Source organism: Arvicola amphibius, chromosome 8 (assembly GCF_903992535.2).
Source record: "Arvicola amphibius chromosome 8, mArvAmp1.2, whole genome shotgun sequence".
NCBI lineage: Eukaryota > Metazoa > Chordata > Mammalia > Rodentia > Cricetidae > Arvicola > Arvicola amphibius.
This window is the reverse complement of record NC_052054.1, coordinates 73,025,636-73,078,735: the sequence shown is the minus strand read 5'-3', so window position 1 is coordinate 73,078,735 and position 53,100 is coordinate 73,025,636. Positions and strand designations below refer to the sequence as shown.

Sequence of the window (53,100 nt, the reverse complement as noted above, 5' to 3'; positions counted from 1 at the left end):
GGGATGTTGTATACATAATAAATAAATAAATCTAAAAAAAAAAAAGAAATTAATGAACTCAATAGAAGTTGGTCATGGTGGGGCAGGTATGTCACCCTCAGCTCCTCCGGAGTCTGAGGCATGGGGATTACAGGTTTAAAGGTTGCCTAGATTGCACAATAGATAAAATCCTGTCTCAAAGTCTTTAAAAAACTGGGCATGAGCAGGGAGGCGGTCCACACCTTTAACCCCAGCGCTCAGGAGGCAGAGGCAGGCGGATCTCTGTGAGTTTGCAGACAGCCTGGTCTACAGAGTGAGTTCCATGACAGCTAGAGCTACAAAGAGAAACCCTGTCTCAAAAAACTTTAAAAAATAAAATAAAATAACCTGAGTGTGGTTGCATACATCTTTAGTTCAGGTAGAGTTATACAGTTAGTTTTGTCTCAAAAAATTAACAATAAAATAAAAATGTTAGACTTCCATGTGACACTCTGTGAGAAGTATCTTGTTGAGGTTTGTGACAAGTTAACAAAAGCTAAACAGTCCCTCCGGAGCACAGACAGCATTCTTGGAGTCTGAACATAATCAAAATGAAGTTCATGTCTGTGCAAACAACCTTTATTTATAAAGGAAACAGTTCCCGTGTCATTACAAACATAAGCCACACAGGTGTGAAGGCACTTGGTTGGGGAGGTGGGGAGCTGACATCCTGCTAAGGAGCCATGCGCCTCACCCAGGCCCCAAGGCTGCTGGAAGGAATGGGGAAGGGAAGACAGCAATGAAGGGGTGGGTCACCCTGTCAGCGTCAGCTGCGACAGTGCAGGGGCTTGCTGGCAGTTAGGAGGTTCTTTGAACCAGATCTGATTTGGCAAATGTGCATGTGGGGTCTCCTGCCCACAAAGGTCCTCAGCCCCACCTCACCCCAATGCCTAAGGTGGCTTCCTAATCTTAAGTCTGGGGCTGCCCTTCCTCGAGCGTCTGGAAGAATGAGAAGTTCTGGTGCAGGCTGCACCCCTCTGGAGATTAGGGCGAAAGTAAACTCAGCAGTAGTTGGATTAGGAAGGTCCGGGTGGAAGGCAGGCTGGCTTGCACTTTTCTCGTTGACAATCGTCCTTCATTCCTGCTAGATTTTGCTCCTCTGAGACTTCACCCTAGGGAAGAGCTGAAGGGAAGGAGACCATCAGACACCAGGAGTCCAGCTCCATTTATCCCACCCCCAAGAAGGGGGGCTGCCATCACACCACCAGCCACACCCCTGGCAAGGAGCAGGAATACATGCGGGAACATGTATATGGTTGTCATCTACTTTCCTGAGTGAAAGGGATCTAGAATCCCCTTTACCCATATCATAGCACAGCCAATAATGGGTTCTTCTGGACTCCATCACAATGAACTGTGTGTATGTGTATGTGCAGATGTGACAGAGAGACTGGAGAGAGAGGAAGAGAGAGAGAGAGAGAGAGAGAGAGAGAGAGAGAGAGAGAGAGAGAGAGGAGAGAGGAGAGAGGAGAAAGAGAGGAAAGAGAGAGAGAGAGGAGAGAGAGAGGAGAAAGAGAGGAAAGACAGAGGAGAAAGAGAGAGAGGAGAGAGAGAGAGAGAGGAGAGAGAGAGAGAGGGGAGAGAGAGAAAGAAGAGAGAGAGAAAGAAGCCTATTTGTAACTAAGGCTGACCTAAAACTTACTTTGTAGCACAGGCTGGCCTCAAACTCTTAGCAATTCCCCTGCCTCAGCTTCCAAAGTAGAGGTATAACAAGAAATGCCCGGCTCTTTCTCTTTCTTGGAGCAGCCTAACCAAACCCATTAATAGGAGGCTCCCACTGGGTCCCCTCTGGCTCACCCCAAAGTAGTTGCGTGGCACATAGCCCTCCTGGCCATGTAGCGAAGCCCACCACCAGTCAGTCTCTTCTGGCCCGTCCCTCCGAAGCACGGTGACTGACTCGCCCTCCCGGAAGGACAGCTCATCCCCAAACTCAGCGCTGTAGTCCCAGAGTGCGTACACAACACCGTTGTGCATCAGTCCCATGCTTTGCTCGACGTCTGAAAATACATAAAGTCAGGCTAGGGCCAGGGCCACAGCCACACAGGGGCACCTGGAAAGCTGCCTGCCTCTGCCTGTGGGTGGGGGTGAGGTTGGAATGGGCAGGGTGACCCCTGGTGTGTCAAAATGGGCAGCTTGCCTTCACTCAGCAGCTAAAATCGCTTATGTATGTATTTTATGTAGACGGGGGCTGCATGTACATCTGCGCACCAGAAGAGGGCATCGGATCCCACAGAACGGTAGTAACATGGCTGGGAGCCGCCAGGGAACTGTCAGTGCTGGGGACTGAACTCAGCCCTCTTCACTGCTAAGTGATCTCTCCAGGCCCCCACCGTCCTCAAATGTGTCTCAGGTTGACCTTAAACTAGGTATACAGGCCACGATGACCCTGAACTTCTGGTCTGTCTGGCTCCACCTCCCAAGCCGTGGTATCACAGGTAGGATCCACCACGCCCAGTTTATGCAGTGCTGGGGACAGAACCCAAAGCCTCTGTCACGCTAGGCAAGCGCTCTACCCACTGAGCTCCATCCACATACGCCACCACCCCCTCCCTTTTAGAATCTATTGCTTTTTGATTTTGTGTGCATTGTAGGTACATCTGTGTGAGAGTGTCAGATCTCGGGGTTACAGACAGTTGTCATTCGTCCCACCCCAGCTGGTTTCTAACTACGATCCCCCAGCCTTAGGGACGGGCTTGCGTGCCTGGCCCCTATCTCCACCTCATACAGTGTTAAATCCTTCTGCTCCATGGTCCCTAATGTCAAGCTATGACACAATATGCCTCTCCAGGTGTCTGAGAGAGACTACGGGCAAGCCTCTGGTGCGGTCTGTCCTGGCTGTCCCTCTCGTGCAGTTTAGTCTGGTCCCCGGAGTGACCTGATGTGAGCTCGGACACATCTACGAGTGTCCCAGCCTTTAAACAGCCTCCCAAAACGGTTGTCAGGATGTTTGTTTTCATTCTTGAGACAGGGTCCTGCTCTGTAGACCTGGCTAGCCTGAGCTTGCTATGTAGACCAGGCTAGACTCCAACTCACAAAGATCTACCTGCCTCTGACTCCCTAGAGCTGGGAATACGAGTGTGTGCCACCACAGCAGCAGGATGGCATACTTGGCATCTCGGCTGCTCGCCCCTCAGGTGGAATCCAGGTGAGTTGTACACTCTGAATGATACAGCTCCCAAGTCTCTAACCACCCACGTGCATCTGCCAGGTGGGTTACACAGCCCCTACCCCATCCCCACCCCCCACCTCAGGCGCAGCCTCGCACCTGCCAGGTAGGTGGCACAGTCTGCGTAGCCCTCTCGGTAAGGGTCGCACTTTTCGATGGCAGTGGCGCCGTCACTAAGAGTGGTGGCAAAGATGGCCGCACCGTGCTGTACCAGGGCGGTGCAGATGGCAGTGTCGTTGCATGAAGCTGCACAATGCAGCGGTGTCCTGGCGGCAGAGGAATGAGTGAGAGCGAGGTCTCAGCTGGTAGCGCCACCCTACTGCAAGTGCCCGTGCCAAAGTCCTGCCTACCTCCCAGCAGGGGCATGCGGAGGACTCACCAGCCATGGCTGTCAGGGGAGTTAACATTGGCGCCCGCGGCGATGAGGAAGTCCACAATGGGGTAGTTGGCACCACAGATGGCGTTGTGGAGAGCGGTGATGCCCTCCTCATTGGGCTGGCTTGGGTCATTCATCTGGGAACAGGAAGAGAAGGACTTAGCCCCGCCTGTCACCCTGTGCGCTCCTTATGCTGTCACGTGGGTGGGGAGGACGCACGACATCTTACCTCCTTCACCGCCTGCTGTACCACATCCAGCTCCCCGGTCAGTGCTGCGTCCAACAGCAGCACCAGCGGGTTGAGCCGCGCACGCCGGGCCTTGCGCGGGGACCCCACTTTGCGCAGTACTGAGCGCATTTCCTGCAGGAGAAAGTGGGGCTTCAGTGAGGCCTGCCCACCCACACCTCAGTGGGAGAAACAGACCAGGGGCCGGGTCACCCCATGGTCCAGGAGGCTCCACACCTAGGCAGGGAGGTGAGAAGGTACAAGGGCTGGTTATGCCCTTGTCCATCGGTCCTTTACAACTATCAGGTCCTCCTATGACATTGGAATCCAGAATCCCGAGAGCTTAGAGCAAGTTAGGAAGGCATGGAGTAGGTGGTCTTCACAGCAATTATTCCTATAAGACAGCTTGGTAGAGCATGTCCACAATTTCAGTACTGGGTGACTGAGGCAGGAGGACCGCTTAGAGCCAGGTGGTGGGGGTCCACGCCTTTAATCCCTGCACTCAGGAGGCAGAGGCAGGCAGATCTCTGTGAGTTCGAGGCCAGTCTGGTCTACAAGAGCTAGTTCCAGGACAGGCTCCAAAGCTACAGAAAAACAAAACAAAACAAACAAACAAACAAAAACAAAACCACAAAAAAACAAAGAGAGTTCCGGGACAGTTAGGGCTATACAGAGAAACTCTGTCTTGAAAATACATAAAAGAAGAAGAAGAAGAAGAAGAAGAAGAAGAAGAAGAAGAAGAAGAAGAAGAAGAAGAAGAAGAAGAAGAAGAAGAAGAAGAAGAAGAAGAAAAGAATATCTTCAGGGCTGGAGAAATGGCTCAGTGGTTAAGAGCATTGCTTGCTCTTCCAAACGTCCTGAGTTCAATTCCCAGCAACCACATGGTGGTTCACAACCATCTGAAATGAGATCTGATGCCCTCTTCTGGCCTGCAGGCAGACACACAGACAGAATATTGTATACATAATAAATAAATAAATATATAAAAAAAGAATATCTTCAAAGAAACAAAAAACCCACAAAACTACTGTGATCATTAATTTTGATTAGCAACTTAGTGGGATTTAGAATTCACCACTGGTTTAGAGCACTGGCTCTTGCAGAGGACCCAGGTTCAAGTCCCAGCACTGACATGCTGGCTCCCAAAGACCTATATAACTCCAGTTTAATGGGATCTGAAATTATCCCTCTTCTGGCCTCTACACACACATGGTGCACAGACACAAATGCAGACAAAACATACATACACATGAAAATAAATAAATTAAGTCATGCCACGGGGGCATACGCCTTTAATCAAAGCACTCAGGAGGCAGATCTCTATGAGTTCGACGCCAACCTGGTCTAAAATAGTAAGTTCCAGGACAGCCAGAGCTGTTAAACAGAGAAACCTTGTCTCGAAAAACCAAAAAGTAAATAGATAAAAATAACGACGTAAAATCACCAAGGAAAGAAATCTCTGGCTAGATCTGCAAGGGAGTGTCTAGATTGGGTTAATTAAAGTGGGCCCACCTGGACTGGTGCCACTATCCCATGGGCGGGGGTGAGAGACCGAATGAAAAGGAGAGGAAACCGAAACACCAGCATTTATCTGTCTGCTTCTTGACGGCGGAGCCGCCTCCTGTTCCTGCTGCTGTACCCGCCCTGCCACGATGGACTGCACCCTCAAACGGAGCCAAAGATATCTTTCCTTGATTTGTTATTGCTATTAATATTGCAAATTGATTAGCAATTGGCATTGGTAATTGAATTGCCAATCAATAAAAGATGGGACAAACACACACAATGACAACAAACAAAACAGAGTAGCATGAACAAATTCCTGGGTCGTGCTCACGATGGGAGGGTCACAGTCACATCCCAGGCAGCAATCACTCCTCACGGCAAACCCATGGGGGGGCACTGCTGTTCTCACCCATTTCACAGACACAGAGTGGCTAAGTGTCTGGCCCTAGGACATACAGCTGAGTAAACGGGGACAGGAGGAAAACTCTATAGTTGGTGCATATAAACATTGATGACCAAAGTCTTGGGGGCCAGAGACTCTCTCTTCACAAGGAGACAGAACATGTGCCCAGAATAAGTAGGCACCATAGACTGGTCTCCAGGTCTCAGATAAACCCATTGTCACACTGAAAACTCAAATCAATTGCAGCTATAAAATTAAGATTCACGAAGGAATGCTGGGCATAGGCATTGGCAAATGAAGAAGCCAAGGTGTCAAGCCAGGTCAACTCTCCATACATCCAGTCTCTCTCTTTTCCCCAGCACCCCGCCAGCCCTGTCTACACAAAAGACTACATTTCCCAGGTTCCTTTGCAGCACGGTGGGTGCCATCTTGGGTCATGAAGCCAGGGTCATCTCCACGGATAGTGGTGTAACCGAGGCGACAGGGTTCTGGGTGCAACACTAGGTCTCATTTAAACCACTATACGGTGAAGACTTTCCTTTACAAAGCTGTATCAGAGGTGAACACATACTGTCGTCTCCTCCTGTGACTTACCACGCTCTGAGGCTGCTCTGGAAGACTGCTCTGGGGTGGTGCAGGGGGTGGGACGGGAGCTGGTGGGGCAGGAGCAGGGGGCCCTGCCCTGGCCTCGGATCCCTCTGTGATTGTGCCCAACTCTGGCTCGGGCCCGCCAGGCCCTGGGCCGCCGTGCCGATGAAAGAGTCTATTGATGATCAGTTGGTACTGTTTCTTGTGGGTAGGGGGCAGGGCTACGGCAGGGCTCTGCTCCATGGAGCCTCTGCGCTTCAGGGGCCGAGGAATCTCTGCCAGAACTCGGGCCACCTCCTCCAGCTCAGGCACCGTCTGTGCTTCGGGTGGCAACGCTGGCTGCAGCCTGGTAGGGCTGAGAGGCCGAGTGACAGTGCCTTCATCTGTGTCCCCCGCCTCCAGCACGGGAGCCAGTAGCCCCTCTAGCTCCGGCTCTGGCTCCAGCTCGGCAGGGCACTTGAGGAGGCCTAGCGAGAACAAGAGCCCCATCAGAGGAAGAGTAACTAGGAGTCTCCCAAGACCTACAACTTCCAGGGTGCAACCAGCTCCTGTGCTGTGTGACCTCAGGGCAGTTACTTGCCCTTTCTAGATTACACTTTGCCTGGGCTGTACATAATATATAATGTTATGGTAGCTTCCATTTACTGAGCATCTATATGTCAGATTTATTTATTTATGGTGCTGAACAGTGAACCCAGGGCACATGATAGGCATTCCACCCACGGAGTTACATCCCCATCACCCTTCTCTGTCATGGAGAAGATCAGTGACCATCTCCATTTTACGAACAGAAATCTGAGGCGCAGAGAGGGAAAGCCACTTGCCCAAAGTCCCACAGCTAGTTGTTTCTGGAATCTGCATTCCTACCATCAACAATAAACTCGGTTTTCTAGGTTCCTAAGAATTTCACCCCCTAACATCTCACGCAGAAAATTCCAGAGTAGAAGGCTGGTGTTCAAGGGCCTCTTTTTTTACTGGTCTTTGTCCACCATCCCAATGTCCCCCACAATCCTACAAGGTAAACATTGTTACGCTCTTTTCACAAGTGGGAAAAACAGGCGCAGAGAGGTAGAGCGATTTATCCCGAGTCACACAGCAAGTCAGCAGTTCCGAGAGGCTCAAGCTCAACCCCTCTGGCACTGAAGGAGACGGTGGGCAATGTGGACTTTCTATGCATTGCCTTATTTTCAAGACCTGATAACGGTTTTAGTACCATGTCCCAAAAGATAGGATTGTACTGGGATTCAGCGTTTATACTCAGGGAACGCAGGGCTCTGAGAGGCTAAAGCACAAGTCCTAAGCCTCCCAGGGCTCTGCTCAACCACTCCATAATCCTGGCACTGTGTACATTCCCATGGTTATCTGGCCCGGCTCTCTGCGGGTTCAGTGTCTGGACTCAGGCTTGGCCGCAGCTGCGCAGCTACTCTGGTCCCCAGACAGAGCCGGAATCCTCTCGGCCGACTCACCTTCGTTCACGGGAGGCCAAGTCTGTTGAGGCGCTGGAGTCTGAGGCTGGGCCTGGGCCTGGGGCTGGGGGGGCATCTGAGGTTGGGCCTGGGTGGGTGGCTGTGGGGGTGGCTGAGGAGGCAACTTAGGTGGGGGAGCTCGGGAGAAGATGGGGGATCCCGGGAGCACAGCCCTGCTGGCTCCGTGTTCCCAGAAAGCATTCTGGAGCTTAAAGATCATGCTGAGGGGTATGGGGCGCTGGCGCAGGGCGTTGCGGGGCTGGGGGCTGGAGGGGGGCATGGGGATGCGGCTGACGGGCTGCCAGCTGCGGGGCAAAGTGCCTGAGGGTCCAGCTGAGCCCATAGAGCGGCGGTAACTGCCGATGTCAGAACGCCTGTCGGTGGCCAGAGGGGACACCTTGTAATTGCGTGGCAATGTTGCACTGGTGAGATTGTCCTGGGGCAGGGGGAGAGAAAGGAAAGATGAGGGAAGGTGAGAGAAAGAAACTTAGACAGGTAAGGACAAGGGGGTGAGGGGAAGGACAGAACCTATGTGTGATAGCCCACACCAGTAATCCCAGCAGGAGAGGCTGAAGCAGGAGGACTGCCCCAGTGAGGGGCTGGGGTGTGGCTCAGTGGTACAGCCCCTGCCTAGAATCCCCCAGTGAGGGGCTGGGGTGTGGCTCAGTGATAGAGCCCCTGCCTAGAATCCCTCAGGGAGTGGCTAGGGTGTGGCTTAGTGCTATGCACTCATCTAGAATGAACTAGGTTCTAGATTCAATCCTCAGACTCCCACCATAAAGAGCATGAGGAAAGGCACACACACACACACACACACACACACACACACACCCTGGACCCTCCACCTTCACTCCCTGCTGCCCACCTGCACCTCACCTTGCCACTGCCCCCCAGCCCATCCAGGCTGCTCTCTCTCCAGGGTAAGAGCTGCAAACCGGGGGAGGCAGGTCGTGTGAAAACATCCAGCCCTGCAAAACACACATCGTTAGGATGTACTTCAGACTCCTGTCGTCCAGGTGCCCCCCCATCCTCCGTCACTCACGTTCATAGCTCGCTGTCTGCGAAGACTTTTTCTCATAAGCTACGTCCAAATCAGACTCGTTCCAGGCTTTCGGGGGCCTCCGGCGCAGCGTCAGGTCGTCTGGGAAAAGGGGTGCGTGAGTGAGGGTGTAAGCATAGGCTAGACCCGGCCAACCTCCCTAAGAGTGGGTCCCCGTGCACCTTGTGCGCGAAGCGGTGGGGCGAAGGCACTACCCCCCGCGCCCAACAGGGGGCTCCCGAACGCGGCCGGTGAGTCATAGCCTGCAGTGGTTGGACGTGGGGAAGGTCCGCGCTCCGGGAAGAAGGCTTGGGGTCCCTCAGCTAGAGGGCTGCCCCGGGGGGACCCTGCGCGACCCAGGTAGTCGAAGGGCGTCGAGGGGCCCGGCTGGCGCAGCGAGCTAGCTCCAGGCCGCGGAGACGGAGCCCGGCCATGGGGACTGGCAGCCCCGTCAAAGGCACGGGGTCTGGGCGATGGCGCACGCTCCAAGCTGCTGTAGGCATCGGGCTGCAGGTAAATGGGGGTACGTGGGGAGGACGGCCGGCCTTTGGGGGACAGAGGGCTGTAGGGGTGCAGGGACGGGGCACTCTCCGAGCGTCCAAAACGGGTCTCTGTGCTATCCGTGGATGTCTTCTGCGGGGACCCTCTGCTGCCAAAATGCTCTGGGATGGGGCTGGTGCTGTACCGGGATATCTGTGGGTAAGTAGGGCACGGAAGAGTCAGAGGAGACAATAGGGGGCAAGTGGGAAAGATCAGCGTAGATAAAGGAAAATCAATGCGGAGACGTCAGAGTAGGCCTGCACGTGCAGAGTGAGGGCAAAGCCTGGGCGCGAGGGTGCTCTAGCTTGTTACTGGTTCTTTTATACGATTTAAGAAAAGGTCTTTTGCTGCATGTAAGCTTTCCCCCCCTTTTTCCCACGTTAATCCCAGCAAAGGTAAGCGGGAGTTCGAGGCCAGCCTGATCTCTAGAGAATTCCAAGACAACCTGGGTTGTTACACAGAAAAATCCTGTCTGGGGCGTGGGGGGAGTTTAACCTGGCATGATGGTGCATACCTTTAATCCATGCACTCAGGAGGCAGAAGGGCAGAAGCAGGCAAATCTCTGCAAGTTGGAGGCCAGCCTGGGTTGTTACACAAAGAAACCTGACTGGGGGTGTTTGGGGGGGGCAAAGCTCACACCTTTAATCCCAGCAGACACAGGTAGATCTCTGTGAGTTCCAGGCCAGCTAGGGCTACATACTGAGACCCTATCTTAAAAAGTAAATAAATTAAAATAAAATTGTCTTTTTAACAGGGTCTCACAAAGCTCAGGCTACCTGAGGGTCTTCACGTAGCCAAGCATGGCTGTGAATTCCTTATCCTCCTGCCTCTATCTCTCCAGTGTAACAGGTGTGTACCACAAGCCCTGATTTTATATGGTTCAGGAGATGGAACCCAAACCTTCATTCATGCCAGGCAAACAGCCTCTTGTGTAGCCCACGCTGGCCTTGAACTCACTGTGAAGGATTGAGGCTGGCACTGGAATGATCCTTCCGCCTTAGCTGCCTTTAGAGCAAGGAAGAGCCTACTCTCTTCTATATCTACATGCCCCTCTCTTCTAGATGGTCTTACAGAGCTCACAACCTAAACAACCTTAGAAACTCAAGCCTCCCCTAGGGCATGGAGAGAAGCTGGCTTTGAGGGGGTCAGAGCGGGGGTCACCAAGCTCACCCTAGGGGGGACTCCAGCCTGTGGGCCAGGAGGCGCTGGCGAGTCTGACCACCAAGACTCTAACTGCTTGGTCAATTCATCCACTTTGGCGGCCGCGGTGTCCAGCTCCATCTGTTTCAGGTCCATGTGCTTCATGGCCAGCGCTGGGTGTGGGAGTGAAGGTCAGGACCACGCCTCCTACACCCTGTCCCCTTGCCGGGCCCTGCCCATCCGCCCCTGCCCCCAGCTCACACTGGAAGTTCAGATCCAGAAGATCACTGGCATTCTGGAAGGCTTCGCTGTCCATGGTGCCGGCCGGAGCAAGGTGCCTGCCCGGATGGAGAACTCGCTCAGACCCTCCAGGCCACGCCCCTCCAGGCCCAAACCCAAGGAAGGCTCACAGGGTGGGAATAGGGGGTTTCTATAGTCATTAAGGTTCCAAAATGCCAATTCTTTAAAAAACCAGTCCGTGTCCACTATCTACCTAGAAGTCTTAAGCCATTCTAGAAAGTTGGAGACAAAGAATCTCTCCATCACCCCTCATAGGGTATTGAACTGAGGCTAAAATAATTGTTACTTTAATGAATGTCTACTAGGGACCAGGAGACACCACCAGACATTTTGTTGATTTGTTTTGTTTGGTTTGGTTTTGTTTATTGCTGTAATGAGGATTAAAGACAATGCCACATACATGTCAGATAGGAGCTCTACCACACCCCAGCCCCTCACTGGGGGATTCTGGGTAGGGGCTCTACCACTGAGCCACACTCCAGCCCCTCACTGGGGGATTCTAGGCAGGGCTCTACCACTGAGCCACACCCCAGCCCCTCACTGGGGGATTCTAGGCAGGGGATCTACCACTGAGCCACACCCCAGCCCCTCACTGGGGGATTCTAGGCAGGGGATCTACCACTGAGCCACACCCCAGCTCCTCACTGGGGGATTCTAGGCAGGGGCTCTACCACTGAGCCACACCCCAGCCCCTCACTGGGGGATTCTAGGCAGGGGCTCTACCACTGAGCCACACCCCAGCCCCTCACTGGGGATTCTAGGCAGGGGCTCTACCACTGAGCCACACCCCAGCCCCTCACTGGGGGACTCTAGGCAGGGGCTCTACCACTGAGCCACACCCCAGCCCCTCACTGGGGGATTCTAGGCAGGGGCTCTACCACTGAGTCACACCCCAGCCCCTCACTGGGGACTCTAGGCAGGGGCTCTACCACTGAGCCACACCCCAGCCCCTCACTGGGGATTCTAGGCAGGGACTCTACCACTGAGCCACACCCCAGCCCCTCACTGGGGATTCTAGGCAGGGGCTCTACCACTGAGCCACACCCCAGCCCCTCACTGGGGGATTCTAGGCAGGGGCTCTATCACCGAGTTACTCCTCCATCCACCCTTTCACTTTCCACGTTGACATAGGGTTTTGTTGTGGTTTTTTTGTTGTTGTTATTGTTTTGTTTTTTCCGGATAGGGTTTCTCTGTGTAGCTTTGGTTGGTGCCTGTCCTAGAACTCACTCTCCCTGTAGATTATAGGTGTGAGCCACCACCTGGCCTTTTTTTAAAAAAAAGATTTATTTACTTATTATGTATACAACATTCTACCTTCATGTATGTCTGCGGGCCAGAAGAGGGCATCAGATCCCATTATCGATGGTTGTGAGCCACCATGTGGTTGCTGGGAATTGAACTCTGGAAGAATAGTCAATGCTCTTAACCTCTGAGCTATCTTTCCAGTCTGGGTCTTTTTTTTTCTTTTTTTGTTTTTTCAAGACAGGGTTTCTCTGTAGCTTTGGACCCTGTCCTGGAACTAGCTCTTGTAGACCAGGCTGGCCTCGAACTCACAGAGATCCACCTGTCTCTGCTTCCCGAGTGCTGGGATTAAAGGCGCACACCACCACTGCCCAGTGACACAGGGTCTTTTTAAATATTCAGGGTGACCTGAAAACTTTATGTACCTAAAACTACGTAGGCTTCAAGATCCTTGGCCTGCCTTGACCTCCAAGACTCTTGATTTATAGGTCTGTACCTGTACACTAAGTTTGCTGTGTGGTTTTAGTTGTGTTTTTAGATTATTTATTCTATGTGTATGAGCATCTGCACACCTGCATGCTTGTGCCCATGGTGATCAGAAGAGGACGTCAGAGTCCCTAGAACTGTAGTTAACACATAGTTGTGAGCCATGTGAGCCATCTCTCCAGCTTGTTCTTGTTGTTGTTGTTTGGGACAGGCTGGTCTGAAACTGGTATGTAGGTTAGAAGTACCTCAAACTTCTGCTCCTCCTGCCCCTCTGGCCTGAGTGCTGAGATTATATATAGGCTTGGAGCACCAAGTGGGTTTGTGGTGCTGGGAATGAACCCAGGGCATCATACATACTACGTATGCACGCCACTAACCAAGCCCTAGCCCTAGCCCACTCTTCCCTTTAAACAACAGCTATGAGCCAGGCAGGTGCCTTCCTGTAATGTCAGCTCTCAGGAGGCAGCCATAAAGGGTTTCTAGTTTCAGACTAGCCTAGGCTAGAGTGTACTCAGTCTAGCCTGGGCTACAGAATGAGCCCTGCCTCAAGGAAAAAAGAATTCCTGCCAGGCGGTGGTGGCACACGCCTTTAATCCTAGCACATGGAAGGCAAAGGCAGGAGGATCTCTGTGAGTTCGATTCTCAGCACCCTCATGGCAGCTCACAACCATCTGTGACTGCAGTTCCAGAGGACCCAACACCTTCTTCTGGCCTCCACGGGCATCAGGCACACATGTGGTGCACAAACATACATGCATGTAAAACACTCACATACATAAAACAAAATCTTAAAAAACAACCACACATAAGGCGGATAGTGGTAGTGGAGGAAACTGACCCATGGCTTTCATGTGCAGAGACACACCAACACATGATACATGGTTACATACTCCAACACACGATACACAGTGACATACTTCACACACATGATACATAGTGACATACTCCAACACACAATACATATGTGACATATTGCAACACATGATACACAGTGACATACTCCACACACATGATACACAGTGACATACTCCACACACATGATACACAGTGACATACTCCAACACACAATACATGTGTGATATACCCCACACACTTGACACACAGTGATATACTCCAACACGCAATACATGGTGACATACTCCAACACATGCTACATGGTGACATACTTCAACACACGATACACAGTGACATGCTACACACACACAATACATGGTGACACACTCCAACACACAATACACAGTGACATACTCCAACATACGATACACAGTGACATACTCCACACACAGAAATACACAGAGAGGGAAACACACAATACGCACTGCACACACACACACACACACCATTCACAGGAGCACACACATACAAAACCGTGCTAATAAGCAAGAAAATACAATTCAAAATACAATTCAAACAGGTTGGAGTCAAGCGCTCACATGTCTGTGGTGCACCCCTCCCTCCCAGCGCTTGGGAGGTGCAGGCAAGAGGATTAAGACTCATTCTTGGCTACTCAGCAAGTTGGAGGTTAGTCTAGACAATAAGAGACCCTGTCCCAAAAAACAAAGAGAAAAAGGAAGAAATAAAATGAAAGAAAAGAAAGAAGCCTGGAGTTGGATTGTTCAGCAGCCGTGGGCCCCTCCTACTGTTTTGCGGAGCCCCAGTTCAGTTCCCAGCACCCATGTAGGGCAGCTCACAGCTGCCTGGAACTCCAGCGCCAAGGGAACCAACACCCTCTCCAGCCCCAGAGGGCACCTGCACTCATAGTAACATACATACACACACTTTTTATTTCTTTTTTTAAAGACTATTTATTATGTATATAATGTTCTGTCTACATGTGTGCCTGCAGGCCTAAAGAGGGCACCAGAACTTATTTATGGTGATTGTGAGCCACCATGTGATTGCTGGGAATTGAACTCAGGACCTCTGGAAAAGCAGCCAGTGCTCTTAACCACTGAGCCATGTCCAGCCCCCACATACACATACTTAAAAATAAAGTAAATCATCCAGGTGGTGGCGGCGCATGCCTTTAATTCCAGCACTCAGGAGGCGGAGGCAGGTGGATCTCTTGAGTTTGAGGCTGGCCTGGAAGACATTACCGCTGTCAACAAAAGGCCCTGTTCATGCTGACCCATTGTTAAGAGGAGGGGGGGTGGTGTAGTCAGGGCCAGAGATGCAGCTTTGGTCACCAGCCAGGAGGAGGAAGCTAGGCTGGGAACCGGTTGCACCAGCCATCTTTATCCCCAAGGCAGCCGCCACGCCCGCCAGCTCTGCCACCTTTTTAGCTTCGACAGTAAAGGTGTAGGCTGTGGGGCCAGCTCGGACATGTTGACACCAGCCTGTCTGGGAAGCCACAAGGAACAGAGTTTGTTGGGGCTGGTGGCTCATCTGAGCATGCGTGACCTTGAGTCCTCTCCACTCCTAGGGCAGGAGACTCCCCTGACTCTGCCTGAGACTCCCCATGAGGCAGGAGGATGTAAACTAAGTACCCCCAAAGGCCCTTCTGATCTCAAAGAGGGCTCCACCCTGAAACCCGATACTTGCTGTATTTGGTCTCACTGCATAGCCCAGACTGTGCAGGAACACTTTATTAGTGGGTCCTCTTGCCTCTCTATGGCTGGAGCTACAGACACACAACACCATACCCAGTAAGGACTCTGAGATGGTGAAGTTCTACAAAGATGGACCTGAAAGTTTAAGTGTCCACTGAAAGAAACATCAGAACTGGAAAGAGAGCTAGCTTAATGGTAGAGCCCCTGTCTAGAGTCCCCCAGTGAGGGCTGGGGTGTGGCTCAATAATGAAGCTCTGTCTTTTTTTTTTTTTTTTTTTGGTTTTTCGAGACAGGGTTTCCCTGTAGTTTCTAGAGCCTGTCCTGGAACTAGCTCTTGTAGACCAGGCTGGTCTCGAACTCAGAGGTCCACCTGCCTCTGCCTCCCGAGTGCTGGGATTAAAGGCGTGTGCCACCACCGCCCGGCCTGGCTATTTTTTTTTTTTTAATGGGAGACTGGGTATCATATATACAACTTTAATTGCCACACTCAGAGGGAGACATATCACATTGAGTTTGAGGCCCATCAGGTGTACAGGTGTACACAACAAGTTCCAGGTCAGCCAGGACACACACAACCTCACCATTTTTTTTGAAAGGCAGGCTTTCTCAGTGAACATCTTTTTTTTTTTTTTTTTTTTTTTTTGTGCTTCAGGCATCAGATCCCATTATAGATGTTTGTGAACCATCGTATGGGTGCTGGGAATTGAACTCAGGACTTCTGGAAGAGCAGTCAGTGCTCTTAACCACTGAGCCATCATTCCAGTCCCCGCTCTGTCTATTGTTATTGAGTCCCTAAATTTAATCAATCCCTAGTAGAAAAATAGGCTCCGAGTCCCAGAGTCTATCTCTTTCTAGTCTACCTCTATCCTACTCTAGAATTCTTTCACTTGTATTGCCCACAATTTCTAGTTTCCTGCCGCACTTTCTGACAGTCCCAGAATTGCGCTCTCCTGGAGTCTGCCACAAGCCAGAAACCAGAGGCGAGAATGTGAACTCTGGAGCGCCCGACAAGAGTACCTCGGCTGCTAAACTTGTAAAACAAAGATAGGTTACCTCGCTGGACCAGTGCAAAGATCTGTCTCAACAAAAGATACAAGAGGAAATCAGAGCTGTAAGAATCCCGGCCTCAGAAAGCAGAGTATAGTCAGGCCTGGACGCACACACTTGTAATCTCAGCTTACTTGGGAGGCTGACCCAAAACGAGGGAGAGTTCAAGGCCTGGTTGGACAGCAGAGTCCATTGAAGGGGCCAGCCTGGGCAAGCCTGTCTCAAAATAAAAGTTTAAATAAAGGGCTGGGCATGGTGGCACATGCCTGCAGTGCCAGCTTTCAAAGGCAGAGGCCTGAAGATAGCCAGGCTTGTTTACATCTCATGCTCCAGGCTGGAGAGACGGCGCTGCTGTTTGGAGTGTGGAGGACCAGAGTACCAGCTCCAGCTGCGGCCTCTGCCTCTGGAGGTATCAGCCCTTGTGGGCGCACAGAGGGCTGAGACACAGCTCAGCAAGTAAGAGCCTGTTCTTCCAGAGGACAAGAATTCCTCCATTCCCAGTACCCAACAGGAAGAACTTTTGGCAAATGTACCACTATCAAACTGGGTTCTGAGAGCAGGACTGTTCCCAGGGCAGGTATGGGTGTCAGAAACACCTCGACCGTCAGGGGGCGCGCGTTCTCCGCGGGCGCAAAGGCTGAGCTCAGGCCTGGGGAATGCGAGGCGGGCCTGGGCAGGTGCACAGCTCCAAGCCAGGGAGCTGGGCGGGCCAGGAGAGGCAGAGCCTCTGTTCCCAGGCTCCTGTTCCTGCCCTCCACCCTCAGGTCTTCTTCCTTGGGCTACCCTCCAACTCTAGCTCCCCCTTCAACTGGCTCCCAGCTCTGCTCCACCCTTAGGTTTCCTTGCCTGCCTCCTCTGTACCGCAGCCAGATTCTCAGAGGTGAAGGATCCTATTGGGCTTCCTGGAACAGTCAGTGGGATCCAGGTCAGGGTCTTGGGATGGGTTGGGAACACCCAAAGTGTAATCCTTCACTCTACCTGGGTCAGACGTGCCTCTGTGGAATAGGCTAGGGGCTTCTCCTAGCCAAGCCTCTGCCTTCAGCTGGTCACCACAACAGTTTCTCTGTCCTACAGTTTCTCATGTGTACTGTGTGTGTAGGGGGTTAATGCCTTCACCCAGATGAGGTATGAGGTTTGGGGGACCTAAATAGTGTTTACAACAGTGCAGTGTAAAGCCTGAATGTCTCACATCATGACTGCTATTTTACCAGCCTTTCTCTATGGTCCTCTAGGGTAGCAAAGATGAGTGTCTGCAACCCTAGCACCTGCAACCCTGAGGCAGGAGGATCTCCAGTTCAAGGCCACCCTGGGTGACCTAAGTGACGCTGTCTCAAACAAGAGCTGAGCTTCAGCTCCCAGCAACAGAGTGCTCCTGTAGCCTGCACGTGGCTTGGGTTCAGCCTCTGAGGCCAGGGGGATCAATCGCACAAGGGCAGGCTCTGAGCCAGGGACAAAAGCCCAGGCGCCATAGATTCTCCCAGAGAGTCTTTTGTGAGAGCTCTTGGTTGGCTGACTTGTCTGGATCTATATAGACCAGGTTGACCTGGCACTCAAGAGAGCCGCCTGCCTTTCCCTCCCTGTGTCGGGATTAAGAAGCATGTCCACCATGCCCCACAGTGGTTGTTTGGGTTTCCTGACAGTGTCTCGTGCTGTGCTTTTTGTTTGCTTGTTGTTTTTCTAGACAGGGTTTCTTGGTGTAGTCTGAGCTGCCCTGGAATTCACTCTGTAGACCAGGCTAGCTTCGAACCCAGAGATCTGCCTGCCTCTGCCCCCCACCCAAGTGTTGGGATTAAAGGTGTGCGTCCCCGCCAGCCAGCACCCGTGCTATACTTAAACTTTGAATCCTCTGGCCCCTGCCTTTCCGGTGCTAGAAATACCGACATAAAACTTGACAGTCTGCTTTACGCATTTCTGGGGAATGAACCTGGGGATTCCTGCACGCTAGACGAGCTTTCCACCCTCTGCCCAGGTGCCTCTGAGCCCTTTCTTTCTACCCTCTGCCCACGTGCCTCTGAGCCCCTTCTTCCTGAGATCCTAAGAGCCCTGGGTTCTGTTGCCAGTGGTCTCAACTGCCTGAGCTTTTGGACCACAGAACCCCAAATTTCCCACCTGCCACAGTGATTATCCCCAGGAATGCAAGGCTACGGCAGGGTGAGAACCCTGGAAGATTTCAGACAGAAACTGGCAAGATTCCAGGGTGTGGGTGGTGTCTGTTTGCCAGCCTCAGTTTCCCCATTGCTAGGGAGGAGTCCTCCCTGGGGTCAACACACTCCACTGAAGGTGGAACTCGCTGTTCCTACCTTTGGGTGATTGCCAGACACTTCTGTGGACATGGAGATCCATCCTGACCTGGACCTGGCAGCACAGTCTGTGTTGGCAGCTGTGGCTATTTTTTTTTTTTTTCATTTCAGGTTGTCACTGGTGTTCTTGCAGTATTAACCGCACCCTCCCTCAGATCCTTGTCCCTCCCACCCCCACTAGCTTCTTAATCCCCAACATAAGGGCCCAGAGGTGGAGAGACAGAGCGAATAGCCTTCCTGTTCCTGCCCTCTCCCAGGCTCAAGGGCAGACACCTCCAGAATTAGCCTCTATCCCTCCCTTATCTCCCACAATACCTCAGGTCAGACAGATGGAAGTGGAGGTGACATTTCTCACCTCTGGGTCAGTGCAAGGAACCCCACCACGGAAGGAAGAAGGCTAATTAGAAAAATCTGGTGAGAGTGAAGGAATTCTCACAGACAGCTGTCACAAGAGCGAAGGCGATGTATGGCTCACCAGCCTCAGTTTACCCTTTTCATTCTGTGTAAATTCAGCAGTACACAGCCACACAAACCTCCCGGATTCAGCCCCACGGTCCTGTTATTCTGGTCTGGGCTATACAGTGACCTCAGCAAACCCCAGTTATTTCCCACCCCAATAGGGCAACGAGAGGTACGTCCCCATCTCCGCTAGGGGGCGCCCTTGGTCAGATGTGCCCCCTCTGGTTTGGCAGGTCTGACGCCCCGGTTAATGACATGTTGGGGTTCGCTCAGCGGCACAGATGAGGTTGGAGAGCTGCCCCGACTTCTCATCCCCTGCCCCCATCCCAAAACCAGAAGTGGGGTGTAGTGCCAGGACATAGCTTTCTGAGGGACCCACGACCCCACCCTCGTGCCTGTCCCACTCTTTCCAAAGACCAGGATCTACTATCCCAGTGCCACGAATTTGACGCAAAGACCTAGAGTAGCTCGGTGCTGAAGGCTGCTGGAGGGCGACCGGGTACCCAACCATTCTAGAACGACCTAACCTCCCACATCTATCAAAAAGTCAGAGACACGAGCCTCCCGATATTCCCGAGACACCTCCAAGAGTCCCCAATTAAAGTATCCAAGAATTCCAATGGCTCCCCGGGACCAAACGCTCCGAGTACTACTAAGATCTCAGTCGTCCCAGCCCTCATCCATCTATCCAGTAAAGCCGGCACCCCAGTTCTCTCTTTCCAGGGACCCAGGCGTGAGTGTCCCACAATTTGCCCTGGGATCTAAGGTTCGAGGTCCCACCAAATCCTCCCAGGGACGCGGTGTCAGGTTCTGGTATGGCTAGACCCCAGGTGGGGTGGAACTCACGCGTCCGGGGCAGATCCTGGCACCAGGGGGGTTTTCCTCGGGCTCCGGCTCCGGCTCCAGCGGCGGGGAGCGGAGGACGGGGCGGGGCAGTCGCAGGGAACAGGTTAGACGACGGGACTCTGACTGGAGGAAGGCGTGTCCCACAGGGAAGGGAGAGCTGCGATCGCCTCGAGCACCTTGGGATTTGTAGTCCCGGAGGGGCGGGGCGCAAGAGGGGACATTGCCATTTGGAGTCAAGCGCGATCCATTTAACAGACAGAAAGAATGAGGACCAGAGATCGAGGGCGCCCTGGACGGTGACATGCACAGGAGTCCAGACCTCCACTTTACTATGAGTGCAGGGGAAGAACTCCTGAGCCCATCCCCACACCTTTAGTCTCAGTTTCCCAGGCGGGGAGAAATTCACACGACCCAATACTGCTGCGAGAAAAGGACCCACCTTAATCAGGACTCGGAGCCCCGGCTTACCTGTCTAAATTAAATAAAAATAAGGGGCCTTTAATCACAGCACTCGGGAGTTAGAATCAGGGGTATCTCTGCAAGTTCGAGGCCATCCTGGGCCACATAATGAGACCACGTCTCAAAAACAAAACAACGCAACACAAAAACCCGCCTTGGCGCTTTACTGGCGTGCCCAGAATCAGGCTGGACTACAATTCCCAGCAGCACTCCTGGGCGAAGTCCCCCACTAGCCACCCTCGGGTTCTCTGGGAATTGGAGTCTAGGAGCCCTCAAAAGACGAGCCCCAGAGTTTCTAGCCCACGCGCGAGGGGACACATAGTCTGGTGATCCCTGGCGGAGGAACTCTTCCCTGTGCCCTTGGCCTCCTCTGAGTTCTCGAAAGCCGCAGGATAAAGGGCAGCATCACAGTTCTGGAGGAGTCTCCCAAACCTCCGCGGAGGGGCGGGACGCGACGCTGACACACCGGCCAGGAATGCAGTCGGGTCACCCTGTCTCGCCGCGGTACCGCGGCTCCACCCGCAGCCCCACGCGCTGCAGTACTGCTGGGAAGGGGCGTGGGCGCGTCCCCCAAATCCCGCGTCCACGTGCAGCTGTTTACTTGGGCCGCGGGGCAGGGAGGGGTCGGCCGGCTGCACCTCTACCTCCCTCGGAGAGGTGGGGAATACTTCCCGCTCAGGACCCTAAGTCTACGAAGGCATCTACGAGTTTCACACGACCCACTACCCCTCCGTTTGGAGCCACGCTCCGCGCTCTGGGGTCCGAGACTCCTCCCCTGACCCCAGGGTTCCTCCCCCTCGGTTTCCCGCTTGCGCCAGACTCCAGAAACTCCGCCTCTCGTTGGTACTTTAAATCCTCTGAGTGCCCGCTCTTTTCTATTTTCCGATCTCGTCCACTCAAGCCTTCCTCTCTTTCGCCACATCAGAGACTTCCCAAGACACACTCTAGCTTTGAAAGCACAACCCTGCCAACCAGAATTCTCACCTGGCTCTTACAGGAATGTCTGCACAATCGGCCTTCTGTCTCTTTAAGAGCCATGGGCGGGCTGGGTCACTGCCTGATTAAGACAGTGTTGGAAGAAACCACGTGAGCAAAGTTGGCGGGGCGGACCTTCCGAGATCCGACCAGGCTTGCATTCCCGACAAGCAGAAAAGTGATTTCCCCGGAGGTAGATCGTTTAAAAATTAGTCATTCCTCCGCTGTGTACTGTTCAAAAGCGGAGATCGGCCCGGTTCCGTAAATAAAGTGACAGCGGCCGAGCCACGCCCCCATTCTCGCACGCGACTTGGACGCTTCCGGGTACGACTCCACCTCCGGGGTCCACGTGGTGGGCAGCGTTCAGCGTAGGTCGTTAGGATGGCGGGTACCGCGGTCTCCGGTGAGTGGAGCGGGAGGATCCGGGTGCCGAAGGGACTGGGAGGGGGGCTCCTGGAGGGAAGGGACCTGCGGGCACCTTGAGAGGTTGGCAGTGTCAAAAGGAGCCCTACACCCCGTTTTTATCACAGGTGCCACTCGGTTCTCCTGCCCCCCCAATTTTACGGCGATGTCTCCAGACTCGGATCCCCCTCGTTTCTCCTTGGAGGCGCTGACGTTTCCAGATACAGAAGTGTGGCTTATCCGAGCCCCTGCAGACTTCGCCCCACAGTGGTGAGTGATCGCTCCCACCCCACCTGCTGGGAGTACACCCCCCCCCCCCCACACACACACCCTGGAAGCTGAACCCACCCCACACCGTGAACCTAGAACTGTAGACAGCCTTCTGACAACCCGGAAACAGCCTCATTCTGTATAGCCCAGGCTGGTTTCTAACTCCCAGCATCGTCTAAGCCTCAGTTTCTTGAGTTCTGGAGCCACAAGTGGGTGTCACATATTCTTTTGTTTTGGAGAATCTTTTTTTGTTTGTTTTGTTTTTCAAGAGAGGGTTTCTCTGTAGCTTTGGAATCTATTCTGCTGTCCTGGAACTAGCTCTTGTAGACCAGGCTGGCCCTCAAATCACCTGCCTCCAGAGTGCTGGGATTAAAGGCGTGTGCAGCCACCACCACCTGGCTTTGTTTTGGAGAATCTTAACATCCTATGTAGTATTTAAACTCGGATCTTTCTGCTTCTACCTCCCCAGTACAGCTACCGTGCCCAGTTTTATACAGTGCTGGTGATCAAATCCAGGGCCCATTCATGCTAGGCACACACTCCATGTCTGAGCCTCGTCCCTCGCCTGCGTGCTCTAAACATTACTTAGTCGTTAATGATGGGGTAATATTAGGTTTAATCTTAGCACTCAGGAGACTGAGGCAGGAAAATGGTAGGCTTCACAGCCAGCATGAGCTAGGGACTACCAAGCTAGCCTCACACACAGAGAGTCTGTCTCAAGAAACAGCCAGGAGCCGGGTGGTGATGGTGCACAACTTTAATCCCAGCACTTGGGAGGCAAAGGCTGGTGGATCTCCAAGTTCCCCGCCAGCCAGGGCTACACAGAGAAACCCTGCGAAGCAAGCAAGCCAGAAGCGGTGGCACATGTCTATTTGCAGTACCTGGGAGGTGATGCAGGCTGATCAGGAGTTCTAGGCCTCACACAAACCCCACACGACAGAAGTTAGTTAGTTGAAACAAAACTCAGGGCTCTAGCACTGAGCTGCACCCTAGCCCAGAAAAGCTGTTTCTAGCCCCAGCCTCCCGCTTTGCAAAGGATCTAGCCAGCCTCTACCTTCTCCCTTTCTTTCCTCAGCCTCAATGGGCGGCGTGTGCCTCTCTCTGGCTCGAAGACTGTTAAGGGCAAACTGGATGGCAAAAGGTGCCGATTCCGGGTCCTTACCGGCAGCCCTCAGGCTGGAGAAGCCACCTTGCTGGCATCGTCAACAGAGGCAGGAGGAAGACTCACTTGCGCCCCGGCCCCCCATGGGAGCTTAAGGATCATGGAGGGTCTTCAAGAGTATCTTATCTCTCGGGTCCCCCTACAACCCATTCCCACAAGCCTGCCACCTCAGATTCCTGCCGGCCTGCGGCCTCGGTTCTCTGCCTTTGGAGGCAGCCCTCCGGTCACAGGGCCTGCATCAGTCATGGCTCTGAGGTCACCCACTTCAGGGAAGAGGAAAAAGAAGAGAAAGGTCGCAGAGGCCTCAGACATTCAGGAGGCAGTCAGTGGGCATGGGGCCATGGAGGTGGACACAGCCTGGAGTGGCCTAGAAGTGAGGAAGAAGAAGAAAAAGAAGCATCAGGTGGGTGAGGTAGAGATATTGGAGGCTGAGACAGTAGAGTCCATGGCAGAGATGGCGGAGCCCATGGGACTGCCATTCCCATCTGCCAGCAGCAGCAGCAAGAAGAGGAAGAGCAAGTCCACAGGAGCAGAGACGTTCCAGCCAGAAGAGCTGGAACACATTGAATCTGTGGCGGAAACAGATCCTCCTGAAGGGACCATCCTGTCCCCCACCAAGAAGAGAAAGAGGCAGAAGGAGGCTGAAGGGATGCAAGCAGTGGAGGCCATCGTGGCTGGCTCTCAGCCACAGATCACTGTGGAACCCCAGGTGGAAGCTATCCCACTGTCCCCCACAAAGAAGAGGAGAAAAGAAAAGAGGCAGAATTTGGTGATGGAGCCAGATATGGGGCTCCCCAGAGTGACCACAGAGCCTGAACTTTCTGAACATGGGCTTCAGGTTGAGGCAGCTCTTGTGTCTCCCAAGAAGACCAAGAAGAAGAAAAAGGAAAAGTGGCTGGGCGAGACGCTGGCCTTCGGGGCAGAGGTGGCAGAAGCTGCGCTTGCAGCTAACTTTGAGCCCCAGGTAGCACCAGCACCCAGCAAGAAGAAAGAGAAAGGACAGAAGGTGATAGATCTCCCATCTGAGATGACTGACCCAAGAGAATCCGAGGAACCTGAGGCTGGAGCAATTCAAGGATCCACAAAGAAGAAGAAGAAGAAGGATCAGGAGGGTGGGGTGTAAGGCACCGTTCCCGACTGAGAGATGTCTCCCACGGGACAGGAGACATCTATCATCCTGGGGAAACTGAGGAACTAACAGAGCTGAGGTGGCCCAGGAAGGCTGTCAGAAACCAGCTTCAGGTGTTCCCCCCTCAAGCAAACACGTCAGCCCATGCAGCAGGAGCCTGGACCTGGAAAACGCTTTATTGAGAAACTGGAGCCTCAGTGGCAGCGGGTCACCGGGGCGCTTTGAGGAAGGGTTCATGGAGGACGTCAAAGAGCCTGCGAGCCTAAGGGCAGGGGAGAAAAGCTTGTCATTAAAGGCTGTCTGCTTAGACTGTGGTTGTGGCTCTTTCCTCCTAGGTTGGAGGAGCTTTGCAGGTCTGAGCTCTGCTTGAGACTGCCCAGGAGGCTGGTCTCTCCACTCTTTGTAAGTGGGCCATTTAGAACCATAAAACTCATCCATTTGTGGTGGCCACATCTTTAATCTCGCACTCCGAAGGGTCTACAGAGAGTTCCAGTACAGCCTGGGCTATGCATAGAAACCCTGTTTCGAATAAGTAATAACTAGAATAAGGCAGGAGGCTGGCACACACCAAGCCTGAGGCCAGAGATCAGAAGTACAAGGCCAACCTCAGTTTGAGCTACTTGAGAAAGTCTCAAAACCAAGTCTCAAAAAAGAAGCAAACAAACAAATACAATTTGAAACATGGTGCCAAGAATCCTAGGCTAAAGCTGAGAGGTGGTGGGGCACACCTTTAATCCCAGCACTAGGGAGGCGGAGGCGGATGAATCTCTGTAAGCCAGCCTAGTCTACAAGAGCTAGTTCCAGGCCAGGGTAGGCTCCAAAGCTACAGCAATCAATCAATCAATCAATCAATAAAAATAAAAAATCCTAGGCTGGCCGGGCGGTGGTGGCGCACGCCTTTAATCCCAGCACTCGGGAGGCAGAGGCAGGCGGATCTCTGTGAGTTCGAGGCCAGCCTGGTCTACAAGAGCTAGTTCCAGGACAGGCTCTAAAAAAGCTGCAGAGAAACCCTGTCTCGAAAAACCAAAATAAAGAAAAAAAAAAAAATCCTAGGCTGGCCCGGCTAGCTATTTAGCCAAGAATGACTTTGGACCTTGGATCCTCCTGCGTTATCCAAGTGTCCACCACGCTTAGTTTACACTGTGCTGGGATCAGTCAGGGCTTTGTGTGTGCCACGATGGCGCTCTACCAACTCAGCTAAATTCTCAGCCCCCCAGGAAAATCCTACAGAGCCTTTTAAACCAAGCATGGTGGCTCACGCCTGTGATCTCAGCAGGGAGAGAAACTGGTGGAGCTGAGTTTAGGCCCAGCCTGGTCTATAGCGAGATTCAGGCCAGCTAGAACTTTTAAGACCCTGTCTGAAAACAACCAGCACTTAACGGTGGTTCTCAACATCCTAATGCTGCAACCCTTTCATACAGTTCATGTTGTGACCCCCAACAATAAAATTATTTTCATTGCTACTTTATAACTGTAACTTTGCTACTGTTACGAATCATAATATAAATATCTGTGTTTTCTGATGGTCTTAGGTGACCCCTCTGAAAGGGTCATGACGTCAGGTTGAAAACCACTGATTTCATAGTGTTTCAGAGTCTAAGGTTCATTAATTTGGGGCCTATCCCCACCCCCAATCCCTGTAGCAGCCCCCCTAAGTTCTCACCTTCTGGGGGCCCAGGCCTGGGCACAAGGCTAGATCTTCCCGTGAGGCAGTGAAGAGCTGTTCAAGGGACTGAAAGGTGAAATCAAGGAATCGGGCAGTGTGCTCTACAACTTAACTTGTCCCTGCTGCCCGGGATGTCCCCAGGGAGGTGTGGGGCTATGGGGAAGTGAGGAGAGGATGCCAGGGGCCTCTTACTCCAAATGTAGCCAGGAGGGTCTGGCTGTCGGTCTTGTTGACTGACTTCACAGTGGTCAGACACTCGGTAGCCTGGAGGAGAAAGACAGGATGTTTTCTTGGGCCTGGGAGTACTGCTTAGATGGCAGGGGCAGGAGGAGTCCTAAGTTTGAGGCCAGTCTGGTCCACAGCCATTTTCAGGCCTTGTGGGCATAGGGAGATACTGCCTCTGCCTCCAGAAACAAAAAGGTGACTAGAGAGATTAGTGATTAAGAACACATGTCTGCCTTCCAGAGGACCCAAGTTCAGATCCCAGGCCCCACCCTGGGTAACTCACCTTTTGAGACAGGGTCTCCAGATGTACCCCTGACTTGCCTACAGTTAGACTAGGCTGGCCTGAACTCATGGAGATATGTCTGCCTCTGCCTCCTCTGTGCTGGGATTAAAGGTGTGTGCCACTGCCTGGATTTTAGCATGGCTGAGTGGGCAGGACCAGGTGACACTGGCTCCCTGTTAGGTGAGTCTCTCCTCTCCTTCTGCTTCCCTTAGGATAAGGTCAGCTCCTTCCCCAGGGCTCATACATGACTGTGGAGCCAGTGTGTCCAGTGTGGGGAGTGTAGGTGCAGTTGTGGACACAAGGCTCTGGGGCTGGGTCACTCCCCAGGAGGACACCCAGAAAGACATGGATGCAGAGTCCCTCATTAGCAATGGAAATCACCAACTGATTACACAAAAACATTCAAGTGGCCACTGAGTGCCAGGTGGTGGTGCGGTCACAGCAGGGTCATGACACTGGGCTACTAGGCTGAGAGGATGAGGGAGGGCTTCCTGGAGGAGGAGGCATCAGCGCTGGCATGGGACATGTGGATTCCAGCAGAGGGAATGGGATAGTAGATGCTGTAGGCAGGCTAGGAGGTCAGAGCTAAGGGGGACAAGGTCTAGTTTGTACTCAAAAGACCCTCTGGACAGGCAGATGCTGAGGGAGGGCTGGATGGGGAAGGAGGGCAAAGGAACAAGCCACTCCAGGTGTCAGAGTTGCAGAAGGACAAGGGAGGCAGTCTCACCCGGGACAGGAAGTTCTGCTCCAGTTTCTCCATGAGGAGGTCAGCAGGCTTCTGCTCATACGCCTTGTAGGTCTCCAGGTACCGCCCTGCTTCCTCCGCGCTGGGTACAGGACACAGGTCAGCCAGGGTGACAGCTGTCATTCAGATTTTCCTTCACAGGACTGCTAACAATTCCAGAAACTAGGCCAATCCCAGCCCTAACTCCTGTCAGCAGTGAGCCCTGTTCTCACACAGTCAGGCTACGGCTGGAGCTCAGGAGACTGCACAGCTAACCTCTGCAGCTGAGCCACGCCCCCTCCCCTCACTGGGGATTCTAGGCAGGGGCTCTACCACTGAGCCATACCCCAGTCCCTCACTGGGGGATTCTAGGTAGCTGCTCTACCACTGAGCCACGCCCCATCTCCCTTTTTCTTGCGTTACCTCCACCACCACAAGGTCTTACTATGTATTCCTGCCTGACTTTGGAATGATCCTCCTGTCTCAGCCTGCCACTAGGATTACAGATGTCCACCACCATACCCAGGCTAAGATTTCTTTTCTTTCTGGGACAGGGTCTCACGTATCCCAAGCTGGCTTTGAACTGCTTACTTAGGTAAAGATTGCACTGCCCTTCTGATCCTCCTGCCTCCACTTCCTAAGTGCTGGAATTACAGGCATGAGCCTCTACGACAGGTTTATTCAGTGCAGCAACAGAACCTGGAGCTCCCTGCATTGCCGGGAAGCTGTCAAGGAAGCCAGCCCCGGCCCTTGCAAACCCTGAGTGTCTCTTTCTAAGTTGAAAGCTATTAATTTACCAGGGTTTAATTTCACTTGTGGTGTGAGAAAGGGGTGTTTATTCTTCCTGAAATGGACTATCTACTTGTAGTTTTGTTGGTGAGCCAACATAGAGCTCTAGAGAGCTACACATGGACACCAGGTGTGGTGGCGCACACGCAATCCCAGCACTCAGGAGGCTGAGGCAGGCAGGCTGCAGTGTTCTAGGATAGCCTTGGTTATGGAGACTTTCTGAGGAAACAACAAACCAGAAGCACTAGACACAGAATTCCTTCAGTCATTTGGTCTAACCTGGACAAGTCTAGTCTGTCACCTGCCTTGGTGCTTATAACTCTACAAAAAACTTGTCAAACAGTGGCGGTGCACACCTTTAATCCCAGAAATCAGGAAGCAGAGGCAGGTGGATCTCTGTCAGTTCAAGGCCAATCTTGTCTACAGAGGAAGTTCCAGGACAGCCAGAACATAGAGAAACCATCTTGGAAAATAAAACAAAAAACTGGAGAAGATACCATCTTACACATGAGAATGTTGAGGCTCAAAGAGAGGCCATGCCCACACCAGACACCCAAGGAGGTGGGAGACCCTGGGTCTCATTAGCCCAGGCTGCCTTTGAACTCTTGATCCCCTGCCTTGGACTCCCCAGTGCTGCGATTATAGGCTTGTGCCACCATGCCTGGCTTAGCAATCACCTACACAGGCTGGATGGGCTTGCACGGTGGATGGATGGGGAAAGCAGGGTCTGTGTCTTACCTCCAGGCCAGGACCAGGGTACAGTCTGCTAAAATACACATCTTAGCCAGCTGCTTCAAGGCCTGCTGAGGGTCTTTCTGGAAGAGAAGAAAGGCAGAAGTGGAGACCTGGGAGACCAAAGGGATTTGCAGCATGAGAATCCTATAGCTGAACCAGGGAGGGGCATAGCCAGTAAAGTCACAAGGGCCGAGTTCAGGTGCTGGCGTGGACCAAAAAGCTGGATGTGGTGGTATGCTAATCTCCATGCTGTGGTTCCCAGGTCTCAGTGAGGAGCCCTGCCTCAATCAATCAATCAATCACAGTGGATGTGCAGGGCTTCATGGGCGTCTCCACCCTTGGTGCCTGTCTTCAGGCCCAACCACCTGAGTCCCATCCCCAAGATCACAAGAGGGGAGAGAATCAACCCACTAAAAGTTGCCCTCTGACTTTTGGGTGTGTGTGTCCACACATATGCACATACAAATCAATGAATGTAAAAAATACTTCTCAAATTCTTTAAAACAGTATCCAATAAAGCAGCTTAGACAGGAGCCTGGGAAGCCGAGGGGAGGTCACGTCTCACTGGCCCTCACTCACCATGGAAGGGAGGAGAAAGCAGGGCCTAGGGAGCTAGGAAGAGTGAGCAAGAGGAGGCCGACCTGAGATCCATGCACAGTGAACCGTCCAGTGGTTATTATGAAAGGAGGGTTAAGATTGAAAGATGCTCAATCGTGCCACAAGGACATGTGCTCAACTATGTTCACAGCAGCATTGTTTGTCTTAGCCAGAACCTGGAAACAACCTAAATGCCCCTCGACCGAAGAATGGATAAGGAAAATATGGTACATTTACACAATGGAGTACTACACAGCAGAAAAAAATAACGACACCTTGAATTTTGCAGGCAAATGGATGGATCTAGAAAACATCATTGTGAGTGAGGTAACCCAGACCCAGAAAGACAATTATCACATGTACTCACTCATAGGTGGTTTTTAAACATAAAGCAAAGAAAGCCAGCCTACAAACCACAATCCCAGAGAACCTGGACAACAATGCGGACACTAAGAGAGATTTACATAGATATAATCTACATGGGAAGTAGAGAAAGACATGATCTCCTGAGTAAATTGGGAGCATGGGGACCTTGGGAGAGGATTGAAGGGGACAGGAGAGGCAGGGAGGGGAGCAGAGGGAAATGTAGAGCTCAATAAAAATCAATACCCAAAAAAAAAAAAAAAGACTGAAGGCCGGAGAGGTGAGCACACTGGCTCAAGCTTCTAATGCTAGCACTCAGGAAGCTGACATGAGTTCAAGGCCAGTCTGGGCTATATAGAAAGTTCTAGGCCAGTCTGTGGGAAGGAGGGAGGTGGAACTGGGGCTAGTATGCAAGATTTTAAAATTTTTTAAAAATTTTAAAAATTAGTTTTGTATTAGATTTAAATAAAATAAAGAACAGAATGAGCTGGGCAATGGCAACGCCATTAATCCCCGCACTCGGGAGGCAGCGGCAGGCGGATCTGTGAGACAGAGAAACCCTGTCTCCAAAAAACAAAAGGAAGGAAAGAAGGAAGGGATGGTTTCTAGGTCTGCAAGCAGGGAAAAACTGTGGAACTGACATGACAGGCTGTGGTAATAGATGAAGAACAAGATCTAATAGATATTTAGGTAAAGGCCAGGAACTAGGTGAAGAGGCATGGGGCAAGCTTTTCTTCTTGTAATACTGTGGATCAAACTTAGTGCATGCTAGGCAGGGGCTCTACCACTGAGCCACACCCCCAGCCCCTCACTGGGGGATTCTAGGCAGGGACTTTACCACTGAGCCACACAACCCCCAGTCCCTCATGAGTGGGGGGATTGTAGGTAGTGTCTCTCCTGCTGAGCTAGGAATCCTATCTTTTTTTTTTTTTTTTTTTTTTTTTTTAAATTTAAGTCAAAGTCTCACTGTAGCCCAGGCTGGCTGGGGAACTCTTGATTCTCCTGCCTGAATCTCCAGAGTGCTGAGATCGGACGGCAAGGATGCATCACCAAGGATGGTTCTAGCAACCTTCCCTTCCCATCTTCCAGCCCATGCAGGCTCTGCAGGAGATCCGTAGCAACTTCAGCTAAAAATCCATTCTTCATCGAGGTTTTAGGTGTTTTGTCTTACAAGGGATTCAGCAGCCCATGTGTTAACTCCATGCAACAGCTGCATGGAAAGAGGAGGCCAGCTGGAGCCCTGCTTACCACGTCCACTTGGACCAGCAGCACACGCAGGGCAAAGGTCTTCCCCAGGCTCTGCAGCCGCTCATGGATGTAGTCCGGATGGAGGTTGTGGTAGCGGAGGCTGGTGGAGACAGGGAAGAGACAGGTTGAGGGTCTCAATGGCCCCGAGGTCCCAGGCATCCTTATGCACCTCATGCAGAGGTTGCGACCCATTAGCATGGCAAGGGGGACAACACTGCCAAGGGCCCAGGGAAGTCAACCAACAGGGATGGACTTCAAGGAAGGGTCTTGACAGGAAAGGGCAGCCTGACTACGGTGTTCTGGGAGGCTGGACACTAGCTTCTTCCTTCAAGTCAGGACCCTGCCCTTCTCCCTTAGACCCAGGAACATAGACCCCAGGTCTTCTACCTCAGATATAGAAATCCAGACTCCCTTCTTCAGGCCCCAGCCCTCTTCCCTCACAACCTGGGGTCTAGCCCCAGCTACTGTTGCTCTGAAGAAGGCCACAACTCCTTCAACACAGCCATGCAGAGGCCCAGAGCCCACAACACTGAACCACAGTTTCCCCCACAGAATGGCTCAAAATGGCAAAACTGTGGGCAGGACTCTAACCCTCAGAGCACCCGAGCTCACCTGAGGAAGAGGGCGCAGGTGCTCTGGCCCAGCACATAGTCAGGGGTCACCTCACTGAATTCCCAGGGAACGTTGCGCACGAACTTCAATACAGGGTTGCCCCTCTGCGAAGGGAGACAGGCAGAAGCCATTAATGGGGTGACCCTTGCACTAGCCCATCCCCCATCTCCCACCCCAAAGCCTGGAACTGCATGTTAGCCCCCACTCCTCGGGCCCTCCCCACAGCCCTCACACACACTCCAGGCTCAGGCCCAGCATCAATCTGACTTGCTCTCTTCTGGATGCCAGCCCTCACTGCAACCTCACAACATGCATGCTTGCCCCTCCTAGAGAGGGCTTGGCTTCCAGAACCCCACACCTGTCCCGCACCTCTCCTTCCCTTCCTCTGGTGGAATCTGGACCCTGTCAACACCTTCCTCCAGCATTACAGCACCTCTCTGGCCGAGGTCACCATCACACTACCTCGTGGCCACCCTGCAAATGATCAGAGGCATCAGCTAAGCTCCGCCATGGCTCTCCAGTGCCCCAAAGGAAGCAGGCAGTTTCCCCTGTGCTGCCCTGACAACATCCTCAGCAATCAACAGCCCAGGGCTGAAAGTGTTCAGGAAAGCCATACTCTAACTCATGCCGGGGACACAGCTGTTGGAGTCACTGGACTCTGACCCCCTGGTTCCAGACCTGGCCCTCATGAAGCTCTTGTGGACAGAACACAAAGATAGTCTTTGGTTCTGCTACATGCACTCTGACCCCAATTCTTAAGACAACTGGAATTTCCTGAGTGACAGATAGCATCTGGCATGGACTTCCTAAGCCCTGTGGGATGGATGCCTGAGGGATGGGAACACCGTGTGTTGTCCCGGTGACTCATAGTGCCTCCTGTTTGGTCCAGAACAGATACTGGTACACAGGAGACCCAAACTCAGAATTCAGGGTTGGGCTTATCTGCCCCACTCCCACCCCCACAGAAGGGAGGAGCTCAAGGCTGAGTGTTCACCAATAGCTAGGGAGGCACCAATCCGAACCTATGATGTAATCCACAATATCCCAAAAGGACCAGGTTCAAGAGTGTCCCTGTAGCTGGGTGCAGGGGAAGTCCCAGAGGACAGGAATATGGAAGCTCCAGGCTATGTCCCCATGCCATGACACCCCAGGCATTAAATGCATGGAAGAGTTAATGCATGGACAAAGGAATGAATGAAGTAATTCATCGAAGGTACCACAGATATCAAAATCCTTCATTATCACACACCACTGGGTGTGGCAGCACACACCTTTAATCCCAGCACTTGGGAGACAGAGGCAGGCGGGTCTCTGTGAGTTTGAGGCCAGCCTGGTCTACATAGTGACACAGTGAATTCCAGGCCAACCAGGGTTCCATAGTGAGAACCTTTCTCTAAACAAATAATGCTGAGGCTCACTTGGTACAGTGGCAGCAACAGTAAAACGAAGCCCTTCGTGGGGTCCTCAGCACCCACATCAACAGCCAGGCCTCGTGCTTGGCAGCATTTCATGAAGTGCTCTCCCTATAGGTGCTGACTAAATGAACAAACCTGGGGTCAGGAGCTGAGTGTGACAGCCCTAGCAGGAAGGGCCGGGGCACTCTCAACCCACAAGCCATTAGTGAATGCATGAATGGTGGGGTACCTATATGAAGGAACGGATGACTTCATGAATGAAGGGATATGTATATGCATGCATGTATGTATGTGTATGTATGTGTACACACACATATATATTCACATAAACAAATGAAGAAACAACGGACGCATATAGGAATTAATGCACATAAAGGAATAAATAAATGCATAAATGGTGGAACCTACATACAATGAACGACTGCAGGAAGGAATTAAGGAATGAAGTAGTGACTGCATGAGTGAAGGCATGAACAAACAGTACTCGTGAGAAGAGTGTGTGAACCTCAGAGCACTCATCGGCTGACCCCACAGTAACCCCTGCAACAGGGTTTCCCACTGGGAACTCCCAGAGCTCCATCTCCCTGCTCACCTGCCGGGGGCTCACCAGGATGCTATTGGATTTCGCTCCTGTTTTCAGGGTCTGGCTGGGGTTCTCTCCCTTCACAGGTTCAGAGCCTGTGTGCCCTGTGGCCCCAGCCCCTCCTGGAGGCTGGGCAATGGCATACTGGGCATATGTCTGAGGAGCCGCTTGGGCTGAGCTTGCTGTAGTGCTGGGGTTCCGGGAAGATCTGAATAAGGACTTGACCTGTGGAGAGAAGGGAAGGGTGGAGGTTGCAAAGGAACACTGGAACCCTCTCCCTCCCCTGACTCTCACTCTTCTTCCAGATGTGTTCCAGGGTTAAGAACTCAAAACAGGCAGAGGCGTTGGCTTAGTGAGTGCCTAGGCATGCACAGAGCACTGAGTGAGCCCGGCAGAGTAGTGTCCACGCCATCCCAGCGCATGGGAAGCAGAGGCAAGAGGATCCGAAGTCAAGTTATACTCAGTTACACGGGAAGTTTAAGGCCAGACTGGGCTACCTGAGACCCTGTCTAAAAGGAAAATAAACTGAGCTGTGATGCGGGAGGTCTGTCCCTGCAGGCCCGCAACACTTCCTGTGTGAACTGCCCCTGCCTGGTATTTATCACCATGTCTGATTGAGATTCCCCTCTTCTTTCTGAAGAGTGACTTATTTTTATTTATGTGTGTATGCCACTTACAGGCATGTGGGCTGCCTGATATGGGTGGATGAACAAAACTTAGGTCTCCTGGAAGAGCAGAAAAAAAAATTTTTAAGACAGCAGCAAGCACCCTTAATGGATGAGCCGTCTCTCCAGCTTCCATATTTCCTTTAAAAATGTTTTGTTTTGCTTTCGAGACAGGGTTTCTCTGTGTAGCCCTGGCTGTCCTGGAACTTGTTCTGTAGACCAAGTTGGTTTTGAACTCACAGAGATCCGCCTGCCTTTACTTCCTGAGTGCTGGGATTAAAGGCATGTGCTACCACTACCTGGTCCTATATTGAGTGTTTTGCCTGTATATACGTGTACCATGTACATTCCTGGTGCCCTTAGCGTTCAGAAGAGGGTGCTGGATCCCTGGAACTGGAGTCACAGATGGTTGCAAGCTGCCATGTAGGTGCTGGGAACTGAACCTTCATCCTCTGCAAGAGCAGCCAGTGCATTTAACTGCTGAGTCAATTATCCAGGACCCTGGTTTCCCTTTCTTAAAGTATAAAAGCTTTCAATTCTTTTTTTTTAAAAAAAAGATTTATTTATTATGCACATAGTGTTCTGCCTGCATGTATCCCTGCAGGTCAGAAGAGGGCACCAGATCTTATTACAGATGGTTGTGAGCCATCATATGGTAGCTTTCGATTCTTAAATGTTCCAGCTTTCGATTCTTAAATGTCAGATGGGGGCCAGGGAGATGGCTCAGCAGACAGAAACTCTTGACAACCTAAGCTTGATGCCTGAGGGCTACGTGGTGGGAGGAAAGAACTGACCCCCAAAAGCTGTCCCCAATCTCCACACAAGTGTCATGTCAAGTAACCCTGACACACAGACACAGAAAATATAAAAACAAAATAACAAAAAAATGTGAGATCCAAATTCGTACTTTGACAATCCAGAAGACTGGTCATAAAAAACACGTAGCAGAGATTACTGTGGTGAAACACACGTGTAATGCCTAGCACTTAGGAGATGGAGGCAGGAGGATTGCTGCAACTCCTAGGCCAGCCAGGCCTACATAGCAATGCTCTGTCTTTAAAAAAAAAAAGGGGGGGGTGTGCTGGAGATATGGCTCAGCAATTAAGAGCACTGGCTGCTCTTCCAGAGGACCTGAGTTCAATTCCCAGAAACCACGTGGGTGGCTCACAACTATCTGTGATGAGATACAGTGTCTTCTTCTGGCCTGCGGGCATACATGCAGGCAGAATACTGTATGCATAACAAAAATTTTAAAAAAAGAGAGAGAGAGAGAAAGATGGGGCTGGAGAGATGGCTCAGAGGTTATATTCTTCCAGAGGTCCTGAGTTCAATTCCCAGCAACCACATGGTGGCTCACAGCCATCTGTAATGGGATCTAGTGCCCTCTTCTGGCCAGCAAGCATATACAGACAGAACAATGTATATATAATAAATAAATCTTTAAAAAAAGAAAAGAAAGGCTGGCAAGATGATTTGGTGGATAAAGGTGCTTACCACCAAACTTCATGACCTCAGGTCAGTCCCCAGGCCCAAACCGACTCTCACAAGTTATCTATCTATCTGACCGTTACAGGCGCTCCATGGCACATACTCATACATATACACACGCCATAAGGAAACAGTTTAGGGGCTGGAAAGATGGCTTAGCAGTTCAGATCACTGACTGCTCTTCAAGATAATCCGGGTTCCATTCTCAGCATCAAAACACTATCTCTCCAGTTCCAGGGGATCCAATGCCACCCTCTGGCCTCTGCAGGCCTACATGAATGTAGTACTCAGACATGTGTACAGTCAAAACATCTACACACATATAAATAAAATTATATATATATATATGTACACACACACATATATAATTATATATATATATTAAAGTAGGATGGCCCATTGCTGTAATCCCAGCACTTGAGAGGGATAGACGGGAGGATCAGGATTCAAGGCCAGCCTCAGCGACCCAATCTCAAAGGCCAAAACTAAACAAAAACCATCACTGGCCAATAGCTAGCTGCCAGGCTACAGCGTGTGACTTAGCCCTCTTTTAACCACCCTGTCATCCCGTTTTACAGAAGGGGAAATCGAGGCTCAGAGGACAGCAGGCTATTTTTCCAGAGTAACCCAAACCTCAAAGTTCGCTAAACTCACACCGTGATCCGAGGGATCCCTTACTGTCCCCTTTACTCCCAGCAGCCCCCAAGTCCTCGCCCTTACCCCTGCAGGAGGGACCTCGTCTTCCTCCAGTGGGATAACAAACTTCTTCCTGGTGGGCGGCCCCGAAGACTGTGGCAGACTTCCCTCGTCCTTCCCAGTGTCCATCTGGGGCCTGGGAGGCGTGGGACATCGGCGTTGGCAATTCCATCTTCCAGAGGGGGACTCCGCTTACACCGGTGCCCCCCAAAAGATTGCCAGGTTCCTGAAGCCCAACCCGTGGACTCGCCCCTTTCAATCTTCCTACTCCGGATTGGCCCACGAACCATATAGCCCCGCCCCGCCCTCGGTCAGGGATGGTTGGCCACGCCCCCAGAGGCACACCTGGGCGCGCTCGCCAGAGAGGTTTCGGCCTTCTCTTAGCCTCGGCAATGATTGGCTTCTTCCTCTACCAATCATCAGCCCGCAGCCTCCCCTCCGCCCCCTCCCCTCGCCTCTCGCCCCTCGCCCCTCGCCCCTCGCCCCTCGCGGCCTTACCTCTGGGTCTCAGCGCTGTTAAACTCACCTGCTCTACCCAAGGCCCACAAGAAAGCACAAGGGGAATAGAGTCGACACACCTCCAGCGCGGCCAGCGCGACCCCCGGCTGGCTTCACTTCCGGCCGCTCTGGCCCTCCGCTCGTCTCGCTGCTTCCCGAGGGAGGTAGCACGGAGAGGAGCTGTCTTCGCTCTGCTCTCTATGGTCCTGGAGGACCGTGGAAGTTTGGGACGGAGAGAGGCGTGGATCTTGGTACCTAAGAGTCTTTGAAACCTTGTGGTTCTGTTGCAAGGCCCTGTTGAGAGCTTTCTGTGCTCCCAGATTCCAGACAGGGGTCAGTGAAGAAGAGATCAAACAAGAGAGGGGGAGGGGAAGGAAAAACAGAGAAGAGAGGAAGGAGGCGAGGTATCAAAGGACGCCCTCCCTTTGCATGTGGGCTGACTTGGTTTGAACCTCAGCCCACTCACGCTGACTCACTCAGCTAAGCCATTCCCCACCTGCGTGCCAAGCAGAGGCTGCTAACGACAGCTGTGACTTCCCTGGGGCTTACAGTCCGGTGGGACAGTCAGACGTGGTCCCACCCAACAGGGACTACCTAGAGTGGGCAGGGCCAGAATGGAAGAGTCCAGAGGACAGTGAGACCTGGTTAGGGCGAGCACCTGACCCAGCCCGGTGTCAGAACGGGCTTCCTGAAGGAAGGGACATCTGAGCCCCAGACATGGGGCCCGGTGGATGACTTAGTATTACTCACTTCCTGAAAGGAGAATTTCACCCTGTTCCCACTTGCGGTTCTCGGATTGCTAAGGAAATAGGGCATCGTTTTGTGAATTTAATGGTCTTATATGTTCTGCGTTCTTGCTCATTTCCTTTGCCCATTTTTTAAAGGTTGGCTCATATCCTTTGCCCATTTTTTTCAAAATGAGCAATTCAATTCAGCAGTTTGTAAAATTAAAAAGGAGGCAAAGGAGATGAGCGTCTTCTTATTACTGCCCATTTAGTGGAGGGATGCTTGGGTGTCAGTTCTGTTAGTCACTTCCATAGAGTCTTTTCTCCCGGTTCATGCTTTGGGAATTCTCCGGTTTTGCATGTATTTACCCAACATGTCCTACACTTTCTTTTGGTCTTGGTGGATTAAGGGAGGACATGCCTCAAGGTTATATAACATGTAATCCGCTATATATTTTAAATGTTTTCCTTGTTATGCTGTGAGCCACTGAGCCACATCCCCAGCCCCTCACTGAGGGATTCTAGGCAGGGGCTCTACCACTGAGCCACACTCCAGCCCCTCACTGGGGGAGTCTAGGCAGGGGCTCTACCACTGAGCCACACCCCCACACCCTTGGAAATAAGATACACAGCAGAACATATTAACAGTTAATAGCTGGGCATGGTGGTTCATATCTTTATATGCCTCCACTCAGGAGGCAGAGGAAGGCTGATCTCTGAGTTCGAGGCCAGCCTGGTCTACAAAGTGAGTCCCAGGACAGTCAGAGTTACAAAGTGATACACTGTCTCAAAAAAAAAAAAAAAACCCTACCAGTACAGGAAAGGAAAAGGGCTGAGCGGCCACTGATCAGAGCGCCCTTCACAAGCCTGGCCTCCAGAGGGCGCGCCTGAACTGTGTGGTGTGTGAAGGAGCAACAGGAACCCAGCTTTTGCAAGGCGAGTTCCCACTGTGCTCCTTGGTTTCTCTACCTGGAATCATTTGCTGAAGTAAAACAGCAGTGTATAGTGGCATCCATCAGCATACCTTTAAACCCAGCTCTGAGAAAGCTGAGGCAGGAGGACTACTGCAGGTTCTAAACTAGCTTGTGCTACATAGTGACTTTCAGTCCAACCTGTGCCACAAAGCAAGACCCTGGGAAGAAAAAATAACCCAACACTGACGTATCGGTGCACGCCTTCAATTCCAGCACTCGAGAGGCAGAGACAGGCGGATCTCTGTAAGTGTGCAAGGCCAGTCTGGTCTACAACAGTGACTTCCGGATCAGCCAGGGATACATAAAAGGACCAGGGACTGGAGAAATGGCTTATCGATTAAGAGCACTGATGCTCTCTCTTCCTTAGGACTCGATTCCCGACATCCACAGGGTGGCTCACAACCATCTCAAACTTCCGTTCCAGGGGACCTCCACAGGCACCAGGCGCACAAAACCCTCATGCACATAAAACAAGATAGAATTCCATGCCATTTAAAAAAAATAAAGTGCCAGTTTACGTGTCTCTGAATCCAAATGAAAACTCAGAGCGTGTAGAATCCTAACTCAGTTTCTCCCACGGTGGGGGGGGGGGGGGGTTGGTGGGAAGGATCCCAAGCCTTGAGCCTGCAACTCTCAGATCTATCGCCAGGAGTCGCCGGCGCCCCGCTAGAGGATTCCCCGGCGAGTTGGGCTGAACCACACGGAATGCTCAAGACCCAGCGAGAAGGCGATGCGCATCCTTACTGCAGCCAACCTGCGTCCCGGCCGCCCACGGCTGTGACTTTGAGTCGTTTGCCTTAGTCAAGGGCGGGAAAAGTTGTTCTTAGTTCTTCATCATCCTAAGTTTGCTTTCTATGTTCAGTTTGTGCACTGAACCTTGCATGCCCAGATCCAGAGCTTCCCACTCCTGGTGCTTTGAGTTCAAATGATCCCACTTTCCTCACTCAGCATCCGGGTTCAGCTCTCCTCCTGAGCTTGTTCCTCCTGTATCAACTTAGGATCCCCTCTGCACTCCAGAAGGGATGGAGAATTGGGGGTGGAGGGGACGTGCTTGGACCAAAATTTAACTGGACAGCTGGAGACCCTCCGAGGTTCCGCCCTCGGCGGTGGGGAGGTGTGTGGGGGGGAATGAAGTGACCAGGCCGACGTCCCCACCCTCCTCTAAACTTAGCTGTGGTGACGGCGATCGCGGCGGGCTGGGGACGCAGGGGGCCCGAGCATAGAGGGGGGCGGCTCGCCTAGGCTGTGAGAACCTCTATTTATAGTGCCCGGAGCCCGAAATACCGTGGAGCAGAGCGGCCGGGATGACGTGGGAGCCGCCCGGGGCTGACTCACCAGGCCCGGAGTGGAGGCCCCAGTATGGGGGACAGTGGAACATACCGGACCCGACCCCGAGCCTTCATGGACATCTCTTTTACTAGGCCATCCCAATGTGTCTGCTGGGACAGGCGGTGGATGGATAGATACACAGCAAAAGATGTCTGTAGCATGGGGCACTGCAATTGGATTAGCGGTAGGATTTCCACCAAAAAAAATTCCACTAAAGGAATTGAACCAGGTAGGCACACCCGCTTCTCACCAGAAAGAGTACTGAAATGTTTTAGAGTTGGAGGTATGGACACACTGACCACACATAGCCATGATTCCATAACGTGTTTCCTATACTATTCCCCGCCTCCTCCCTCCCACATGTTCCCTCTGCCTGGAATGCTTGTCCCTGCTTCCAAAGACTTGAGAACTCATACACTTACTTTAGAGTGCCGTCCCTTTGTGACCTACTGGCCTGGGATAAATGCGTGGTGCGCAGGGCAGCCAAGACAGAGATAAATATAGATTTCATTTAGTTGATTAGCATGGATTAAAAAATGTTGGCAAGAAGAAACAATGGATCCAACGGCAGCTTACTTTCTGTTCTGGCAGCAGGTGTGATGGGCAAATGCGGCCCAGGAGCCTCGCTGCAGCCCCAGCAGGGGCACACTGCAATGATGCTTATGGGGGCGGTGGGCACTGTGTTGCCTGCACCTAGGCAACCTGGTCCTGCAACCTGAGGTCATGCAGGGCCCAGTATTGGGGCTGTAGGGAGCCCCAGAAAGGTGTAAGGACATCAAAATGATTGTTGTGTCCAAACGAGGACACTTGGGAGACTTCATTGTATTTTTTCCTGTGTTTAATGGAGCCTGGATGGACTCGCAGCAGACCAGCCATAGAGGTAAGTGTGAGGAAGAAGGGTGATGTCTCCCTGAAGCCCAACTGGATGGCAACTTGCAAGGACTTAACAATGCTAAACTCCGTGTGGAGGCCCGGACCCAGATGCTAGCCCTCTAGGGTCTGAGGCCAGAGGACAAAAAGTTAGAGGCCAGCTGGGCTACTCAGCAGGGCTCTGTCTTAATAAAAATAAAACAATGGCTGTAGAACAGCTCTGTGTTTGATCCTCCACCATTGCATAAACCTTGCACGCTGGTTCAGACCTGGGTGGAGGCTGAAAGGTCAGGAGTCCAGGGTCATCCAGGCATACTTAGAGAGCTTGCTGCCAGCTGGGCTACCTGAAACTGTCTTAAAACAAACAGTTAAGTAGGAAAACAAACAAGAAAATAGTACTATTCCCTTGGTTATATCTATAGCATGTTTAAAACATCAAAAATGGGCTGGAGAGATGGCTCAGTGGTTAAGAGCATTAGTTACTTGTCCAGAGGACCCAGGTCTAATTCTCAGCGCCCACATGACAGATCATACCTGTCTGTAACTCTAGTTCCAGGGGACAAATAATAAAAATTCAGAGACAAATATTGGGGTTCAAACTGAAGATCAGAAAAGCAAATAGCTAACCACTAGAGAGACCTTTTACCTCTAATGAATCTTCAGAGTGAAAGGGCCAGATCCTGTCTTCAGGAATCCTCAGACTCCACACTCCAGTGAGTTCCTTTCTGTCTCTTCCCCTTTATATTCCTCTCTCTGCCCAGCTATATCGTTCCTGTCTCCACCTCCCTAGTGTTGGGCTTAAAGGTGTGACTCCCAAACACTGGGATTAAAGATGTGAGCGACCACCACCAGATCTTTTTCTGGATCGATCTGTGTAGCCCAGGGTATCCTTGAACTCACAGAGATTTTTCTGCCTCTGTCTCTCAAGTTCCTCTCAAGTCACCACTCCCTAGCTTCTAGTGGCTTAGCTTTGCACTCTGATCTTCAGGCAAACCTTATTTATTAAAATACAAATAAAGTATCACTACAGGACTCAACACCAGTGCCCACAAAATAAAAACAAATAAGTTACAGCATCAAAGCCAGCGACACCTTCTTACTGGCTTCTGAAGAATGTTATGTTTTATTAAACTGTACAGTACAAGCTAGCAAGAAATTTGTTTACTATTATTATTTTAATGAGTTGTTACATGTCGTTGTATTTATCCACTTTCTTCTTTATCTGGGGAGAGGCTCTCTGTGTAGTCCAAGCTAGCCTGAAACTCACTATGCAACCCAAGTTAGCCTTGAGTTCACAGAGATCCATCTGCCCCCTGCTTACCAAGTGCTGGGGCTAAAGGTGTGTGCTGCCCACCGTCACACTTGGCCCAATTTCCTTTTATTTGTTTAACTCTTTTTCTTTCAAATTTGTGTGTGTGTGTGTGTGTGTGTGTGTGTGTGTGCAAATGACACAAGGATGGAGGTCAGAGAACCAGTTTGTAGAGTCATTTCTCTTTCCATCTTTACACGGCTTCCAGGGATAAAACTCAGGTTGCCTGGCTTGCCTGGCAAACACCTTTGCCACTGGGCCATTTTGCCAGTTCAGCTTTTCTCTCCCTCTCTCTTTCCCTCTCTCTATCTCTCTCTTCTTCCCTCTCTCTCTCTTTCTCTCTATCACCAGTGTCTAACATAAAGCAGACTAGCCTCAAACTCAATATGTAGCTGAAAATGACTGTCAACTCCTGATCCCCCTGCCTCCACTTCCCCAGGGCTGGGAAGACATATTCAACCACCACATCTGGTTGCACAATGCTTGGGACTGGGAGGGGACCCAGGGCTTCATTCATGTTCACCATATCTGGTTATGCAGTCCTGGGGACAGGGACTGGGACCTAGGGCTTCGAGCATGCCCACCACATCCACCACATCTGGTTGTGCAGTGCTGGGGACTGGGACTCAGGGCTTCGTGCATGACCACCATATCTGGTTGCCCAGTGCTGGAAATTGGGACCCAGGGCTTGGCGCATGCTTACCACATCTGGTTGCAACTTTCAGAAATGTTTCTCCTTCCTTCCTTCGTGTGGGTCCTGGACATTGAGGTCAAGTCATCGGACTTGGTGACAAGTGTCTTTACCAACTGAGCCAGCCGTCTTGCTGTCCTGGTAACTTTTTTTATTTAATTTTATCCATTCATCCATTCATTCACTAAGGATAGGGTCCCTTGTAACTCAGGCTGGCCTTAACCCGGGGTGACTGGCACAGGCCACCAGGGGTAGCTGTGTTTTGTTTTGTTCACAGCAGGGGCTCCCTATATAGGCCAGGCTAGTTCAGGAATAATCTAAATCCTCTAAAAATATATCAGCAATACACCTGCCTCGATTTCCCAGAAGGTGAGGTCATATGTGGGAGCCAATATACTTGGCTTGAGTGTTGGGTTTCTTGACAATTTTACTTGTATTAGGAGGCAGTGGGGCACGTGCATGCCACAGCACACATGTGGAGGTTGGAGGATGGCTTCATGGAGGCGGGGTATGTGCATGCCACCGCACACATGTGAAGGTTGGAGGTGGGGCACGTGCATGCCAAAGCACACATGTGGAGGTCGGAGGTGTGGCACGTACATGCCACAGCACACACGTGGAGGCCGGAGGACGGCTTCACGGAGTCGGTTCTCTCCCGTGTTTACAAGGTGCCAGGATCCGCTGCTGGCTGTCAGGCTTTTGAGGCCAATCCCTTTCACTGCCAAGTCATCTCACAAGCCAGAGTCTGAGGTTTTCATTGGCTTTGCTTCTCCTCACCTACCCTGCCCAAGACAGGGTCTTGCTGTGTGGCCCAGATTAGGCAGGAACAGGTGACAATCAGTCATCTCTCAAGATCTTGAGAACTGGGTGCAGCTTAATTTTTATTCACAACATGTACATAAATGTGACTCTGTTGAGAATATTACAGAAACTTAATACCCTGGGTCCCCAGGAGGTGTGGCTCAGTGGTAGAGCCCCTGCCTAGAATCCCCCAGTGAGGGCTGGGATGTGGCTCAGAGGTAGAGTCCCTGCCTAGAACCCCCAGTATTGGTACTCCTGATGCACCTTATGTGCTTGCTCAGTGTGGCTTGGTACTCTGGGGATGCAGCAGTAGAGGAGGCTCAGGTGTTCTTTGAGATCACGAAACTCAAAGAACAAGTCATACCAAAAAATGCAATCACACCAATCGATGGTGGCAGGATGAGTCGATGAGGCCTTTTCAGTGGCATCTCTAACAAACTACAAATCACCAGTGAGGGACTGAGTGTGTGGCTGAGGGTGCAGCACTTGTCTATCTTGCTGAAAGCTCTGACTTCCATCCCAAGCAACAGAACAAAAAACAAAAACAAAAAGAAAGAAATGGGCTGGATGGGGTGGTACAAGCCTTTAACCCCAGAACTTGGAAACCAGAGGCCAACAAATCTCTGTGAGTTCAAGGCCGGTCTGGTTTACCTACCAAGACCCCGTCTCAAAAGGAAATAAGTACCAGTGAATAAAGGCGGCTCAGGAGAGCAGTGCACACCTGCAACCCCAGGACTCCAGAGGAAGAAAGGCAAGCTCAGATATTCAAGGCCATCCTCCTTGGCAGGCAACGGTGACAGGCCGATCTCTTCGGCTTCTGCCATCCCATCCCCCCATCCCAACCATCGAGGGAGACCCCGAGAAGGCTCAGTGGCTGTCCTTCCAGGTGCAGAGACTGTGAGCTTCCATCTCGGGTTTGCTCAGCATCAGCTGGGCTCCCTCTTGGGCCAGGGAGCTTATGACCTTCCGGCCTTCACAGGCTGCTCCTGAGAAGCAGAGGCGGCTGGTTTAAAGAGGCAGTCTCCTGTCACCCACCACCCGCTCCGTGCCTAACTGTAGGCTGAATGCCTCCGCCACAAATGCTCACCCTAACCCTAGAAGGGAAGGTACTGTTTGTTCTCAGAAACCTGTCCTGCCTCCCCCTCCTCCTGGCCACATGGGTGTGGAAGCTGGGGCTCCCTTCTGTCAGCTCCATCCAACTCTTTGGGAAAGGCTCCTATTCCACACCTCGACTCTGGGTTTCCTTAGCTTCAGCCTATCTCTTTTCAGGCGAATTCAACCCATCCAGGCCCAGCCCAGGCCTCTGCCCGCCTGTGACCACGATTAGTTCAGGGGCGGGCATGTGACTCTGTTGGGGGTCAACAAATGACGGCTGAGGCAGAGGGCTTGGACTTCTTTTTTTAAATATTTTATTTATTTATTATATACAATATTCTGCCTCCATGTATGCCTGCAGGCCAGATGAGGGTGCCAGATCTCATTACAGATAGTTGTGAGCCACCATGTGGTTGCTGGGAATTGAACTCACGTCCTCTGGAAGAACAGTTAATGCTCTTAACCACTGAGCCATCTCTCCAGCCCAGTGAGCTCTTTTCTAAAATAACCTTAACGTAGATGAAATAAGGGCTGGGGAATGTGGCTTGGTGGGTAGAGTCCTTGCCTAGCAGCCATGAAGTCCTGGGTTCCATCTCCAGCACCAAGGGGCACACACCTGTTCTGCCATCACTTAGGAGATGGAAGCAAGAGGATTAGAAGTTTGGTGCCTCAAGCCTTTAATTGTAGCACTCAAGAGGCAGAGACAGGTGGATTTCTGTGAGTTCCAGGCCAACCTGGTCTACAGAGTAAGTTCCAAGACAGGCTCCAAAGCTACACAGAGAATCCCTGTCTCAAAAAGCAAAAACAAAACGAACAACAAAAATAAAACAACATGTATTTGAATATTTGGATTCTAGTTAGTGGAACTGTTTGAGAATTAGGAGGTGTGGCCTTGGAGGAGGAGGTGGCTTGGAGGAGGTGTGCCACTGGGGGTGGGCTTTGGGAGTTCAAAGGCCCAAGCCAAGCCTGTCTTGTTCTCTCTGCAGGCAACCTTTGTCCACATGTGAGCTCTCAGCTACTGCTCCAATGTCTGCCTGCCTGCCTGTCTGCCTTTCTGCCTGCCCGCCTGCCTGTTACTACACTCCCCACCATGATGGTTATGGGCTCTCACCCTATGAAACTGTAAGCAAGTCCCCAATTATCCTTCCTTCTACACATTGCCTTGGTTGTGGTGTTCCAACACAGGGATGGAATGGTAACTAAGTCAGATCCCCAGGACTCACATGGCGACTCAAAATAATCCATTACTCTAGTTCCGGAGACTCAGCACCCTCTTGGCCTCCTTGGGCACTGCACGACGGTGTCCGTATATATATATGCAGGTCCAGTAGTCATACACGTAAAATAAAGCAAATCATATAAAAAGACATTCAGAAGTCATCCCAAATACTATGCAGCCCTAGGGACTCAAGTTTAACCCCCAGGACCTAGGTAAAGATGAGAGGAAAGAGCAGTCAGGCAGTGGTGGCACATGCCTTTAGTCTCCACACTTGGGGGGCACAGGCAGATGGATCTCTGTGAGTTCAAGGCCAGCATGGTCTACAGAGCGAGTTCCAGAACAGCCAGGACTACACAGAGAAACCCTGCTTGAGAAACACACACACACACACACAAAGGAAAGGAAAGAAGCAACTCCACAAAACCGTACCCTGATCACCACACACACATGACACCTGTACCTCTCAGCATGCACGCGCGATACAATAATAATATGGAGAGCATGCCTTGGGGAGTCCCACAGAAATAGGGAAATGTAGGTAGTGATTTTGTGGCATCAAGCTGTGACTGAAGCTGATCATCATTTCTTCTCTTTTTCTCCCCGCTCTCTCTGTCTTTACTTATTTGGTAAGTCAATACATTTCCTCAACCGGTCAGCATTCAAGGCTGAGACATTCCTAATTAACCCCTTGCTTGTCTCCAAGGCCTCCTAGAACGAGCCTTGAACTCTCCTACTCTGATGGGACAGCATCGTGATACTCTCTGCATTATAGCTGGGACCCTGCGAGGCCCAGGCTGTTTGGCCTCTCTGCATCTCCTCCAGGTGCTTGTCCAGCCTCCCTTACAAGACAGGCTGTCTGTGGTGACCCGGGATATTCACCTCCATGCCCATAGACATAGACTTGAGCCAGACCCTGGCCCGAAGCTTCTCCTTGTGGTCATCGCTGGCTGATGGGCGCCTCTTAGCAGTTCTTACAGTGCGCTGTGGGTGAGGTACTGGGGTCTGTCCATATCCCACAGCACAAACAGCATGAAGGTTAACACTGCAACCCAGGGCCAAGCCTGGCACATAGACAAGTCATAAAAATGTATATTGAGGATTCAGCAGGTAAGGTACTTGTCACCAAGTCTGACCATCGAGTTCAATCCTGGGGACCCACTCCACAAAGCTGTCCTCTGACCTCCACATGACCTCCACAGCCGAAAGGCCATGCAAGATAAACAAACAGGTTTGGGTTTCTTGTTTTACTGTCCTCTCTCTCTCTCTCTCTCTCTCTCTCTCTCTCTCTCTCTCTCTCTGTGTGTGTGTGTGTGTGTGTGTTCATGTGCGTGTGTGTGTGTGCATGAATGTGTGTGCTTGTGTGTGTGTGTTGAAAAGAGGTCTCATTACAAAGCCTTGACTGTAGCTCAATATGTAGACCAGGCCGGCCTTTCTTTTTTTTTTTTTGTTTTTGTTTTTGTTTTTTTTTTTTTTTTTTTTTTTTTTTGTTTTTCGAGACAGGGTTTTAGGCCGGCCTTTCTTGGCTATATCTGCCTGCCTCTCCTCCTGAAAAGACCCCTGGGAGCAGGTGGGGTGGCTTCTGGGACTAAAATGTGTACCGCCCTACTTGGCAAATAAACTTTTTAAGTGTATGATGAGCCCATCGAGATGACTCAGTGGGTAAAGGTGCTCTTGGAACCCGTGTAAAGGGGCACAGGCTGTGTACAAGTGCACACACACACACACACACACACACACACACACACACACACGCTAATTAAAAAAACATAAAAGCCACTTTTAATGGTGTAAGCCATCCCAGCACTTGGAGGTCAGAGGCAGGCAGATCTCTTGGAGTTCAAGGCAAGCTTAGTCTACATAGGGAGTTCCAGGCCAGGCAGCATAGTGAGACCCTATTTCAAAGGAAGGAACACACACACACACACACACACACACACACACACAGAGAGAGAGAGACAGAGAGACAGACAGAGAGAGACAGGCAGGGGAGGTGAAGGAGGGAGAAAGACAGAAAAGAGACAAAGAGGGAGAGAGGGAAGGAGCGAGGAGGCAAGTAGTCAGATCTCTGTGAGTTCAAGTTTAGCCTGGTACGACCTATCTCAAAGAGAAGAGAGGAGAGAGGGAATGGGGGAGAGAGAGACAGAGGAAGAGAGAGACAGACGGAAAGAGAAATCCAAGCTGAAGTTGCCGGATGCTACCTTGCAGTTAGCCCATTAGCCACATTGCCAGCCCCCCGGGGCGCTGGCGGTTCGGCTTGCTTCGGTTTCCTCCTTCCGCGATGCCCGTGCGTGGAGGGCCCCCTCCTAACTGCGCCTGGGACTCCTGGAAGGTTCTGCGCGACGGTGACTCAGGCGCGTCCCCGGCTCCCCGGGCGTGCACGGCCTCGGCCACCCGCGCGCGCGGCGGCTCCATTTTTACCCGAACGCCGCTAAAAATAGTCACCGCGCTGAGAGCGGAGCCCGAAATAGCGGCCGCCTGATAAGGCAACGACGACTCAGCGCTTCCGGGGAGCGGAAGGCAGCCGGGAGGCGGCCCCGCGGTCACCCCGGCCAGCCCGGATCTGCTCCCCCACCCCGTCAGTCAGATCCTGGATCTGTCCGTGCGACCTCTGCATCCGTCCGTCCATCCCGACCCGGTGGCGGTCGCGTGGCCCCGGGAGGCAGCCAGGCTGAGCGCTGAGAGAGGGTCGGACAACTTTTTGTGTTGGGGTGGGTCTCCTGAGATGGCCGGAGCTGGGACTCACCCTGGGCCTGACCTGGGTCCCTTATTTATTTTTATTTTGTTTGTTTATTTGGTTTTAAGACAGGGTTTCTCTGTTTAACCCTGGCTATCAAGGAACTCGCTTTGTAGGCTGACCTTGAACTCAAAGATCTACTTGCCTCTGCCTCCCGACTGTTGGGTTTAAAGCCGTGTGCCACCACTGCCCAGCTTTCGTCATTTTAAAAAATATTTTCTTGTTCCAGGACAGGCTTTAGAAACTACAGGGAAACCCTGTCTCGAAAAACCAAAAAAAAAAAAAAATTTCCTTGTTTATCTTTTAGACAGGGTCTCAAACATGCAGTCCTGACTGGCCTGGAACTTGCTCTGTAGATCAGAGATCCATCTGCCTCTGCCCCCCGGAGTGCTGGTATTAAAAGTGTAGCATGCCTGAGTATTTTATTTATTGGCTTTAAAAGATTTTAAATATACACTTACTTATTTATTGTGTATGTACACTTGTGGAGGCCAGAGGTTAAAGTCCTGTCTTCCTCAATTGCTTTCCACCCTGGAGCTAGCTCATTGTTTGGCCATACTGGCTGACCAAGGAGCGCCAGGAATCCTCCTGTCTCTGCCCTGGGATTAACACTGTGTTCAGCCACACCCTGCTTTGAACTCGGGTACTCATGACCAAGCCCTTGATGGACTGAACCTTTTCCCCAGTCTCTCCAGTCCACACTTTCTTGGGGGCGACTTGCTATGTAATCACGGCAGGCTTGGTACTTGCCAGCTTACTTCTTAAAGGACGTATTTATTATTTTTATATGTGTGCGTGCCTGAATGAGCTTCTGTGCCTACATGCAATGGGGGATCCTCTGGAGGCCAGAGAATGGCGTCATATCCCCTAGAATTGGAGCTGCAGATGTTTGTGAGCCACTATGTGGGTGCTAAGGACCAGATCTGGGTCCTCCACAAGAGTAGTAAACTTGTTTAATTGCTGAGCCATCTCCCCAGGCCTACATTTCTATTTTATTTACTTTTTCTTGGGGGACTGAGGCTCTTGTTTTGCAGTCCAGGTTTGCTGTAAACTCTCAGTCCCCCTGCCTCTTCTGTGCTAACATTACAAGTGTGTACCACTACACCAGGCCGTATTTTCTTTACTATTCTCTCTCTCTCTCTCTCTCTCTCTGTGTGTGTGTGTGTGTGTGTGTGTGTATGTGTGTGTGTGTGAATATGCACATGAGCGCCAAAGCTGGTCCAGTGTCAGTCCTCACTCTCGTGTGTGTGTGTGTGTGTGTGTGTGTGCGTGCGTGAACGTGTGAACGTGCATGTGAGCGCCAAAGCTGGTCCAGTGTCAGTCCTCAGATTTTGCCTTATTTATTTAGATTTTTGTGGGTGGGTGTTTTCCCTGCCTATAGACTTTCTTGGAGGTCAGAGAAGGGTGTGAGAGCCTCTGGAAGTAGTTGTGAGTTGCCATATGTGTACTGGAATTGAACCAGGATCCTTTGGAAGAGCAGTCAGTGCTCTTAACCACTGACCCATCTCTGCTAGGCTTTTACTTTTGAGACAACGTCTCTTGTTCTGAAACCTGCCAAGTTGGTTAGCCAGGGATCTGCCTGTCTCTGGCTCCCCCGTGCTGTGCTTATAAGTACATACCAACAATTCCAGATTTTGTTTGTTTGTTTTTAAAGTAGGTTAACTCAGGTCCTCCCTCTTGCAAGGCAAGCACTTTACCAATTGAACTACCTCCCAGGTTCTTATTTACTATTTTTGACTGACGTCATAATTATACATATTCATGAGGTACTATATCTTTTTTTAAAACCTCACTTGTATTGGACAATGATCAGCATAGGTTAATTAGCATAGCTGCCATTTTTAACTTTTATTTTCTTTACTATGCCAGGGCCTTCCATAGCCCAGGATGGATTTAAACTGATTTTGTAACCTAGGATGACCTTGAATTTCCCTCCTGCTCCTATCTATCTCCTGTGTGCTGGGATGACAGACTCCCACACCCGGCCTGTCACTTCTCTTGTGAGTCTTAATAAGTAGGATCTACGCAGCCCTCACTGTGTCTCTACTAGGGTTAAGTCCATCACTGTGGTCACCTTGCTGAAACCCAGTGCCAATAGGACCCAGGTACTGCTAAGTCCCTCTCATAGGAGTTATGGAGCATGCCAATAATCCCAGCCCTAAGGGAGCTGAGGCAAGAGTTCTAGACCAGCTTGAGATATATTCCTATGAGATCTTATCTCAAAAGGAAAGAGGGGGACCCTGAGGCTTGGAGAGGCACAGGAATACTGCCTTTTAAGGGGTAAAGCCAGGGTAATGGCACAGACCTGCCACCCAGAGGCAGGAGGACTCACACACCGCAGACCAGAAGGAGCTTGTCCAGTCAGTGTGATGCTTTCTGTACAAGCTCAAAGTCCTGATGTCAGTCCCCAGAACATACTTTACAATGCCAGGTAGGTATGTGTGCTGGAAAGATGGCTCAGCGGTTAGGAGCACTAGCTGTTCTTGCAGAGGACCTGGGTTTGATTCCCAGCACCCACATGGTGGTTCACAACCATCTGTAACTCCAGTTCCAGCAGGCCTGATGCCACCTTCTAATCTCTATGGGTACCAGTCATGCACATGGTGTACATACATTCATGCAGGCAAACTGCTCATGCATGAAATAAAATGAATAAATATTTTAAAAGTAAGATTAGCCAGGTGGTGGTGGCACATGCCTTTAATCCTAGCACTCTGGAGGCAGAAGCAGGTAGGTGGATCTCTGTGAGTTCAAGGCCAGCATGGTCTACAAAGTGAGTTCCAGGATAGGCTCCAAAGCTACACAGAGAAACCCTGACTTTAAAAACCAAAAATAAATAAATAGTAAGATTAAATAAAAAAGCCAGGCATGGGTACTGGAGAAGTTCTTGCAGAGGACCAGGGTTGTGTTCTCAGTACCCACAGCCTACAACTGTTAATTTAGTTCGCTGATCTGATGCCCTCTTCTGACCTCTTTAGGTACTACACACATATATACATCTGAGTATACAAATACACACATGGTATACATATAGGCAGGCAAAACAGCAAAACATTTATACATATATACATAAGCCATACAATAAGAAATAAATAAAATTTTTATTTTTCCAATCCCATCACTGTGGAGACAGAAATAGACACATCTGGGGAGGAGATCTGGCCAGCCTCGTTTGTCTAGCTCCAGACCAGTGAGGACCCTATCTTACAGAACAAGGCAAACTGGCATCTGAGGAATACCAGATGCAGTGCCCAGGGTTCTACATTCATGTACACGCGTGTGTGTACGCATGTGCACTCTTATGTACACATTCATTATGTACATATTCATATGTGCCAGAGCTTACGCACGTGCACACACACACCACGCACGCACGAACACACCTAGTGGATATGCTCAGAAAGAGCGAGATTCAGGTTTAGGGCACAAAGGAAGTCTCCTTAAGTTTAAAGCAGGAGAATGAAGCTACTAAATGACATCTGAGGGGCACACTATGGAGCCAGGACAGCCAGCTCTATGACATGAGAGTGATTTGCCACCTGTGGGCATAGCTAGTCATGCCCTGGGGTGGAGATGAGGAAGTTCAGGAACTCAGTGGCTGGAGATGTGCTCAGCTCCAGGGAACAGTCTCTCAGAGGGCTGATGGGGGTCCACCGCTGGAGGCTGGGTCTGAGCAAGGAGCCCAGACTAGGAGGAGGTCTACCTGGAGTCAGTGACAATAGGACAGGGTTAGCTCAAGGATTTCTGGTTTCCTGGCCCCCGGTTTTGATGACTGCTGGATAGCACTCACTGTAATGGGGACAGAGTAAGCCCTCAATATATTCGTTGTTGTTTCGAGACTGGGGTAGGGGATGGGGGTGGGCTCACTTTCTGGCCCAGGCTGGCCTTGAACTCCAGACAGTCTCCCTGCTTCAGCTTCTAGAGAGCTGGGATTACAAGGCAAGGGCCACCAAGTCTGGCTCTCAACCAGCACTCTGTGGGAATCAGTTTACGAGTTAGTTTATAAACTAACTCAGTTTATCCTCCTGGCTGATAGCTTCGGCCATAATAATGAGTACCTCCCACAGGGTCATCACTAAGCCTCTGGTCCGCCTGGGTCTCAGGTCAGGACCTGGATTCTCCTGGACTTGCCTGGGCGGAAAAAAAAAAAAAAAAAAAAAAAAAGCAAAAAAAGCAATTCCCGCCTGGCGGCGTCCCGGCCACAATGACGTAATTAGCATCAGAGGGGATCCCGACCCAAGCCCCTCCTTGGGGATGAGGGAGGAGACTATTCCGGATCAGTGGCCCCGGCAGGGTTACATAACCGGTCCTCTAGTCCCTTGGGAAGTTGCCGGACGTCCTGGTCGGTCTGGGGACAATGGACTGGGAGGGGCTGTCCCTCCTGGCGCCTGAAAGTGACCAGCACCCCCTTTCTGATTCACCCGAATTTCCTGCTCTTTATGACCTTCCCAGGAAGGTATTCTGATGCTCCTCAAATTTCACTCGCGATCCCATACTGTACAATTCAGCTCCTCACACACCCTGCGAATATCTGTCCTGTACTCCAGCCCCTCAGTTCCTACCTTTACAACCATCTTTTGTAGTTCCCCTAAATTGCTAGCCCCGCTTTTTTTCCAGCCATCCTTAGTTTTTGTCTTTCAGTACCTGATGTTGCCCTGACATCCCGATTGCC

At 51.4% G+C, this 53,100-nt stretch overlaps 3 protein-coding genes across 7 annotated transcripts; 1 reads left to right on the top strand and 2 right to left on the bottom strand.

Moving 5' to 3' along the window:
* Positions 1–575: 575 nt before the first annotated feature.
* Ppp1r13l (protein phosphatase 1 regulatory subunit 13 like) lies at positions 576–21,380 on the bottom strand. 3 transcript variants are annotated; one of them, XM_038338719.1, is made up of 13 exons: positions 21,141–21,380; positions 10,730–10,806; positions 10,499–10,641; positions 8,971–9,481; positions 8,792–8,890; positions 8,626–8,717; positions 7,750–8,185; positions 6,290–6,750; positions 3,790–3,921; positions 3,564–3,697; positions 3,284–3,450; positions 1,816–2,015; positions 576–1,141 (listed from the first exon to the last, which is right to left on the bottom strand). In XM_038338719.1, the coding sequence occupies exons 2-13, from the start codon at positions 10,782–10,784 to the stop codon at positions 1,103–1,105; spliced, it is 2,469 nt and encodes an 822-aa protein (XP_038194647.1). In that variant the 5' UTR covers positions 10,785–10,806; positions 21,141–21,380; the 3' UTR covers positions 576–1,102. The 3 variants fall into 3 exon arrangements, with proteins under 3 accessions (XP_038194647.1, XP_038194646.1, XP_041911435.1); XM_038338718.1 differs by lacking the exon at positions 21,141–21,380 and adding an exon at positions 19,698–19,816; XM_042055501.1 differs by lacking the exons at positions 10,499–10,641; positions 10,730–10,806; positions 21,141–21,380 and adding an exon at positions 19,698–20,895.
* On the top strand, positions 21,070–24,403 carry Polr1g (RNA polymerase I subunit G). The gene is made up of 3 exons (XM_038338720.1): positions 21,070–21,534; positions 21,662–21,803; positions 22,879–24,403. Exons 1-3 carry the CDS (start codon positions 21,513–21,515, stop codon positions 24,086–24,088), a joined length of 1,374 nt encoding a protein of 457 aa, XP_038194648.1. The 5' UTR covers positions 21,070–21,512; the 3' UTR covers positions 24,089–24,403.
* Ercc1 (ERCC excision repair 1, endonuclease non-catalytic subunit) lies at positions 24,250–37,218 on the bottom strand. 3 transcript variants are annotated; one of them, XM_038338723.2, is made up of 10 exons: positions 36,710–37,218; positions 36,208–36,319; positions 33,359–33,559; positions 31,337–31,440; positions 30,725–30,824; positions 28,520–28,596; positions 26,996–27,095; positions 25,953–26,024; positions 25,758–25,826; positions 24,250–24,356 (listed from the first exon to the last, which is right to left on the bottom strand). In XM_038338723.2, the coding sequence occupies exons 2-10, from the start codon at positions 36,310–36,312 to the stop codon at positions 24,303–24,305; spliced, it is 882 nt and encodes a 293-aa protein (XP_038194651.1). In that variant the 5' UTR covers positions 36,313–36,319; positions 36,710–37,218; the 3' UTR covers positions 24,250–24,302. The 3 variants fall into 3 exon arrangements, with proteins under 3 accessions (XP_038194651.1, XP_038194649.1, XP_038194650.1); XM_038338721.2 differs by having other exon boundaries at positions 33,344–33,559; positions 36,710–37,015; XM_038338722.2 differs by having other exon boundaries at positions 33,344–33,559; positions 36,682–36,764.
* Positions 37,219–53,100: the final 15,882 nt, after the last annotated feature.

Bases quoted from the DNA above. Each gene is read 5' to 3' on its own strand.
- Ppp1r13l (XM_042055501.1), bottom strand. From the start codon at position 20,000: ATGTCACCGTCCAGGGCGCCCTCGATCTCTGGTCCTCATTCTTTCTGT. The intron at 8,891-8,970 runs GTGCACGGGGAC...CCCTTTTCCCAG, and splicing joins CCCACCGCTTCGCGCACAAG to ACGACCTGACGCTGCGCCGG. The intron at 3,922-6,289 runs GTAAGTCACAGG...TTTCTCCTGCAG, and splicing joins CAGAGCAGCCTCAGAGCGTG to GAAATGCGCTCAGTACTGCG.
- Polr1g (XM_038338720.1), top strand. From the start codon at position 21,513: ATGGCGGGTACCGCGGTCTCCG. The intron at 21,535-21,661 runs GTGAGTGGAGCG...TTTTTATCACAG, and splicing joins GGCGGGTACCGCGGTCTCCG to GTGCCACTCGGTTCTCCTGC. The intron at 21,804-22,878 runs GTGAGTGATCGC...TTCTTTCCTCAG, and splicing joins GCAGACTTCGCCCCACAGTG to CCTCAATGGGCGGCGTGTGC.
- Ercc1 (XM_038338721.2), bottom strand. From the start codon at position 36,312: ATGGACACTGGGAAGGACGAGGGAAGTCTGCCACAGTCTTCGGGGCCG. The intron at 28,597-30,724 runs GTAAGCAGGGCT...CTTCTCTTCCAG, and splicing joins TGCTGGTCCAAGTGGACGTG to AAAGACCCTCAGCAGGCCTT. The intron at 26,025-26,995 runs GTGAGACTGCCT...TTTCTCCTCCAG, and splicing joins AGCAGAACTTCCTGTCCCGG to GCTACCGAGTGTCTGACCAC.